General features: G+C 41.8%; 1 pseudogene; it reads left to right on the top strand.

The window, feature by feature from the left end:
• The first annotated feature begins 957 nt into the window (after positions 1–957).
• LOC136713205 (ADP-ribosylation factor-like protein 13B pseudogene) lies at positions 958–28,269 on the top strand (annotated as a pseudogene).
• The last annotated feature ends 32,679 nt before the right edge of the window (positions 28,270–60,948 follow it).

Raw genomic sequence — 60,948 nt, 5'->3', positions numbered from 1 at the left:
TCACTGTAACTCTCTCAGGCTTAAAGTCCAGAGCAAATAAAATCGCAACTCCGGCCTCCCCCTCCCACTCTGTAGACCAGTCCGATTGATTCAAAGCATCAGTGTGCGTCTCTTGCAGAAATGCTAGAGACACGTTTCTGCACCAAATAATCAAACACTGTAGCTCTCTTCACGACATCTCGCCCCCCATTTATATTCAGTGTGCAAAATATCGGCGCACGCACTGAGGGAGGAAATGAAAACAAAGTGGAAACACAGACTATGACAAACCACAACACAGCGCCAGGGGAAAACAAACGAATGAGCTCATACATTGGTGCCTGTTTTAAGGGACATACGGACTTTAGCCATCCGGTTTTTCAGGCGATCACACTTTTTTTTCCATTCCCAGCCCTTTAGACTCCCGCAGCACCAACGCCGCTGAACTTAAAAAGTTTAAAATCGGGAAAGTGATCAACAATGCTGATCCCACGTCTCCCCTTAACCGACTCCAAAAACTCCCTTATACTCTGTGTGCTGTAGCCCCCTTTGAGCAGCGGACTGGCAGACAGACAGATCAGAGTCACTCCCCTCCTCATCGCTCTCGCCGGCCCCGCTGCCCTCCGCAGTCCCGGCCTCAGCCAGCAACTCCCACCTGCTCGCAGTGCAGACACCGCGCTCCACGTCCTGCTTTTCTGCGACAAAACTGCGTTTCGCATCACTGTCAATGGGTCTACCCTTCTTCTCACGTTTCCGTTTAGGAAGTTTAAACTCCCCTTTCTCAGCCGTCACCTCCCCCTCCATTGCCACCTCTGCTGGCCGAATCTCAAGCGCCGGATCTGCCATAGACCCCTCACGAGCAGCGTCGTGGGAAAAACCTGCCTCCTGCAGAGCAATCTCACTCTCAGGCATCACAGTAGCAACCACAGCCAGAGCCACAGTCTCCCCACTCTCATGTCCCACACACCCCAGTACAGCATGTACTACCTGTACCGGCACCCCGTTCCCACAAAGCACCCCAACACCACAAATCCCAACCTTCGCACCGACACCCGACGGTCCAGCCCGCTCCCCGTCCTGCACACCCGCCGGTCCGGCCCGCTGCCCGTCCTGCACACCCGCCGGTCCGGCCCGCTGCCCGTCCCCGGTCCCTGACCCAGACTCTACGTGCCCTCCTCCACCGCAGCACTGCCACCCCCTTCTTCCCACGATCTCCTGCAGTTCTTCGCAATATGACCTTCACGGCCGCAGACAAAACACTTCATGAGATCAGACGTAGCGAACACAACATGGTCACAGACATCCAATCGAAAACGAAAGGCAACATTCAACTCCCCGTAGGTATCAGGAAACAACATATACAGCGGCCTACGAAAAGATACACCATGTTTCAGCTCGGGACTTTTACACCCAGCGGTATCATAGTGATATCCGACATAATCTGCCCGTGTCGGCTCAGCTCCGTGATCAAAACGACATTGGAAATATATGGCGGCACATTGGAAATAGTAACTTTCCGAGCTGGGACTGCAAGCGGCAAGACAGACACCAGGACTGCATCGACAACTAAACCCTCCAGAACCACTCTCCGCACTAACGCTTCATTAGCAAGAAAAACAACAGATTTATTCATCCGAGATGCGGATTTAATATTCCCACACCCCACCACTTTCCCCAATTCAATGACGCATCTTTCTACTGGGACGATCGCATCCACAATAAGTTTAATGCCGTGACGGCGAGTCAGGTTACTAAACCCCAGTCTCCCCAACTCGGGTGTAGCCATGGCGATCGCTGACAAAAGTCTGCTTCCCTGCACAAACCCAAACAGTAATACACTTTTGTACCACCCAAACCAACACAAAGAAAGAAAAGGCAAGAAGGAGAGAAGAAAAAACGGGGAAAAACCCCACTCACTCACTCACTCACTCAAGCTCTGCGCACTCCTCCACACTCCCGCCACACATGCACACTCCCGACAGACACCACGGTAGACAGACAGCAACAGACGATAGTCGATAGATAGATAGATTAATAGCATATTAAATAGCCTAATATTGTGTGACCTATAAGACATGGCGCCAAGACAACAGCAAGCCTACGCTCGCTGTCACAGTAAGACATCACTAAAGGTTTGGTCATGTGACTGAGCGAGATGCAGTGCCGATGAGGACAGCACTGCGTGGGTACAGCAGGTTGAAATACCACACGGCCTGTGAAACGGTCATCGGGGAATTCGGGGAAATGTATCCTGTCCTGGCAATGCTGGGAAAGATTGCCTGCACAATTCCTGCGTCCAGTGTGCCTGCAGAGCGTGACAAGGTGACAAGGTTGATGAGAATTGCAAGTTGTGACAAGGGGTTGCATGGCTTCAACTTTGCACAAGCAGCGGAGCACTTCTATTCAATGAAGTCGCGCCGCAAATAAACGGGAATTTGACAAACGCAGAATTCGGACCGACCAGCCTATTATTTTTTAGACCTAATTTTGTCTTCATTTAGCTTATTTTCAAGTTATTTAATTTGACGGGCTTGGAATGCAAAGAGACGTACATTTAATGTAGGCTAATGTCTTTATTTTATTAACAATAGCAAGGCTATTGGTTTTATTTTATTGTTGTAGCCTATATGCTTGTGAAGAGTTCATTCTGCTGACTAAATAAAATACATTTGTTGGATCATAGTGTTTGTGTTTTATTGCTGTTTAAATGTAAGCTATTATATGGCTATTTAAAACATATGTCCGATAATTGTTCTATATGACCGGAATTCAGGAATGTTATTGGCCATGTTGCCCATAAAAAAAAAAAAGGCTAGCACAAACTCTGCTTAGATCACGGTATTCAGATATGAATTCTGTGAGGGAAATTGCAAGAAAACTAATAGTTTTACCTAATGGAATACAATCCTCAATTAATAGATGCAGAGAAAGTGTCAGCTGTGTAAACATGCGGCAGAGGCAGAAAAAGGAACATGCATTACAACACCTTGAAGATCAAAGTACATTTATAAAGATACATGAAATGCATTCCATTTTCAGCTCTTTCGAATAAACAGTATTTGAGATGAAAATCAAATCAGAATTTTACAGTGCCATTAGTAAACGCCAGCAGAACAGCTATTCATCGGGTAAATGAGATCAGCAATGCTGGACTTCAAGATTGTAATGTGTTCTTGACACAAAATACCTTTTACTGGAATCCCATCCCTTTCCAGGGATTGGTAGTGGACAGCTCACAGTGGAATGTGTGTCCAGTGATGAGACAGGACAGACTTGTGCTACCCAGACAATTGGGCTGTGATTTGATCCAGCTTCTGAAGTATTATCTATACTGCCTGTAGTGCTCAATAATTACTATACTACTACTACTACTACTACTACTACTACAACAATTTTACCCAGCATGTGTGCATTTACCTTTTACCCTCAGCCTGCTCCCGCTCCATTTCCAGGTGGGCCAGCAAGGACCTTGCCTTTTTCTGTCTCCTTAAGATTTCAGACCTATCCCCGTTGATCTCATTTAAAGAAGAAGAATTCTGGCATCTTGTAAGATGTTCCCTCATTCATGGATATATTCTGATGGCTCTTCTCAGTCTAGTGCCGAGAGAGAAAAAGATAAATTGAGCAAGAGATGCTGACAATTCAAGTCAAGCAGAAGGTAAAAGACAACACTTTAGGTAGTGGAACAGTGCTCATTATGTAGGCTACAGAAACCTGTTACTGAGCTTGTATTACCTTAGACTTGAAAGAGCAGTCAACCTCGAACCAGGAGCCTGGCCTTTTGGATAATTCTTTTGGATTCTTAACTTACTGACTGTGGCCCATTCATCTTTGGGATTCCCTTCATTGTCGTACACAGACCCTGTGCTAGTCTTTACTCTGACAGGATGAGCACCACATGCCTGCTTTAAGCTGCAAATAGCATTTCAAGCAGTTTTAACACCCCATTATGAGGCCTCATGTTAACAGTTCCTGAGAGGGGACAGCCTTGCAAACTGAAGTGTGTCTTAAGCACATGGACTTGTCGGGCTCAACAGTGTGGCAGGGTTTAATTGATTGTGCATGACAGTGATTAATGCATTAAATGGGCCAAACAATCTTGCAATAATAATTTTGCTCTTGGGACTTCTTTGCATTTTTGGTTTGGAACAACGCAAGACCGAGTTCTCGAATTGCATAATCTCTTAGTAGCTCATTCTTATGTGAGGTGGGATTGCATTGCACAATAATAATATCCCCTCTCAAACTCATTAGATAAGTATTTTCTGATTTACCATGCACAACGGAAGCTTCCCTGGAGACTCATTAGCCTGTCTCATTTATTTATTTATTTTCTACATTTTATTCCCCCCAGTTTCTTAACTATGGAGCAAAAATGACATTTTACAGCCACAAGGGGATCTTTGCTGTTTTTCTAAGATGTCCCATGAGATCTGGAAGGCTCAACTGGCTGATTGGTGCAGTTGTCAATTATTTTCTTTGGAATTAATGCATCAGGTTTTCACATTTGGAAACTTGACTTGCAACCTTTGTATTCTTTATTTAACAATTTATTGCGAAAGCATTGTAAAGTTTTAGCAGTCATTATTATTTAGTTACTTTATCTTCATATGTCTTTTCAATGGTATTTTATTTTAAATCGGAATGCGAATATGATTAGTTTTGGTTTCTCTTGTTTGTAGAACTTAACTGTTACGGTCAGATGGAAAATGCAATTAAAATCCTAAAAAACAGCTTTGGTAAGCTTTGGTCCTGTCTTTTAGGTTAGCTTGTATGTACTGCTTAATAAATATTATAACAAACACAAAGTAAAAACTGCTTTACTGGTCAGACATGTTCCTTTTAGTTATTTATTGATTCCTACCAGTGAAGATTAAAGGACTATTGTACTTGAACCATAACAATGCCATTTCCTGTACTGTTTCTTCAAGGGCAGGGAAGTTAAGATGGGCAGAATGTCAGCTAGATTAAAATGCTCCTTCTTTCAGAGGAGGGCAAGGACACTAAGAAGAGGGTGCATAATTGCAGTGCGACTACTAGTTCCTTATCATCTTCCTGTGTATTTGACATCTAATAGCTATCCTCGTCTCCCCTCTACAGTTCAGATTCTTTAAAGTGTGGCAGGGACTAGATTAATGGATGACTGATTACTGCAGAAGGATAACATTGCTGCAAAGGTAACTAGAAATATGAATAAATAAACTATATCCACGCATGCTCATTTCCCACTCCCTTCCCAGTAGGTATTCTTACACAAATGTCTATATAAATAGTTTAAGTTAATCCTGGACTTCAATGATTCTCCATTTAAAACTGCTATAATCAAACAGGGCAGACTGTAACATTATTGTGGCTGTGAGGCTGAAACCATTTTATTAGAATTGCTTTGTGCAGCTGCTTACCTTGTTGACTGACCATTCACAATTTATAACACTTCACATATGAGGTCCTCCAAAAACATACCTCAATAACTATAATATAATCCTGATTCAAAAATTCAGGAGATTCAGGTGAAGTCTGAATTTCTAAAAAACAATGTTTTATATAGAGAGGACAAAAGAAAAGGTAAGTATTGCATGTAGCACAAAAGTTATTTTAAATATTTAAATAGAAGGTCAGTCTTTCAAACAGCAAACACAACATTGTTCTTTCTAGCAGATACAGATACAATCTGCTCAACATAGCCAACAAAATCATTTCAGATTCTCAGACACAGAAAAATGTACATAAAAGCAACCCAAAAAATAAGCTTCTGCAGCTACTTCTATTCATTAGAAAGAAATGCCCAGAATCTAAAAAAGGATGTACACTTTGTCTGATCAGTGACAGGAATCATGAGTACCGGTTTGTACGTTTGTTTCTGGTTAAGGGGAACTTTGCAATCCTGTCCGGTCTCAAAGTTGCCTGGTGACTATTATTGTTATTATTTATTAGTTGACACCATTTCCCAAGGTGAATTACAGTCACCAAATATACAGCTTTAAAAATAGAGCAAGAGCTATTAAATTACAATGTATTTCTTAGGCAGGGCAATTTAAAAAATGTGACAATATATCACATTATGTTTTACATACAATTTCCCATTTAAACATGTTCTTTTTTTACTGGAACAATCTAGGTGAGGTACCTTGCTGAAGGGAACAATGGCAGTGTCCCGAACCTAGGAATGATCCCACAACTTTCCACCCAGGAGGGAGCCCTGACCACTACTCCACTAGTAATATATTACTTCACTCCCAATAAGAGTAAAATGAACTTGGGGCAGGTTAGCGGTAGTTTATCATGCCATATTATCATGCCATCTTTAAAGGCACACCGACCAATTGTTAAAACCCACTGGGAGCATTGAATTGGTCTCAGACCTCAGGACTACATGTTACAGGCTATATGATTCACCCTGCTTTCCTTGTGTGGATTTTAGCCGCATAAGCCAGGGTGCTGGATCCTGGTCCTCTAGGGCTGTATTGGCTTAAGGTATTCATTGTACGTCAACTCCTAACTGCCTAGTTCAACTGATTATTGGCTTAATTGGACAAATTTGACCACTTTCCTTATTATTAAATTATGGGTGATTGAAGGAAACCTATAAAACCTGCTGGACTGCAGCCTTCCAGGACCAGACATCAGCCAATTAGGAGTCGGTTCTTTGATATTTTGTTAATGTATATTATATTTTCATCTAAGGTGCTGGTAGCAGGTTTTATATTAGAATGGTAGAAAAGTAAGTATTCAGATTCACAATTATCCCAAGTCTGCCATAGTTAGAAAAGGATCTGCACATTCCTGTCAAGCTGAATGTTAACAGGAGATGCCTATACTTCAGTAGGGCTGCGTTTTTCATGAGAGCATGGATTCCATTTAAAGTCTTTCTCATGCAAACATTTATTTCAGTCGAGAACTTTAGGGCTTTAATAGCCTTCTTCATCTTCAACGACACCACAGCCAGCTAGAAGTGAACTGGGAATTTCATGAAAAAGGACAATTATAGTACCCAAAGAAGTGCTTCCTTGCTGTGCTACTCTGCAGAAGAAAGTAGCAGTCCCTCTATCTGAAGAACTGCTAATGAAATGGCCCAAGAAGAGAAAACATCAAGCTTTATGTAAGGTACTCCTCCAGACTGCTGGAGTGTGTCTGAAGAAAGCTGGAGAACTGCCACAATAGCCACTCCTAGAGCTGTTGAACCTCTGATAGAAGAAGCAACAGTAATTAACACTTCTCCATAGGAAATCTCTCAACGTAGGGAATTAATCTATGTCTCACTCCAAGTAAATTAGGATTCTTGTCAAGTCTTGTTTGGCAGCCCTAATTTATTCTCCTTTAGTTGTCTGTGATAACGGGCAAAATCTAAGCCTGTTCTCCTCATTCAAGAACTGCAAATACGCACAATCAGTGTTTAGCATCTAGAGTCCATTTCACACTAGCATCCTCAACCCGTGTCAACCTGGTCACATGACATTACTGCGAAACAAAGACCACACCGACATCACTGTGAATCCTATTACAGTGATGACAATAAAAGTGCATGCCAACAGTAACAGCACCAGTCCTACAAAGAGCATCCCTGTCACAACGTATTATAGACCCAGCTACTTTATTTAAGCCTACTCTTTATTATTGGATAATATTGATAATAATACATTCTTGTTGAATTTGTGTCATGTTAGATGCTGTTTGTTTTGTTTTACAGAAGATGCTTTTAACCTGCATGTTGTGTTGCATAGCAAAGTGATATCTGGAGTAAGTACAATAAAAACATTACTGTTAAAAGAGTAGAATGTGAGTGTTTGAATACATTAAATAACCCTCAGGCTAGATTTTATCTATAACTTATCATGTTCTCTATGAAGGCATCTTTTCTGCACACTTTTTCAATAAAGGCCTCCACATGCGCAATTGTTGTTCATTGCCATTTTCATTTCTAGTTACCGGATCCTCAGATTAGTTAAACCAATAACTGCTCAGGTGAATCAAACCTTTTTAAAAAGTAAAGAAAAAGAGTGCAATCAATATAACTCGCTTACACGTTCTGTGCATTCCTATATACATTTATATCGAGATTTTATACTGCCCCTCAAATAAATAAATAGATACAAACAGCCAGACACTAATCACCACTACATTGATCCAAAGTGTATGATACTGAAGTAAATAGAAAAAATCCACATCTTGTTCATTAAACAATCCTTATACATTTCTTTAATTTACTTGTATTCTTCCCGAAATAGAAAAAAAAAAACACATTACTTCTGGGGCAAAGACAAGAGAGAATTATAAGAAGTTTGTTTGGTGAATAATTATCCAGCTGCTACAACCACTTGTGTTTCGATATGACAGTAAAAAGAAGCTGCATTGAAATTAATTGAGCGATTTTTTAAATGTCATTTTTCAAGCATTATAATACTTTTTAATTTTAAAGTGAGCACTGAGGTTTATATATATATTTATATACATGCCCTGCATATATATTTATATTTAAAAACTGTGATTTCTGCTAACAAGTGTATATGAATATAAAAGGTTTGTTTCAACCAAGCTGTAATTAGTTTAACTGTTCTGAGGATCAACTGAGATTTGCATTTCACTCGGCAAAGAGTTTGAAAAAGCAATTTAAAGACTAACAATCCAAAGTATAACATGGCTGAATAGGAATGTATTATTATTATTCAATAAAAATGAAAATATCGAGTTCTTGGGTCTTAAAGGGGTTAATGCAGTGTAATGGTTGGCGCAGGGATGGAGCTCTTACTTGGATAGGTGCTATGTGTTGCTAATTTACCCAGCTGGACTTTAAGCTTGCTTTGAGATACAGAAAAAGCCAGACTTCTGTCAAGTCATCCTGAAAGGTATCTGGTTAACTGGCAGATCAGAAGACTAAGGGCCGAATTAAAATCAAAACTCTGACCCACCCGCTAATAACAAACTACAAACCTGTACATCATAGTGGTTACATTTGTGATTAGAAGAAAGTGGCATCTAATTGAAAATGAAGCCACAACTGAGTACAGCAGTAGTTTTCTATTAGCGGATGGGTCAAAGTTAATAATGTACATTGTATAAAAATGTACCAGATTAATTAATCAGTCTTATTAAACAGTAAGAGAAATCTAGTTTTAGTTAGCTAAGGTTAGCAAACTTAGATATCAGTACTGTTATATTAACTATAGCTTCTTACTAAATAATGTTACTCTTCTGCCTTGAGTGATTCAGCATGTTATTCGTATGATGTATAAGTTATTTAAATGTAGCCTAAGTTATTTAAAGGTTGGTGTACTGGTGCCTCCATGCAATTTTAAGTTATTCAAATCTAAATTAATTTTAAATTGTCAATGGCTTGGTGTTGCCACAATATACATCTATACGTTTTTAGTACATTTTCTTGTTATTTTCATTATTACTGTATCATAATCTTATTTTTTATTGGATGGGTTTGCGACACACACACAAATATGGAAATGAATCTTTCTCCACTTGGTTTTCACTTAAACTGAATTAAGGATGTCTGCAAAGAAATAAATAATAATAGCAATGATAATACTGTATGAGAGTCTCTGGTTTGCTCAGTCCTGGAATTGTTTACCTCAGTGAGTGAGTGACATCTACATTCGCCATCAATAAGAGCACAGTCCCATCAAGCTCCAGGCCTGGACATAGCAGTTCTAACCACTGGTACAGCTGTGACTGTGATGATGTTTCATATGGATTGAGTAACAGGAGGGGTTGGTTGACTCATATGAAAAAATAAAAGGGGAGAAAATATTCCCATCTTTTTTCAAAATACAGGAGACTAGTAATCCAAGGAAGAATTATACCATTATCTACAATTCTACAGACAATGTTGGAAATGGGTTGCAAATCCAAGGGTAATTTGTGTGAAATTCTGCTACCTGATGTTTTACAGCCAATTGGTCTCATGTTAGATGGTATGTTTGCAAATCAGGCAAAGCTTTATTGTAAACATGTTTTGTTCAAGAATTAATCCAATACACAATGAAGTCATATATGAAAGGAAAAAAACACTTATCATTGATTTGATCATGGCAGTGGTGGGTAACCTAAATTAAGCAATGGGCCGCAAGTCCAGGTGTCAAATAACTGCCTGTGCAACAAGACCCCTTTACCACAATTACAAGCCACAAATGCTACATTTAAAAAATAAAATAGCAATATCATGCAATAAATTCATATCAACAATCTATTAAAGAAGTAACACTGATACAAAATAAACAGTTGTCATACATATACTACTTTATTCTTAATTTATTTTTTGGGGGGTGGAAGTGGATGTACTTTGGGCTACATTAGGCCTGCAAACCACAGAGGGACATGGGGGGTTCAAAGTGGGGGGAGGTTAGCAGTGCATGCAGGTGGCAGGAGGGTGGATGCAGGGGTTCCATCTGTCCATAGTGTTTTGGATTATTCTGTATTGTAGATTGTGATTTGTTTTGTTGGCATGTTTGCTTAATTACCACAAAAAATAAATATAAATATTGTTTAAAGAAATTGCTGTTTAATCCTGAATTAATCATTGGCACCCTTGGCACTTAGTGAATTGAACAAACCAGACTATGGGCACTCCAGCCTAACAAAGGTTCGCCATCCCTGCTCTAGAACTGAGCTTCTGGACACGTGATTCAATTATGACCATCTAAGGCCTGATGCCCTGCCTTTTCCTTCAATTATGACATTAGCAGCAGCTTTAATCAGTGGATGATTAACAGCTTGAGTGCTGCCTCCGGTCCCAGTTATGACATCATAAGCGACAGACGCGTCACATCCCCACATGCTACAGGGTCAGGACACACTTGCAAGTGCAACAGCGCCAGTGGATACACCGAGCTCAGGATTTGCATCATCCTTCCAGTTGTTTTCATTTGTATCACCCATCTCAGCGTGTAGAGGAGCGAATGGAGTAGCTAGCAGTCAGTGAAGAGTAGTCAGTGACATTTTCATTCAGTATGATGGTGAACTGTGGCAAATGGGTGAAACGGTTGTGCCAGCCGGCAAGGAAAGTGACCTTAGTGATGCTGGGTCTGGACAAAGCTGGGAAAACAGTGACTCTGAAAGGAATTTTGGGAGAAAATCCAGAAGACGTGGCCCCCACCGTGGGCTTCTCCAAAATCGACCTGAAGCAGGGGGACTCCGAGGTGACCATTTTTGACTTGGGTGGGGGCAAGTCGATCCGGGGCATCTGTCAAAATTACTACACCGAGTCGCACGGCGTGGTGTTCCTGGTGGACTCCAGCGATGTGGAACGCATGAGTGAGAGCAGGGACACCCTGGCCGAGGTCCTGAGACACCCGCGCATCGCCGGGAAGCCCGTGCTTGTCCTGGGCAACAAGCAGGACCGCGACGGGGCCTTGAAATCGTCCAGTTTCTCTCCCTGGAGAAGCTAGTGGACAAGTGTCACTGTACAATCGAGACGTGCTGCGCTGTGATGGACAACAGCATGAATCGGGAGCACCCCGTCAAGAGGGGGCTGGGCTGGCTGCTCCGCATCATCCACTGCGAATACGCGGCCATGAACGGAAGGACACGGCCGAGCAGAGGGCCCTGGAGGAGCAGGACAAGCGCGACAGAGCGGAGCGAGTGCGCCGGGTCCGAGAGGAGCGGGAGCGGAGAGAGAGGGAGGAGGCCGAGCGAGAGGGGAGGGCCGCGCCGGAGGAGCAGGCGGAGGATGAGGACGGCATCATGTCCAATCCTTTCCAGCCCATCGCTGATGTCATCACTGGCAACGAGGCCAAGCAGAGGACGGAGGCCAAGGAGAGGAAACGGTGCAGGCGACGGCAGTTCACCTGGCTCCCGGGCCGGCAGACGACGGGGGCAGAGGAGGGGAGCCGTGAGAAGGAGGACAAGCGGAGGAGAGAGGAGGAGAGGGAGAGGAAGCCGAGGCGGTTCCCCTGGCGCTGGGGCTGGCGCAGGACATGCCCAATGATGACGGGCGAGGCGGAGGAGAGCAGCCCCCGGGAGGCCGACAGCGCTGTGTACAGTAACTTCACAGCGACTGAGAGTAGACTACAGCAACACGCACCTAAACCAGACCCTGTGGCTGTACATTCAGGAACGTCATAGCATGCAATTATTACACATCAACATAAAGAAAGTCTGGAGCTCCGGTTCTGCACAAACTTGAGAAACAAACCCGGTTTTCACACAGCCGGCGTCTTACTCACGCAGGCGATGTCTATTTGGGTGCTTTATCGCCGGGAACAAAAACGCTCCTGCTGTTGTTTTGGGAGCCACACGGATCCTGTTCACAGCGCTTCTGAATCCGTGTGTAAAGTATAGCGCCAGTTCATGCGCGTTTCCCCACGACGTTTCCGTTTCGCTCTCCATCTTCCCCCTCACTTCCTGCTCTCGCTGCCACTTCCCGCCAACAAAACCTTGCATGTCTCTCTAGCTCCGCCGCCCGCCCTTTCACCCGCCAGGCGCTCCGATATATATATCAGCATCAATTAAATAACACTTCCCACAGTGCTTCATTTAGTTATCCATCAGGAGCCCATCTGAACACTAGTCCAATTATGATTGCCAGGCTGCCCTACATGACCCCCTGGAAAATAAAACTGCAATCAAGTCCTGAAAAAACATCATTAAACATAGTTTTAAGTGTAATATGGATTTAGTGTTATTGGATTTAATAATATTCAGATTTACAAAGAGTATAACCAAAGTGCACATCCATCGCTTCCCTTTTGTATGCCAATATACATATATTATGCAACAAATCGTGCATATGTGTATGTGTATCATATATGCAAGTTAATGTGTGTGTGTATAATATATATATATATATATATTACACAGTGTAAATAAGCATAGTGTGTTGTCAGTACTGAAGTGTTTTAGGCTTGGAACAATCCCTTCAAGTGTTGTCAGATCCAGATTTAAACACAGAATGCATTGTATCGATTTCACAATTTTTATATCACTGTTAAAAGATACCTACGTTACTATGTCCAAACAGAGGGGAATGTAGAGCAGAGTAGATTTTATTTAGATTGTTTTTGACATGCCCGGGTTAATTGCTGCATACAGTCTAGTCTTTCTACCACCGACCAATACATCTAACTTCTGTACATTGTGTGTTTTGTTTTTGTTCTGTGAAAAGTAGGTAGCCAATCTGGACATACAATCCCCGGATAGAGCACCATTATATCAGTGGCCCCAGGCAGCCCCTCCTCCGCCTCCCCATCAGCAGATTGCCGAATCTCTGCTCAAGCATCTCGGGCTCAGTCTACTGCACAATCTCGTGGCAGTGGAACGACAGCGACCTCCGGCACAGAGGTTACAGCTGAGTCCTGGGAGCTTGCAGATGTGGTCGTGCTGCTCCAGCTGTATAGTGAAGAGAGCAGACAGAGGGAAGAGGAAAGGCAAAGGAAGGAGGATGAGAAATTTGAATGGCTGCTGGCAGTGTTGCAAAGGCAGCATGACGAGAAGATGGAGTTAATGAAAGCATGTCTTAGACATTTTAAATAATAATAAGTAGTACACATTTATCCATTTGGTCATATATATTGCAGGTAACCAAGCGTACAATTTTATTGGGGAGCTGCACCACTTTCTTTTTTTAATCTTAATTCTGTTAGCTGTATATATTGTTTTAAATTGAAAACCTTTCCACCCTGTTTCTGATGAAGAGATTAAGGTTTTCATGGCCATTCAAATTCTCATGGGCATTAAACAAATCCCCATCATATCACGATCACTGGTCTTCCCATGAAGAGTGGAGAGAAAAATAGCGCAGGCTGCTCTGGCACTGATGCTGATGTCCCCATTGTCAATGCAAAATCCTGTTCAACCAGCAATTTCCACATGATAATTTCCTTTTTCTTAGGATGCGCATTATATCTATTTATTTATTCAATGGTAATTTAACACACACAGCCACTTATTATAAAGTCCTACCTTCTTGTCTGTCACTTATATTATTAAGTAATCTTATTCTGAAACAAAGCCATAACACGTTTGGAGCTGAAAATGTGTTAAAGGCCTTATTTATCTCCTACTGTTTTCAATGTAATACTTTTATTTCATCATTGTAATGTGTGTTGGGGCAGATATTGCTCAGGCCTAGTATTATTATTTATTTTGTCTTATTTATTTCTTGGCCGATGCCCTTATCCAGTATTGTGTAAAGACCAAAAGCCAGCTGTTTCCTACAAAAACCTAGTTGGAGAGTATCAGAATGCCTCATTATAACGGACAGGAAACAGTATTGTTACTACCCAATAGGATCTGGCATGGCTGAGGCTACTACCAGCATGGCCAATCTTTGCCATCCTACTCCAAATTGTGTTTGATTAATAATTGTTGTGTATCTGTTTGTTCACATTTCTGGAAAAGTAATGCTTTGAAGTTAAGTTCCCATATTGATGCTGACAGGACAAGTCCTCTCCCACATAAATACCCAATATGTTTTTCATTCAGGGCAATTAAAAACACCTATATGGTAGGCAAGTTGTAGTGAGGTAATCACACAGGGTGAACCCAGGACAATAGTATGAAAGAGCCCTGTGTTATCCCAGGCTTCTCTGGATGTGCAATAGGAAGCTGGGTCTCAGTCGTTCTCCTCCTTCCAGCTGGTCAGTCGGGACACCATGTGGCCTCCAGAGCGCCACTGCTCATTGAACCGGCTGCCCGGGTGGCCGAGTGTCAGCCTGAATTCCCCCAAACCCATCAGAAAAGACCAACCGGTGTTTCTAAATATAAATGCAGCTAGAACACTGCCTAAGACAAACAAATAAATGATACACAATAACAAATACCGAGATACAGACAGAACAAGAACTAAAAAAGAACTGTTCTGAACATTTACAACGTGTTTGTTTCCTTTCAGTCTTTCCCCTCAGTTGGACAGATTCCTTTCTAAGACCTACAGTCATGTGTGGCTCTACACACAGAAGTTCATGTACATACAAATTACTTGGCTCTCAGTACAAGACTTGAAGATATCAATCTGGCCCCTCAGTCAAAACTGATATGTAGATAATTATGAATTAGACCCTAATAAAACACATAAGTGATGTGTCTAATGTAAAATGCAAATATGCTCAACAGACCCTGAAAGGGACTCATGGATCTGATGAGGCTGTATCATTGAAATGAATAAAAAATTCTGTAGTTATTGAATTTTACTTTAAAGCTTTTACAGCTCTGATGTCAGGTATGGTTGATCCCAAAATTATGACATTGCTAATACCTTTTGTTTTAATATTAATATGAATTAATATTCCACTTAGGCAATTAGTTAGGCAATGTACCCTGATTATATTAAAAAACAATATTTAATTTTTTACTGGCTGTTAGATATCACCTGTTGCAGGGCAGCACCACTCATCCCATTGGGATGGCTAATGGGAAAGAATGAGTTACAGTGGCAGTTTTAGGGTTAAATGTTAAATTATGGGATAATATCGAAATGCCCTTATAGCATATACCTGCATTTAAAATAACAAAACTGTTTTTATGTTCTGGTATGATTTGTATTTTGTATTACAGCTATTTAGAAATAAACAAATACATTTTGTCTCCAGGGGTGGGGACCTGGGTGGTCCACAGAAATGTTTGTACTGTATTTGGAAAACACTTAGTAGAATGGAATTGGCAGGAAATAGGTCACAAACGCTGTCATGTTCCTTAAATAACTGTAACAATACATATTATTGAATGTTATAGTATCCTGTATTAAAGTTTGTGTTGGAATTCTGGTATATTCTATGTGAATTTGAGGGAAAACATACAGTAAATTATATCAGTTGATCCTTCAGGGTGGAAGAAAATCAGGACAATAATTTCTTCTTGTGTACAAGACACTCAATTTGTAAGTTGAGTATTACATGTACACTTTCATGAATACTCACACATATAGGCCAGTGTGTTCCTAATCCATTTTCCATGTTGATCATATTTGATGGGCATGAATCACGCAGAATGGTTTTATTAAATTACCCATAAGTCTCCCTTATTATACCTCATTTTGCCCTTGCACAAAGGTGTGTTTTGTGTTGCAATGTTCAGGAATACGTACAAGAATCTGTCTAGAGAACAACAGTCAAGCATTGTAGTAAGTTTGAATTAATAATGACTTGTAAAATGCCTAGTGTCACTTCTGCTGTGTCCTTGGTGGTCATGTAAGAGGGACAATTGTGCATTTCAGAAGGAACCCTTCTTTCAGGATAGTTGGTGTTGGTAGTTGTGTGTCGTTTGTGCTTTCCCTGCCCCTGTGTTCTCTGATTAGGGAGGGATGTGTTTTAGCACACTGCCAACACTGAGATCAGCTGCAGCTAGCCAGCCCACATCAGCATTTCCAGTTGCAATATTTAGGTCTGTTTCAAGGCCCTCCAAGCAATGCAGTGGGAACAAACATGCAGAAGTGACTCCTTTACCAGAGACATTTCCTCTTGAATAAGTCACGGAAATCTGAAAAACCCTGTTGTGTAATACCAAGGCATAGAGCTGTGAATTTCAGCAGCCCTGCACCCCCCTTCCACAGGCTTTCCCTTTGGTGGTAACAGTAAATAATGGACCATGAAAAACAAAACAAAAAAATCCCCCATTACATTTTTCAGGAGAAAACATATGTTGCATTGTGTGTATTTCGTTGTTCTCCATGTGAACCTCTCTGGTAGTTTATTTTAAGGCTATTTTAAGTGACATTTCTCCCAAGTCAAACGTGCCCCTGAAAAGTATCTCGCAAAACCTTAATGATAAGAAAGAGAGTAATGTAGTGCATACTAATGGGCGTCGTGACACTGGACTGTAATAACTTGCTTCCAATGCCATTAGTAACCAAGTTAAAAATAACAAGAGATACATATTGATCAGGGACACAAACAGCAGAGATTGAACAGGCTACAGTGGGGGAAAAAAGTATTTGATCCCCTGCTGATTTTGTACGTTTGCCCACTGACAAAGAAATGATCAGTCTATAATTTTAATGGTAGGTGTATTTTAACAGTGAGAGACAGAATAACAACAAAAAAATCCAGAAAAACGCATTTCAAATAAGTTATAAAATGATTTGCATATTAATGAGGGAAATAAGTATTTGACCCCTTCGACTTGTACTTGTACTTGGTGGCAAAACCCTTGTTGGCAATCACAGAGGTCAAATGTTTCTTGTAGTTGGCCACCAGATTTGCACACATCTCAGGAGGGATTTTGTCCCACTCCTCTTTGCAGATCCTCTCCAAGTCATTAAGGTTTCGAGGCTGACGTTTGGCAACTCGAACCTTCAGCTCCCTCCACAGATTTTCTATGGGATTAAGGTCTGGAGACTGGCTAGGCCACTCCAGGACCTTAATGTGCTTCTTCTTGAGCCACTCCTTTGTTGCCTTGGCTGTGTGTTTTGGGTTATTGTCATGCTGGAATACCCATCCACGACCCATTTTCAATGCCCTGGCTGAGGGAAGAAGGTTCTCACCCAAGATTTGACGGTACATGGCCCCGTCCATCGTCCCTTTGATGCGGTGCAGTTGTCCTGTCCCCTTAGCAGAAAAACACCCCCAAAGCATAATGTTTCCACCTCCATGTTTGACGGTGGGGATGGTGTTCTTGGGGTCATTCCTCCTCCTCCAAACACGGCGAGTTGAGTTGATGCCAAAGAGCTCGATTTTGGTCTCATCTGACCACAACATTCAGATGTTCATTGGCAAACTTCAGACAGGCCTGTACATGTGCTTTCTTGAGCAGGGGGACCTTGCGAGCACTGCAGGATTTCAGTCCTTCACGGCGTAGTGTGTTACCAATTGTTTTCTTGGGGACTATGGTCCCAGCTGCCTTGAGATCATTAACAAGATCCTCCCGTGTACTTCTGGGCTGATTCCTCACCGTTCTCATGATCATTGAAACTCCACAAGGTGAGATCTTGCATGGAGCCCCAGACCGAGGGAGACTGACAGTTATTTTGTGTTTCTTCCATTTGCGAATAATCGCACCAACTGTTGTCACCTTCTCACCAAGCTGCTTGGCGACGGTCTTGTAGCCCATTCCAGCCTTGTGTAGGTCTACAATCTTGTCCCTGACATCCTTGGACAGCTCTTTGGTCTTGGCCATGGTGGAGAGTTTGGAATTTGATTGATTGATTGCTTCTGTGGACAGGTGTCTTTTATACAGGTAACGAGCTGAGATTAGGAGCACTCCCTTTAAGAGTGTGCTCCTAATCTCAGCTCGTTACCTGTATAAAAGACACCTGGGAGCCAGAATTCTTGCTGATTGATAGGGGATCAAATACTTATTTCCCTCATTAACATGCAAATCAATTTATAACTTATTTGAAATGCGTTTTTCTGGATTTTTTTTGTTGTTATTCTGTCTCTCACTGTTAAAATACACCTACCATTAAAATTATAGACTGATCATTTCTTTGTCAGTGGGCAAACGTACAAAATCAGCAGGGGATCAAATACTTTTTTCCCTCACTGTATGTAATGGAAATAAATGCAGTATAAAAACCCAAGGAAAACGGAGATGAGATGAATCACACATTAAACTTCAATCTGCAAATAACTGAGACCCAGCGAAGGGCAGTGGTCATGGATGATCAACACTCTTGAGCAAACACAAAGCAAAAAGATCAATATGACTTCTTCTCTGTGCATCTCTAGGTAGGATTAGACTTGTATTTTATAAAGGCAAATGCTGATGTTGTTGTTGGAGTATAAATACATAATTGTATGCTCTGGGTCAACATTGACAGCTCTAGGATATGTTATATGTAAGACCCATGCATTTCACTGCTCGTTTGAACTGTAGTTCAATTCATAAACTTTCAATCCAGTTAAATCAATTTTATTATTAATTCAGCAAAGCATTACATTCTGTGATATTAGAAAATACCTCTCAATTATTAGAAAACAGTTTTTATGCTGTTATTATCCAGATCAGTTACATCCCTGTATTACTATACTATAATGTGACAGCTCCAAACAATGCAACAATTACTTTAATTACTGTAATAAAAAATAATAATCCTCTCAAATGAAAACTTTCTCAGCAATAAAAATTGCTCATGAAACAAACAGAAAATTCGAAGAATGCAAGATAAATACAATAAACAAAACACATGTAAATGGCCAAGCTGACAAAAGTCCAACAGTCAACTGTACACAGATATAAAGTAGTAAAGGTAAGCTCCACTTCTTAGGTTAAAAAAACTAAATACAGCTTACACAGAAGGTAGTACAAACACATTCCACCTCCAAAGCGTCTTAGTAACAGCAACTTTTCATATCCTCGAACTAGGGTCTACTAAGGAAGACCAAGAGCAAAGAGAGGAGAGGTGGGTACACACTTAACACTATGAAACTGAAACCTTTTTTGTGTTTTATAATTCAGTATGTTATGTATATACACAATTGTATACTTCCTATGATAACATCTCAATCAACATACAAAGATTTATGATAAACACATTCAAGTTACACCTAGATATAAGCTAGAATGTGACCCAATGCATCGGCTACAGAATGTCATTACAGCCCCCCCCACATAATTTGCAACTATTTGTCATATATTTTGCACACATGCAGTACTGTGCAAAAGTTTTAGGCAGCTCTGAAAAAATGCTGTAAAGTAAGAATGCTTTCAAAAAAAGACATGTTAATACAGACGTGCTCAAATTTGTTGGTACCCTTACAGCTCATTGAAATAATGCTAATAATTCCTCCTGAAAAGTGATGAAATTAAAAGCTATTGCATTATGTATGCTTGCATGTCTTTGGTATGTCATAGAATAAAGCAAAGAAGCTGTGAAAAGAGATAAATTATTGCTCATTCTACAAAGATATTCTAAAATGGCCTGGACACATTTGTTGGTACCCCTTAGAAAAGATCATAAATAATTGGATTATAGTGATATTCCAAACTAATTCATTTTTTTAATTAGTATCACACATGTCTCCAATCTTGTAATCAGTCATTCAGTCTAGTTAAATGGAGGAAAGTAGTCACTGTGCCGTTTGGTATCATTGTGTGCACCACACTGAATATGGACTAGAGAAAGCAAAGGAGAGAGTTGTCTGAGGAGATCAGAAAGAAAATAACAGACAAGCATGGTAAAGGTACAGGCTACAAGACCATCTCCAAGCAGCTTCATATTCCTGTGACAACAGTTGCAAATATTATTCAGAAGTTCAAGGTCCATGGAACTGAGCCAACCTCCCAGGGCACGGCCGCAAGAGGAACATCGACCCCAGATTGAACAGAAGGATAGTGCAAATGGCACCCATCAAACCTGAGAGCTGGAGCAGTTTGCTCAGGAAGATTGGGCCAAACTACCTGTTAAGAGGTGCAGAAGTCTCATTGAGAGCTACAGAAAATGTTTGATTGCAGTGATTTGCCTCTAAAGGTTGTGCAACAAAATATTAAGTTGAGGGTCCCATCATTTTTGTCCATGCCATTTTCATTTGTTTTATTTACAATATTATGTTGAAAAACTAAATCAAAAGCAGTCTGATTTCTATTAAATATGGAATAAACACTGGTGGATGCCAATTACTTTTGTCAGTTTCAAGTTATTTCAGAGGAAATTGTGCATTCTTTGTTTGTTTGTGGAGGGGTGAAGAACCCACTCTTGATGTACAGAGGATAAAGTATTTATTTAACATGCCTGGCCTGAAAGGCCCTGACATGGAAGCTCTCCACATGAGCGGAGTCTCTCTTGGATATACTGGGAGAGGTCCGGTCCTGTGGTCATCATAGCAACTGGCTCTGTTGATATATTGGTTTTTCAAACATTAATATAAAACATTAATACTGGCTCAAGGGGTACCAACAAATTTGAGCATGTCTGTAGATTATTTTTATCAATTAACTAAATGCGAAGTGAGTGAACAGGAGAAAAATCTAAATCAAATCCATACTTGGTGTGACTACACTTTGCCTTCAAAACAACATAAATTCTTTTAAATACACTTTCACAAAAGTCAGGGATTTTGTAGGTATATAGTCAGGTGTATGATTAAACAATTATACCAAACAGGTGTTAATGATGGGCAGCATGGTGGCGTGGTGGTTAGCGCTGCTCCCTCACAGCTCTAGGGGTCCTGGGTTTGAGTCTTGGCTCAGGGTGCCTGTCTGTGTGGAGTTTGCATGTTCTCCCTGTGTCTGTGTGGGTTTCCTCCCACTGTCCAAAGATATGCAGGTTAGGTTAATTGGCCACTCTAAATTCCCCAGTAGGTATGTGTGTTGCCCAGCGATGGCCTGGTATCCCATCCTGGGTGTATTCCGGCCTTGTGCCCTATGCCTGCCGGGATTGGCTCTGGTGTCCCTGTGACCCTTACCAGGATAAGCGGTTTTGAAAATGGATGGAGGTGCTAATGATCATCAATTCAATATGTAGGTTGAAACACAATCATTAACTGAAACAGTAACAGCTGTGTAGGAGGAATAAAACTGGGTGAGGAACAGCCAAACTCAGCTAACAAGGTGAGGTTGCTGAAGATAAGTCATACACCATGGCAAGGCTGAGCACAGCAGCAAGACACAAGGTAGTTATACTGCATCTGCAAGGTCTCTCCCCGGCAGAAACTTCAAGGCAGATGGGGGTTTTCAGATGAAGAAGCAAAAAGAATTGGGCAACGTTGAGGACTGTAGATGCAGTAGTCAGCCAAGAAAACTTACTGCAGTAGATGAAAGACACATCATGCATCATTTGCATATTAATAAATATAAATAATATGACTCTATCTGGGCTTAGTTAAAACTTCAACTCTTTGCCTTAAGGGAGCCAGTTAAAACAAATGTGATGTGATGAATGCTGACACAAGCAGTGCATGTAATATTCAAAATGTAAAAAATGAGCAAAGGAAGAATAAAAACATACATCTGTGTGGTTCCCAGAAAATGGATTACCCAATGATTATTATCCATGGGATAGATTCATAAAGTAGAAGTACATACATACAGAACAAAATGTGAAAACTGTATTAGCTTTTTACATTTTTTGTATATATTTTTTGCAGGGAAAGCTTTAATGGTAGTTTCATTATTGTGGCAAGGAGTAGAACCATACACTTCTACTTCTAGGTCTACTCTACAATCAATCAATCAATCAATCAATCAATTTCAGTGTATTGTAGTGCCCCATATACGTCTCAGGGTGCTGCACAATTTAAAAACAGCACCACATAAAAAGTGAGTAACATATTAAGTATACAAAAAATGTACTCCTTATTAAGAGATATACAATGATCAGTCTCTTAAATTGGTCTTGAATTAAGTTGCAGTGGTTTTTTTTGAGTCCGTGTGTCAGCACTTTTACAAAAGGCTTCCCATTTGAAACAAGACTCCACCCTGTGCACAGCAGCAGAGGGACACAGTTGTTTTAGTAGGAGGGGTGTCAGTTTGACTCCAGTGTGTATATTGTGCAGTGCTATTTAGATTTCAATTTTCAGGAATTTCAGGAGTGGCAGGTAACCAGAAAGAGGTGGGCTTGAAATAGGATGATGTTCTTTCTTTCAGAAAAATCACTTAAATATGCTGAAGGGGGAATTCATTATTATTATTATGATTTATTTGTTTTTGAATTGGCAGTTTCTAGAATCTTTTTGAATTTTGAAATTATGACAGAAATGTAATTTAAGTTGAATTAAGTTAAGATACTCTTCTATCGTTTACACACCAGCAAGATAATAGTTACAATCAATGCCAATGTGTTCTGTGTGGACATTTGCGGTTTATTTTACCCTTCCAACTTCCAACTTCCAGCTATAAAGAAGTCCTGACGAAGGTGTGAGCAGCAGCGAAACATAGATTTTTTTCTATTCAGATGACTTTCTAAACAAAGCAACTGGCTTAATTATTTTTTGATGAACTGGTATAATAATAAATATAGACAGTTGGTCCTCCATGCACGTTGTTCCAATTGACGTCTTTTCGAAAGAACATCACTGTTGGATTACGGCACAGTTGAAAGGGAGAAATCGACTCCCTCAACAGATAGTCAAGGAACACTCAGGGCCCAATTTAATTAGAAAAATAATAAAGCTTATAGTTTATTCAACTATAATAAATTGCTCCAGAGATGGCCAGTCAGGAAACCTCGTCTAAAGTTTTTCTAATTAATATAATATAGAAGATTACTCATTTGGTTGCTAAGCAACTATATTGATGTCAGTTAGAACATAAGAAAGTTAACAAACGAGAGGAGGCCATTCGACCCATCGTGCTGGTTTAGTGTCCATTAATACCTGAGTGATCCAAGGAAACTATCCAGTCTATTTTTAAATGTTCCCAAATTTTCAGCTTCTACCACATCGCTGGGGAGTTTGTTCCAGATTGTGACAACTCTCTGTGTGAAGAAGTGACTCCTGTTTTCCATCTTTAATGCCTTGAAGCCCAATTTCCATTTGTGTCCCCGGGTCCGTGTGTCCCTGCTAATCTGGAAAAGCTCCTCTGGTTTGATGTGGTCGATGCCTTTCATGATTTTGAAGACTTGAATCAAGTCCCCATGTAGTCTCATCTGTTCCAGGGTGAAAAGGTTCAGTTCCTCAGTCTCTCAGTAGGACATTCCCTTCAGACCTGGAATAAGTCTGGTTGCTCTCCTCTGAACTGCCTCTAGAGCAGCGATATCTTTCTTGAAGTGTGGACCCCAGAACTGTCCACAGTATCCAGATGAGCTCTAACTAGTGCATTGTACAGTCTGAACATTACTGCCCTTGTTCTCTATTCTACACTTTTGACAATATACCCTAACACTCTGTTTGCCTTTTTTATTGCTTCCCCACATTGTTTGGATGGAGAAAGTGAGGAGTCCACATAGACTCCTAGGTCTTTCTCATGCGATACTTCATCTAGTTCTATTCCTCCCATAGTGTATTTGTCCACATTGAATTTCATCTGCCAGGTGTCAGCCCACAACTGAATATTATCTAAATCCCTTTGAATAGCCTGTGCTGCCGAGATTATATCTGCTGAGCCACCTATTTTAGCATCATCTGCAAATTTGACAAGTTTGCTAACTATCCCAGAGTCCAGATCATTAATATAGATTAAAAAAGCAAAGGCCCTAGTACTGATCCCTGTGGAACTCCACTAACAACCTCACTCCAGTTAGAAGCAACTCCTCTAATCGACACCCTCTGTTTCCTATACATCAACCAGTTCATAATCCATCTACTTACATTACCCTGAATGCCTACAGCTTCCAATTTGAGGATCAGTCTTTGGTGTGGAACCTTATTAAAGCTTCCTGAAAATCTAAGTATATCATATCATATGCTTTCACATGATCTACAGCTGCAGTTGCATGTTCAAATAATTCTAATAAATTAGTAAGACATGATCTGCCTCGTCTAAACCCATGTTGACTATCTCCAATAATATGGTTTTCATCAAGATGCTCCTCTTTTTTCTGTCTAATATTTTTTTCCAACATTTTACAGGTGATGCAGGTGAGACTGATTGGTCTGTAATTTCTTGGCTCAGTTTTGTCCCCTTTCTTGTGGATTGGTATGAGATTTGCTGTCTTCCAGTCAGTTGGCACATCCCCTGTTCTAAGTGTCATTTGGAATATTTGAGTTAGCGGCCTATAAATTATTTCCCTAATTTCTTTAAGTACCATTGGAAATATCCCATCTGGCCCAGGTGATTTGTTTGTTTTTAATTCTGCTAGTCCCTTTAGTACCTCCTCCTCATTTATCCAGGTTTCACTGGACTGATTGTTAACCTGTGGCATGTTATCAATTTTTTCTTTTGTGAAAACCTCTGTGAAATACTCATTTAGAACTTTTGACACATCTTGTTCGTTTTCCATGATACTTCCATTTGTGCCCTTTATCTGTTTCACTTCCTCCTTTATTGTCCTCTTGCTGTTGTAATATTGAAAAAAGCTCTTTGCATTAGTTTTAGCTCCTAAAAGAGCTATGTTTCTTTCTATTTCCCTCTTTGCTTTCCTGATCTCTTTCTTAAGGTCTCTTTGCAGCTCAACATATTCTATGTATTTTGTTTTGTCTCCATCCCTTTTGTATGCGCTATACAACATTTTCATTCTCTTGATATTTTTTGCATTCTTCTATTAAACCATTTTGGGCAATGTTTGTTGGTCCTCAATTTGCTATGTTTTGGTACAAATTTCTCCTGAGCCTCAAGTAGTATAATCTTAAAATATACCCATCAATTTTCAACTGAATCTGTATCCAGTGTGCTCCAGTCTAACTGTTCTAAGTGCTGCCTCATGCCTTCAAGATTTGCTTTTCTAAAATTGTAGACCATTGTTTTAGACTTGGTCCTTGATTTTTGAAAGAATGCCTCAAAGCTAACCATATTGTGATCACAGTTTGCCATTGGTTCTCTAACTAGTGTCCCTCTGACTCTATCTTGGTCATTTGAAAAGATCAAGTCAATGCATGCACTCTTCCTGATTGGTTCCCTGACAAAGTCCCGAGAAACTGCTGATTTCCAATGAACATGATGTCATTCCAGATGTTCTGCGTGTGCGTCACTGCCAACGCCCCTTTAGCTATTTCCATAACCGGTGGAGTTCTAGAATCGGGGGAAAGGAATAGCCAGTTTATATGTGATGGCAAACTAATTAGAAGTGCTTACAGTGGAGTCGACAGTCAACATGTGGGCAAACAATCTCGCCCGCCCCCGATTTTCTCTAATATTTATTAATGTATCAGCAGACGCCATCATCCAGAGTGACCTACAGTTTACACAAACATTTCACAAAGTACAAAGTGCAGTAATAAGAACCAGTACGACATACAATAAGCAACCCCCAGCAGACTGAGGATCATTGGGTGTCCAACGACACAAGGTTACAAATGTTTTGCAATTGAATGTAACTTTCACTTTTTCAAAAGTAACTCTATCCCTTTATGTGAATAAAATTACAAATTAAACAGTACTGTAACATTAAACCTTTGTAATTGTTAGGCCTACAGCTTAAATGTGAGTGTCATGTGCCCAGAAACCATGTGACAACCAATGTTAGAAGCTGCCTATTGAAGTTGCACTTTGCTTAAAATACATGATTTCCAGTAAATAGTTTTCATTACAGTCTTGTAACAAGGGAATTGCTTCATTCCCATACAAACAGTCAGACAAAGATAACCACCCACAACTGATTTCCAAGATGTTTGCATCCAAAGGAACAATAGGAGGAAATGGTCATGAGAATTGTTCCTTGCTAAGACTACTTCCGTTAATTATTGGAGGAGAAGTTCCAGAAGTTGATAAATCTTGGGAAATTCTAATGGATCTAAAAGAGATAGTTGAACTTGCATCATCGCCTAGGTTCACGGATGAAACTATCCAGTACTTGGAATGCAAAATCTCTGATCACAAACAACTGCTGAAATAAGTCTTTCCTGACTTTAGATTACGTCCAAAGCACCACTATATTGAACACTACCCTCACTACTACTAGGACAATGCGCTTTGAAGGAAAACATACATTTTTCAAAAAAGTTGTTCTTGAAATTCTCAAAATGTTAAGAACATATTAAAGACCCTAACAACGAGACACCAGAAAATGATTGCATTCCACCTCAGCTCACCATCTTTCTTCAGACCAGCAGTGCAAGCTTCTAACATCACTGCAGTATACACCAATCAGCCATAACACTACGACCACTGACAGGTGAATTAATAAAACTGATAATCTTGTTATCATGGCACCTGTCAGTGGGTGGGATATATTACGCAGCAAGTGAACATTTTGTCCTCAAAGTTGATGTGTTAGAAGTAGGAAAAATGGGCAAGTGTAATGATCTGAGCGACTTTGACAAGGGCCAAATTGTGATGGCTAGACAACTGGGTCAGAGCATCTCCAAAAATGCAGCCCTTGTGGGGTGATCCCAGTCTGCAATGGTCAGTACCTAACAAAAGTGGTCCAAGGAAGGAAAAACGGTGAACCGGCGACAGGGTCATGGGCGGCCATGGCTCATTGATGCACATGGGGAGTGAAGGCTGGCTCGTGTGGTCCAATCCAAGAGACGAGCTACTGTAGCTCAAACATAGCCACATAGCCGCAGACCAGTCAGGGTGCCCATGCTGACCCCTGTTCACTGCCAAAAAGCACCTACAATGGGCACGTGAGCATCAGAACTGGACCACGGAGCAATGGAAGAAGGTGGCCTAGTCTGATGAATCACGTTTTTTTTTTACATCATGTGGATGGCCAGGTGCGTGTGCGTCGCTTACCTGGAGAACACATGGCACCAGGATGCACTATGGGAAGAAGCCAAGCCGGCTTAAGCAGAAACACATTAAAACACAGAAATACATAATAAAACTGTGACAGTGCTAATAATCATGCAACATATCACGGAGAGAAAAATATAAAGGAATAAAATCTATCAAGCAATAAGAAACTTATAATTATAATGAGAATTATCCAGTGTAAGGAGAATTATTCAGCATACCACACTCTCCCCCTCAAAATAAGATGTCGTCCCAACATCAAATTGCTTAGTCAGTAACAGTAATACTCACTTTACAGTATTTCAAGTCTTTGAACTTTACCCAGCAGTTGTTGTCTACAACATCTGATATTACAGCACTGTCATCAACATTTTCCTTGTACAACTTTAGATGCAAAGTGTGGGTAGTGGTTATCACCCACCATCTGCACATTGTACCATGATGGGGTCCCAAGATTGTCATATGTAAACTTATTTGGTGGCCGTCGCTTCCTCCTGATGAACTGGTACCCGTTTTCCTCCTCTGAGGTCCTGTTCCTGGACCCAAGCGCTTCAGTTGTTTCATTAACAGGCAAGTATCGTTCCATTGGGTCAGTAGTTGGTTCATTTTCATGAAGTTCTTGTCTTATGGCCGTTGTATGGGCAGGTTCTAGAAGATCCATCTCTGACTCGGCTGAAGGTGACTGTGGCCTTGGTTCCGACACTGTCGAGCTAGATCGAGGCCCACAAGGTACTAACTGTGGTGGTAACATATCCCTTTTTCCTAGGAGATCACTGCTTTCTAGTGATCTTCTCTGATAAGGCTCCACTTGAAAGTAGTGCTCATCCTCTTCGCTTGCACTATCACACTCTGGCTCACATTCTCTCCCCCTGTTGGGCCGAGTTCTGCTGTTTCTTGGTTGATGTCCTTGCTTTGGTTTGGTACTTTGAGTTGATGTGGTGTTAAGAGGTAAATGGTCACATGGATGGAGAAGATTGCGATGTAAAACTCTTTACTCTGCTCAGGTTTTACTTCGTAGATTGGTCCATCATCTGCCACCTGGCGTGTGACAACGTGAACTTCATCCTCCCAGTAATTCTGCAGTTTCCCGGGCCCACCTCTTGGAGTCAGATTTTTCACGAGGACCCTGCTTCCCAGGAATAGGTCAGTGCACCTCACTTTTTGGTCGTAATTCCTTTTGTTCCATTCAGCAGACTTGGTTGCCTGTTCTCTCGCTATCTCACAAGCTTCTTGCATCCCTTTCGTCCATCGTTCCATGTACTCACTATAACTCTGAGAGTTGTTTTCTGAGTTTAGCCCAAAGAGAGCATCGATGGGCAGCTTTGGTGAGCGGCTGAACAGCAGATGGAAAGGTGAAAAGCCAGTCACGTCACATCTAGTACAGTTGTATGCAAATATTAATTTGTTGAGTGCATTCTTCCAATCAGATTTTTGTCTTTCAGTCAGGGTTTTCAGCATCTGCAGTAATGTCCGGTTAAATCTTTCCACCTGCCCATTCCCTTGGGGGTGGTAGGGGGTGGTCCTTGACGCCACTGTACTTTTCAAGTCTCCCCCTTGGTCGTGGTGAATTCTGGATGGAAACCCAAACTTGAGGGCGAAATCATTGAATAACCGGTCAGCCACTGTTTTTGCTGATTTTGAGGTTGTGGCATAGGCCTGTGCAAACCGGGTGAAGTGGTCAACGATTACCAAAATGTACTCGTAGTCCCCCTTGCATTTGTCCAGATGAAGAAAGTCAATGTACACTAATTTGAATGGGTGGGTCGTTTTGATGCTTTTAAAGGGCGCTCTTGTGTCACGGCATGTTTTTTTTTGTTTGATGCAGGAGCAGGTTCTCAGGGCATAGTTTTCAATGTCTTTCTGCATGTAGGGCCAGAAGAACCGATCCCTAAGGAGGCTCGTGGTGCGGTCGAGGCCCTCATGACCCATCTCATTATGCAGTTCCCTTAGAACAGTTCTTTTGAATTGAGTTGGTAATAGCAGCTGTGTCCTTTGAGATGTGTGGTGTAACAGAATGCCATGTTCATCCAGTTTCAGCTGATCTCATTCTCTCAGAAGAACTTTGGATAGAGAGTTGACAGAGCGCCACTGCTGAGGGGGCCTAGATCCTGTTTGTAAGTGCTCAACGATTACTCTAATGTCCTTGTCATTCTTTTGTGCTTGTCTAATTTCTTCTTTTGACAGGGGTTTGAGGAGTCCCTCATTTTCCTCCACACATGCTGATACACTCGGACAGGCTACAGCCAGGGACACATCTGGATTATTCTGGATCTCCAATGCTTGCACTACAGCTCCCACACAGTCAGATGAGAACTCCTCAGTACATTCTCTCATTGTCATTTCCAGATCCGCTGGCATCCTGGAGAGTGAGTCTGCATCTATGTTTTCTTTACCTGGACAGTAGCGGATGGTAAAGTGGAAGTCTGCGAGCTCTGACACCCGTGTACACCAGGTGGTGTTCAACTTTGCAGAGGTCAGAACATAGGTCAATGGGTTATTGTCGCTGAACACTGTAAAGGTTGGTGCGTAATAGAGATAGTCTCTGAATTTTTCAGTTACAGCCCATTTCAAAGCTAAAAATTCCAACTTCCCACTGTGCAGGTGGTAATTTTTCTCTGCCTTTGTCAAAGTTCGGGAACCATAGGTAATTACTCTCAGCTTGCCATTCTGATTCTGGTATAGAATGGCTCCCAACCCTTGGTTGGATGCATCTGTATGGAGGATGAACGGTTGGGAGAAGTCTGGAAATCCTAAGATTGGAGGCTGAACCAAGCAGTTAATCAACTTCTCAAGTATCTGCTGATGGTGTTCTGTCCACTCAATTGATTTACTTGATGGCACCACTTGATTCCGTTTGTTGTTTCTTACTTTGTGGTTTTCTTTTCTCTGTGGCTCATCACCGCCAGTGTTACATTTTAGCAGATCGTAGAGGGGACTGGTAATACGGGAGAAGTCTTTGATATATTGCCGATAATAGCTGAGCAGGCCCAGAATCTTGTGTAGCTCTCCCACCGTGCTTGGTGTCTGTTCCTTAAGCGCCGTTACAGCGGCTGTGTCCACGGGATCAACACGACTGCCTTCAGCTGAGACAATTCTGCCCAGATAGCGCACCTCCCTCTTAAAGAGCTCACATTTTCTTGGTTTTAACTTGACTCCATGGGATTGCAACCTTTGCAGCACTCGCCTTACTGCTTCCACCTGTTCGTTTAAGGACTCCGTGAAGACCAGGATGTCATTTAAATAGGGTATGCAAATTTTATCCCTCAATCCTTCTAGGCATTCCTCCATAAACCGATGGAACGCGGCACAAGCATTCATAAGGCTGAAAGGGATACGAATCCATTCGTAGAGGCCCCACGGTGTTGTGAATGCAGTCTGGGGACATGAAGCCTTGGTGGTATGCCTTTCTCTGGTCCAGCAGAGAGAGCCACACATTGCCCCCCAGGCCATTGAGAATATCCTGCACCCTGGGTATTGGCTGGCGATCGGGGATTGTTTTGCTGTTCAGGCCCCTATGCACAGCCTGAGACTGCCATCCTTTTTACAGACGCAGACAATTGGGGAAAAGTAAGGGGAATGAGACTTGGCCACCCATCCTTGAGCAATCAGGTCATGTAAATAGTCCTTAATTTCCTGGTATAACGGTTTAGGGACTTGAAGACTCTGTATAGGATGTTGAAGAAAGTGTTTTGTGATAATTATATAATGTTTTATATTAATACTAGCATTAGAAATAGTTTTGTATACAGACTGAGCAGATTAGATTTAGCAGGACAAGTAAAGGGTCAACAAGGTCGATTTGTTAGAAACTCCTGTCAGTAATGAAAGATTACACAGTGCTGAAATAGCCTACAGATGTCTGCTGAGAATTTGTTTATGACTTAATCGTTTCTCAAGATAGGCAGAAATTGTTTCTGTTAATGAGCACAGGAATGATTAACTCTTTCTCATTGGTTACAGGGGATGCCAGCTTGAAGGTCATCTCCAACCATCCTGTGTATGGCATGTTTGTTCCATTGGCTGCCAACAGACGCACACTGTCTGATGCTTCTGTTGCCTCTGAAATGTTTCTCAGTGTCACCTCAGGTGCGTATTTGGCTTTCCACTGCTCATCAATACTGCATACTTGGGAGCCTGTGTCCCATAATGCTTCTGTCTTTTGCATTGTTTACCCACTAAAGACGTGATGGCAGAATGCTGGTTAACTTGACAAGTGGAAGTTAAAATACTATTAAGTGACTGGAACACAAGCTGTTTCTGATTGCTCATGCTATCATGTTTTTAGGCCTTCTCTACTGGTCGGGTCACGCCCTGTCCCTTGGGGGCAACCCGCTCCGGTTTAACGCAGCTCCTGGCTGAGGCCTGGGGCCTTTACTCCTACAGCCAGCTGAGAAGTGTTCACTGCTACCACAGTGGTAACAATGGGTGCAAGGTTCCTCTGCTTTACGCTGCTGGCAATGGAAACATTGTCTGGCTCGCCAAGGACGGGGTTGGCGAAACTGATAAAGGTGCTGTTGTGGTGGCACCATATACTGCTGGGGATAATACTGTGGTGCTGCAAAACTTGAAGGCTGAGTTGCATAATTGATGGACATGGGATGCTGCTGAGGGGAAGGATATACAAACGGCCGTCCATGGTGAGTAGAATGTTCTTGTGGAACAGTTGACAACTGAACTAGGTTTGCTGGTGGAAGAGGTATTTTCTGGTCCTTCACCTGTTGTTGGCTTTGTGAGAACTGGAGTGGAGACATGTACGGACCTGCCTGCTGTTGATATGTAGCTGTATCTGGTTTCCAGGTCTGATGCTCTTGGGCTTGGGTCCATCTTGATGTCTGTCGGGAACCCAGAGATGAGATCTGATGCTGTGGGGACACTGCTGCTGCTGGTTCTTTGTTATAGACTGCGAAACACTGCTGAGGAACAGATAAGGGTTGTTGGATTGTCTTTTTAATCTGCATGATATCATCTCTCAGGCTTTTCAGTTGTGACATTAAATCGAACTTTTTAAATTTTAAATCGAGACTGTTTGGCCTGGAATTGTTGTTCAGGGGCAGGCTTGTTTAGCTGCACAGCATGAACACTACCACTCTTATCATATTTTCGTTTGTTCTGTGTTTCAGATTCATTGGAACAAGCCACGAGTTTTTCCAGCAACACGGTGGGATCTGACAGGTATGGTTAAAGGTCACTTTGGATGTGGTCGTTTTGCAATCCGGTCAAAACTGTGTGCAAGAACATTTTGTGGACCAGAGCATGATCATATTTTAACCCTGAGTCATCCTCCTGAATTTTCTGTCTAAGATTAAGGGCTCGTAGGAAGCTTTGTGGAGTTTCTCTAGGGCGCTGAGCTTCTGTGGTGAGCTGCTTATATAGTTCAGTAGCATTTTTCTCCTGATAATGAGAGTGAAGTATCCATCTCAGCATTGGGAGTGTCATCCCTGCCTTTCCCTCAAGATAGCTCCGCAGCTGAAGCACTGGTGTGATAGCTCTGATGACAGAATCTATTAATTCCTGTTTTAGATAGCCCTTATGGAGTCCACTTTCTATCTGCCATGCCAGACTGGAGAATGAGAGCCGATCCTTTTGTCCTCAGTCTCCTATTAGACCAGAAATTCTTTCTAGCATGCTGAGGTAACTGGTCTCTTTAATATGGGTGGAGAATAAACTGGGCCATGGTCTACATATGTCTGTCCGTTTCCTGCATGCTGTGGTGCGGCTGGACTAATGTGCATGGCAGAAAACAGTTCAGCTGCATTTCTTTTACTCTCTGACATCGTTCTCTGGACTGTGTTAACATCTCCAGGTTTATTTTCCTCTCTTTCTGTCCCTGGTTCAGATGTATTAATTGTGATTCCCATGAGCTGACTCAGTTTATCATTAATCATTAAGAGTTCAGCCATGCCGCCATCTTCTAACTCATCTAGCTCATTTCTCAGAAGATGGTTACTAAGGTGGCTCAACAGAGACAAATGAGTCACATGTGTCTCATCCTCTCGTGTTAGGTGAAGAAAGACACTGAGTTCTGCCAGCTTTTTGCGTGATAGTGTGCATAATTTCTCACCAATTTCATCCTGAAGCGGTTTAAGCTCATCCATTTTTAGCTGCCATGTAGACACACCGTTGAGAGTGGCGTTTACCTTACTGACTTGACCTTGCTGCCGCTGGTAACAAACTGAACCTCCAGCACAGGCACTGCTCACTCAGTCTTTCCCACCACTTGCCCTGAATGTCTCACACTTCTGCTCCTCTGGATCACTAATAAGGGGATGATGTTGCTAATCTCAACATAAATGAATACAAATTATGTACATTAACACATGTGCATAGTCTCAACACAACTTTGAATTACATGCTGTTAATGTTAACACTTTCACAATTTCATTCATGCCATGTATGTAAGAAGTTCACTAGACTACATAGCCTACGCCATATACATACTCACACTATCAGTGAATCAGCACGAAATAAACTCACAACACAGAATTAATGAATGAAGGAAAACATGAAACACATACAATGACACTACATATATACCGTCTGTAATTCAGTCATCTCATTCACCAGCATGCACGCTAATTGCGGCACATCTGCTAACCATGTGTTCAGCACCGATCGTTAACATTAAACAGAGTTTACAGACATAACACTCATACACATCTCGTAAAACAATCAATATAGAAAACAGTCTTTCTTATAAAGCGATTAGAACAATGATGGTGTGCATTTTGTACATTTTATACCTGTTAAGGATGATATTAAATGAATACACGTTAAAGTGATGCTTCTTCACCGATGCTTTATCATGAATTAAGCGTATGGCGAGAACTCCCTCTACAAATGTACACAACGACGTGCACATGCACGTATAACCAATCACACATGAAAACACAGAAATACGAAAACTGTGACAGTGCTAATAATCATGCAACATATCATGGGGAGAAAAATATAAAGGAATAAAATCTATCAAGGAATAAGAAACTGTTATAATTATATTGAGAATTATCCAATGTAAGGAGAATTATTCAGCATACCACACTTGCTCCTAGCTGCACTAGTAGAGCAGCCGGCCTTGCTATTCTAAGCAGAGGGTGTAAGAGTTGAGCTCTGCTGATTGCATACAGTTCCCGGTAAGAGCGTGACTGCCGTCCTTGCTCTTGGGCGGCCTAGGTGTGGCCTTGCGCGGCCCCTGAGATTACTGTCTGGAGTTGTGTTGTCAAGGTCCCCTAGCGGTTCACCTCGGGGCAGGCTCCCTTATCAGCTCACTGCCTCCTCCCTTGCAACGGTTTTGTTTGACAGTAACCCCTCCCCCTTGGGCAGTGCTTCTGACGTTAAAGATAACAAACGGTTGCAAATGCAACCCCGGTTTTCTGAAAAAGGAAGCACTGCCCAAGGGTTGCAAGGATGAACCTGCGACAGACGTCACGCTCAATAGAACAGGAAGTGGGAAGGGACCTGTTCTGAGTGACGCACGCAGGGGCCAATGGCAAATTCGATAGTGACGTTTTTGATCAGGATCCTACAAAGATTACCAACTTATCATTCTGTGCTGCAATTTCAGAGTAATAAACTACATAAATTATTATTATCATTTAGCTGACACTCTTATCCAGGGCAACTTACATTTGTACCCATTTATACAGCTGGGCATTTTACTGGAGCAATCTAAGTTAAGTATCTTGCTCAAGGGTACAACAGCACTGCCCCGGGATTTGAACCCACAACCTTCCAGTCATGAGTCCAGAGCCCTAACCACTGCCTCCACCGTCCACCTGCACTGCCAAGGCCTCAGGTGACCCGCCCATGGGCAAACACACCTCCACCTCATCCTCATTCTGCAAAAAAATGGCTCCCTTCCATCCCTGTGTCTCCTGCTGAATTGGAAGCGGCTCTAATGAGGATCCCTGCTGTGTGAGTCGAAAGGGATGCCCAGTGATCAGTTTCCCATGAATAATTGAGGACAGCTTCCCAGTGTCTCTGTTGCAGCCGCCCGGCCTCAGGTAGGGCTGAGTGTGTCTGTGGCTATGACTCTGGCTGGGGCTGTAGATGGGGCCGGGGCTCTGTCTTTGGCTCGGGCCCCTACGGAGAGCGTGTTGCCCCCTCTCTCCCTGAGGACTCCGCTGGGGAAGGTGAGAGCAGGCAGTCGCATGGTGTGTGCCTCGTGCCCGTAGCCCATCTCCGTCCCTGTCCCATGTCCGGTAACAGCGGCTGTGTGGACCTGCCGGAGCCCGTGCTGCTGGTGGTTTCTGCTGGGCTCGAGGACGAACTGTTCACCGCAAAGACATGGTGATCTGCGGACTGCTGTGGAATTACAGCACTGATCACTTAACGTCAGAGTGACTAGATTTTTATATTCCTGGTGAGAGAGTGTGTGGATGATGTTGTTAGATAGGTGAATCTGCGTGTTTTCTTCGCTGACTCCTCCACCTGTAAGTGAACGCCTTTCTGCACAGCTGTTAACCCCTTGTGCCCTGACAGTAATAACGAGAGGGTGAAGGGGGGGCCCAATTAAATAATGATGATGATTATGTTGCACATCTGGCTGATATTCAGAAGTAAAGGTAAACACTGATAGTGCAGACAGGTCGTGTTGAGCAGTACAGAGAAAAAGAGCAGCGAAAAAACGTTTTAATGCAAATATTGAACATTGACAGCGGTTTTTAGATTTGTACAATATCTGTAGAACAGGTGTGGGATCAGCTGCATAACTATGAAGTGCATGGAGAGAGTGGGGGGACAGTGTCGGAGGCCTGAGAGGCCAGAGCATCTGAACTTCACAGCAACACAAACACACAGACTGACTGTCCTGGAAGTAAACGAGACGCCGGAAAGCACGATTCAGCCAAAGGCACATTTATCCACCCAGTGTTTAAATATCACCGTTAATTCAAGGAAGTTTAATTCCCTCCTTAATTAGGAAGACAGTATGTTAGCTCCCTATGTTAGGACCACTGCTTTTGTAAAATGCCCCGTTCTGGGAGTATTTGATGGGCTTTAATGCAATGAAACAATGAGTCCTGCCCAGAAGTCAGAGGCAGCGTCTGTGTTTACGCAGTGCTCTGGTCAGAAACAGCCTCCTGGTCGAGTCGTGTTTGATCTGACTGAGAGTTAAAAGCTTGCAGGAGAGATTGTGTTGTTTCCACGTTACTGGTCTTGAGCTCCACCCGGTTCCACAGAGCGCTGGAGGTGATAAACCAGGGCGGCTTGTCCAGTAATTCAGCCCAACGGTACTTGCTGTGTAATCTGTAGCACTTTGCAGTGTGTGTGCGTATGATCACATTACCACTCTACTCTCTGTGAGCCCAGCTGGTCTGGGTGGCTGAGTCACTGGGAAGGCAGAGGAGTCGGATAATTTCCTCCAGACTCTGGGAGTCGGCGTCGGCCCTGGGTGGCAACTACGCATTGTGGGATTTGGAGAAACGTGTTTACAAAATGTAATGAGTTTCTCACTCATCTTACAAGACTTAAACCTGGGTCTCGACTGATCGACGCAGTCTTTGAAACAAGTGGAGCTCTTCAGTTTATCTTCATTTGGTTGTGTCTCCTTCACACCCAGCGTCTCTGTCTCTTACTGCAGCGTTGTAGTGATTCTGTGTGACCTCTCGGTGACCTGGTCATCCCTGTGTTTTTAACAGAAAGCACTTCCACATAAACGGTTGTGCATTAAATCGCTCTTCTAATAGAAATATCAGCTCAGGGTCAGAACCACTGGGCTGTAAGTCAGCAGAACAAGAGTGGAAGCCCCTTCCAGCTAAGTTTTGATTTGAAAGATCTTGCTGCAGTTAATAGTTATACTGTGTTTGGTTTGTTTGACTCTTCTAGGTAACGAGGTTCCCGACCCCTGAGCTACAGGTGCTAAGGACTTCAAATATGGTTCTGCATTGAAGTCCGTAAACTCTGCTTCTCTTATCGTCCTGTAATGGGCCTTGCAGTGCAACTGGGGGGAGATCCCAGTAGCATGAGAGTCAATCTGCTGTGTAATCCCTCTGGGGCAGATTTGGACAAAGATACCCCACTGTGTGGTATATATGTTGGTTCCAGAAGTGCTGCGATTGGGTTTGAAAGCTTATAGATTGTTTTATGTTTGATCTGGTGTGGGTCTACAAAAAATGCCACATCCACGCCGTGCACATGAAAGTGGGCAGGGGGTTCTTCTTTAATTATTGCCCTCAACTAAACCCTCGGGGCAGCATTGTAGTCCCACCTCCGAGCTCTAGACACGGACAGGTGATTGGTTCCCCTGTCTGCCTTGTTTGACGGCTGTTTTCCTTGTCATTCCAAAGCTGTTGTTTGAAGGATTGCATGAGTTCCCCTTGTCACTTTGTAATGTCATTATTATTGTTTTGTTTTATTTTAAATTGTTATTAATACCTTTTGTTTGTGATTCAGGTTGAATTACATCTCAAATCCTGCCATCATCAGGCGTGAATCACTGGTCATATCGATGTGTGTTGATTGTGATCAAACAATTGAATTATAAAAGTGTTATTTTTAAATGATGAATCACGCAGTTTATTATTGCAGACCTTTTTCACATGTTTTATTAGCAGACACCTATATCCAATATACGCAGAGCTCATATATTTGAAGTATCTCATGAAACTGGAATAAATGGATCACATTTCATCACTAGCGATGTTTGTCTCCTTCCGCTTGTGGAAAGTCTCCCTTCTGACTTCAACCGACCCACAGCCCTCACACCTCTGCTGATCTCCTCCGTGACCGACTGGCTCATCCAGCGCTCAAACAGACGTGTGGTCGTCCGCGCAGAGGTCCGGTTGTGCGGCAGAAACGTCCCGCTGATCATGAAGGCAGAGACCTGTTTTCACAGTGTGGATCGGCTCAGAGAGGAGCTGGGCTTCTGTTTTGGGTTTTCTCTCATTTGTTTGGCACTATAAATCAACCTGCACTGATTTCACCACAGACTCCCTGTTTCTGTGTCTATTTCCTGAGAGCAAGGCAGGGTCAATACTAGTATTCTTCATAAAACATGAGAGAGATGAGATTGAATAAAATGCATCGTTCTTCTTCTTATTATTATTATTATTGTAATTATTTACTTCTTAACAGACACCCTTATCCGGGGGAGTGAATCAAAATAGCAAAAATACAAATCGGGCATAACACAAACTAAAGGTCCAAAATGAATGAGGTTTATTATTAATTCCTTAATTCATTATTACTATTACATATTTAATTCATTTTGCCACGTGATCGTTCCATTTTATTTGAGAAACAGACTTTTTTGATGCTTGTCAATCTTCCTTCCTGTGTGGAAGCACTAAACCACTAAACCAGCACATACGCATGAAATGTGAAGTGGTTTTAAGTGGCCTACTAACGCAGCCAACTGTCCTGATTAGGTGTCATCTATATCAGGGGTTCCCAGCCCCGGTCCTGCAGGAGCTCCAACCCTGCTGGTTAATTGAACCCTTAGTTGAACTAATTGACTTTCTAAATTGTGTAACAGATAAAAAGCTGGTTCCTTAGGAAAATAAGTTCCTTATACAATTGTAAACTGAAAAGCCCTAATGTTTAAATTATTTAAAAGGAAATTATTAGTTGAATTAAGGGTTCAATTAAGTAATTGAGAGCTCCCCCAGAAGCAGGGCTGGGAACCCCTGATCTATATGACTGAAGTATTGGAATTAGTTTAAAATAAATGTATACATTGAGACAAAGGTGTGTGTGTGTGTGGGGGGGGGGGGGGTTACAGAACTCTATTGCATATGTTTTTTGTACATTAATAATGCAGCACTTATGAGACTTTAAAGTAGCTGTCACAGGTCAAAACAGACTCTGTGAAATATTCTCAAAACGAATTGTCCCTCCTCACCAGCACAAAAGCCCTGCTACACAATCACAATCACACTAAATTAAAGCAAGACATTTTATTGGGCAAAGAGAAAAAGAAATCCACCAATGATTTGGATAGGAAGCCTTCATCAGGGCATAATGTATGGAGCATTGTAAGGCTCAAAATTAAATCTTAAAGATATATAAAGTAAAATAAAGTTTTTTTAATTTAGTGCTTGAAGAGCTGTGGGGCTTTCTGTTTTCTGCTCGTTAAAATACAGCTCTGCAGGATCTCTTTTCCAAACGTCCATGACGGCCAACCCTAACACCCGTCCGTGATGAAATCAAAGTGTTTGAAGAGGTCCTGCTCCTCCGGGCTGAGGACCCTGGGCTGGCGAGGCAGGGTGAGGGCTGTGGCTGCTGCGGTATGGAGCTCCTCATGCTCTTCGATGGCGGGAATGAAGGGAGGCCTCACATTCTTCTCTAGCAGCCCAGGCCAATCCACGCCCTGAAACGAGAGAGGAGAGAAGAAGGACGGTCAACATGAGGTGGTCCCGCCTCCATGGGAAAGAGCGGCCTTGAAACGGTTGTGTGCCCCACGTAACCTGAAGAAAGACTTCTCCTTCACCTCCACCACGCCTTGTGCACCGCTGCCCAGGCGGTACTCCGGGTCTTTCTCCAGAAGCTGCAGGTGACTCGGAACAAGAGGGAGACGCACGTTATTCTCCATCAATGGACTTAAAGTTGAAACAGGATGCTAGAGATGTGTTGTTCCTGTGACCCTCACTGCTCTGCCACACTGTCACAGGGTCTTTCTCCAGTTCCGTAACATTTAAATCACAGTGACATTATTTCATTTGGGTTGGCCGGCAGGATAGCAAGGGACAAACTTTTTAAAACAACCCGGCAAACAAACCTCTGTCACGATGCAGATGGCCTCTATTGACAGGAAGCGGGGGACTGGCATCCTGTCGTGGATGATGCTGTGGTACAGCCTCTCCAGGCTTTCTCCGGAGAAAGGATGCTATGGCAACAATGAGAAAGAGAGGAGAGAGAATTAAAGGGTCACTCTGGACCGAACCTCTGAATTATTCACCAGGAGCCCAGGAATGCAAAAGCCACACAGACACAAATATTGTAGAAGTTGTGTTGAGAACACCCACCTGGCCAACCAGCATCTGGAAGAGCAGCACCCCCAATGCCCACCAATCCACGGCCCTGGTGTATGGAGTCTTGGTCAGGATTTCAGGAGCCATGAATGCTGGAGTCCCGCAAAACGTCGTGGTCCGATCATTTGCACCCATGCCTAGCAAGAGCAATTAAGGACAGTTGGGGAAAAAACGCATTGTAGTCAAAATGCAAATTATACATAAAGAAATCAATTCTATTTTTTTTAAATGTACCTTCTTTACACAGACCAAAGTCTGCGATTTTCACGAAGCCTTCTCTATCTAGCAGAAGGTTCTGCAGCTTTAAATCCCTGAAATAAAAATAAAGAAGAATCACTTGGACTGCAGAATACAGAGAATATAGTATGTCTACACTGATTTTAGGACAGGGCTTCACGCACTTGAAATGAAACAATCTAAGAAATGACATGAAACGGGTGAATAGTTGAGGTGGGGTTTGATCTCGGTGAGACTGTAGATTTGTCCTTCTTTGTATGTTGTAAGAACGGCTGTCGAGTGATACCTGTGTTCAATGCTTCGACTTTGAAGGTACTCCAAGCCGAGCACCATGCAGGCTGCAGAAAATCTGTTCAAGAATAGAGACCAAGAATTAAAAAGCACAGTTAAAATATGTGTCCTGTTTAAGGTTTTTAAGCTCCCGTCATGCAACTCAGTATTTCACTCACACGGCCCGGGACTCCGGAAAGGCAACTCCATCGCTGTCCATTGTGAGCTCCCCCCCTGTAGCGAACTCCATGACAAAACAGATGTGGTCTTTGGTCTGGAAATAGCCAAAGCCGTTCACCAGAAAGGGCTGGCTGTTCACCGCCTCCAGGATCCTCTTTTCACAAATGACACTGAGGTGAGACAAGAGGCAGACAGCGTGTGAATGTACGTTTAGAGACAGCTTGAGTAGGTTTATGTGTCTTTGCTCTGCCTTCAAACCTAGAAGCCTGACTAGAACAGAAACTAAAACATACCTGTCAATCCCACCACGGTCTATGATTTCTCCTTTTTTCAAGGCCTTGATGGCGACCTTTTCCTTGCTGTTCTTATCCTCGGCAAGCAGCACCTGTCAAAGCAAGACAGATTCAAAATGAGCCAACTCCACTCTCAACCCCAGGGTCTTCTTTCACATCATGAGCATTTAGTCATATGTCCTCACTATTGCTACATCTATATAAGTTGCAGACAATGTTTGTGTTCAAGTTTAAAAAAACGGAAGTCATTTCAAGTATTCACAAATCTGTTTTAGGAAAAGTGGTATTGAGCAAATATCTCATCACCACATCCTCGGCTGAATGACTGATCGATTGGAGCTGCCCCCCCACCAGAACCATATACCGACTACTCGATTGTGGAGAAGCGACTCATATAACTGGGATATACCTTTCCAAACCCACCTCGGCCAAGGACAGCCACACGTTCAAAGTCATTGAGGCCTTCAGGAAAGTGACGCTGCGCCCTGCAGGAGAGAGAGCGAGGCACAAAGTCAGTTAATCAAGAATGTTAAATTCAGCCTTTGCTCAAGTACATGACAATTCACTTGAATAATCCCAAGGGTTTCTATGTTGTTACTCCTGACCTTGTGTTTTGACATTCAGAATTTGCTTTAAAATCACAGGAACATCTGGAATGTATTTGGACTATTAGAATGTCCTCGAGGAGCTCTTGCCAAACCCATGAGGTGTGCTGCACTCCATTCACTATTTTAAGTAAAGCTGAAGAGATTGAAGTGCTAATTCATTTTAACATACAAGATATTAATATTAACATATATATTAAGATATTAATATATAATATCCTGACATTCTTGTGATATTAGAAAGTGTCAGAATGGAGTTAAAACACTTCAAAAGTACCTTGGAGGTGTCTGCGGGACATTGCCCTCCTCTGGACGTTCAGGGTCATTCGGCTGCGGGACAATGAGCTTGTCTGGAGGTCCGGAGTCATTCGGCTCCACTCCGGCACCATCCCCCGTGCCACGGTTGGCATTTTTCTTCTGAGACTTGCACCAATACAAGCTCATCAGCGCCATCACTGTAGGAAACACGTAGGCTTTCCGCAAGCTCCTACTCAAAAACGACTTCAGTTGCATCTTCTCTGTATCTCTCTCTCTCAATGGGTATAGTCCTTACCACAGTGTCAAACCTCGCAGCTGAGAGATTGAACGAATGTGTAGTGTCTTCCAGGTGTGCTCAATAATGAGCCTGGCATAAGAAGGTTGGCATAGAACTCGGGAGCCAGGTGACGTCACAGTGCTGCAATGGCAATGCCTGCAACTTAAATGTCCGTTGGACTGCTCGCGTTTCTTCACATGATCACATGACCTCCACATGCACAGGACACATGTGGCCCAAAGCCGCCTTAACACATATGTGACCGATCGAAAACTTACACACGTTTTTCAAGGCGGTCGAGGGCGGCCTGTCTGTCAATGTGATCGCCGTGACGGCACTCAAGACCCAGACTCAAACTGTGCGGGTTCAAAGGAAACGCCGCTGCTCGCAATGCATAGAAAATACAGGCACCAATAATAGCCCAGACGTGTATTTAAACGATGTGTTCAGCAGGCAGAATTCTCAACGGTTCAATTCAAACAGCTTCAAATTAAAATTATATGTGATGTGTATATGAGGTGTAAAAGAGTGATATTTGTTAAGGTTTAGTCAATGCAAATATGAATGTACGCATACAATGTGATCTTTAATATGAATACATTACAGAATCTACCCATACTTTCCACATGCCTGTCAGTAGCCATAATAATGGCTGAAAATAACGCACCCCACCCTGCCTTCCTTTTGATTAATAAAGTATTAATAATACATGCAATGGCATAGAACATCTTATGGTATTTAATACATGTAACTAACGGTGAATCTAAATTATTTTCTCGATTTAAATGTATCACTATCGTTAATTTAATAAAGGATGTTTTACATTGGCCACATTTCTATAAATTCTGATGCTGTATTATGCAACGTAATCCTTGTTGTTATGTACAAATAAATATATGATCGATTTTTGTAATTTCTGTATCTGATATAAAGTCCACATATCACTGCATAGAATAGTACAGCGTTGTACAGAGTATTTGAGTATTGACTCTTTATTCTTATAAATGAAATGCATCATCAGGGAGCCGCTGTAAATGTACAGAATGGCTTGATATGGTATTAAGGAACACAGGATTAAAGATTGCGGAAGAGTTCTTCTCACACAAAAGTACGAAAATTCCCGCTGGGAAACGGACGTGTCTTGTATTTCGCTGTGCAGACATGAGTTTAACACAGACTATTATTATAAATCTCCTTCAAGTACTCCAGATTATTCCCGAAGTTTTGTATCCTACACCGAGAAGCAAACAGCATTTGTTTTTAGACGAAAAAGCCTGCTTTGTAAGGAGCAGACGAAACTTTGGAGAGAATGTGTTAGCCGTAAAATTAACTGAAACATCAATTAAATTACATACATTAATTACAAAAAAGATGTTCAAGCAAAAACTGCACAATCGCAGTAGGGGTTGTAGCATTTTGTGGTCCGAGGTGCAGTGGTCCAGACCAGGCCGCAGAGCAGAGCAGTGCAGTGCAGTGCGGACCTCGGAAATTGTACGCAGACGAAGGCATAACATATCAATTTTCAAGCAGCACAGCTGTACTCTGTGGTTAACAGACATAATCCCACTCGTGTATTGTGCGGAAGTCTAAGAACAGAAAGCATGTGTACCGGTGTGATGACAGGACAATATGAACATGTGTGTGATTATTATCACTGTAGTCTGGATAGTTTTTAGGAGTTTAGAAAACTAAAGCAATGGCAGCGCAGTGACAGTGTCGGGGCTGCAGCACTAGAGCTCTCGGCGCTCCGGACCGGACACTGTGCGCATGTGACCACTTTCTCATTTTGTTTCTGATTTGTGTTTTTGTTTTTAAAAGGCATAACTATATCGGCTACTTAGTGGTTAACATACTTAATGCCTTCCCCGTTATTGCACGGGATAATAACAGTAAACATTATTATTATTATTATTATTATTATTATTATTATTATTATTATTATTATTATACAGTAGGGTTGATAACTATAATATTATATGTTTATGATTTGTATTATTATGTTTGTAGTTTCCACATATGTCGACCACGTATTTTACAGTAAACGGGTTTTAGACGATATGTCCAAAGAAAAGAAAAGAAAAAAACATCCCAGTTTGCGCTACGTGATCTGGACCACTCCGCGGACCACTGTGCCGAGGTCCAGACCACTACTTGGACCACTGTGCCGAGGTACGCAATACTCGAGAGTGCCCTCGCTGTAGCCTTTGTAAGACCATTAGATGCTCTTCCACTATGGAAGTGGTGGCACTAGATTATTTTTTCTAAGCTTGCCCGAATGATTCTAAGCCTTGTGTGCTAGTGATGCCTGATTTATTTTCTAGATTCACATGTGCTGTTCCCACACGAGATCAGACGGCGCTCACCACAGCCAGAGTTTTGTGGCATACTCTCATCCTGCCCTTTGTCCAGAGAGGATATTGACTGGCGCTGGGTTTGAGTCTGCCTTGGTAAAGAATCTGTGTGGGCTCTACGGCTGTACTTAAAGCTGTACTACTGGCTATCACCCCCAAGGGAATGGGATGTGTGAACGCTTTATAAAACACTTTGGAGGAAGAAAAGCAGCATAAGTGGGAGGAACACTTATCAGAAGTAGTACATGCCTACAATAATGTTGGCCATAGTAGTAATGGTTATGCTCCATTTTTTGTCAAGTTTGGTAGACGTTCACGCCTCCCAGTAGACATGATGATGGCGACCGTTCCTGCTTCGCAGAATGGTGCTGGTGGTTGGGGAGTGCAGAATTGGGTACATACTCACTATAAGAGATTAGCTTGGGCCTACGAATAAGTTGAGAAGGCTTCTAGACAGTCAAGAAAAAGGAAAGTGACTGTATGACCATCAGAGTAAAGAGGCCCCCTTATTACCAGGTGCACGAGACCTTGTCCATAACTTTCAGAGAAGCAACAAAGTTGCCCCCCTACTGCCCCTTTGCCCAATCACCCTGTTTACAAGATCAGGCCAAAAGGGAAAGATGGTCCTATTCGGACCATACACCGAAATAACCTGAAAGTATGTAGGTTTTCTCTCCCTCAATCTGTACAGGTGGAAGCCCCTCCAGAGAGAGTTGCTGAAACTGAGATTTGGCGATCCCTTGTGTGGAGACCCGTACTGGCCCCACAGCCAGCACCTAACCCCACTCTTGCCCTAGAACCAGCCCCTGAACCTGCTCTAGCCCCACAGCTAGCCCTAGTTCCCGAACTTGATCAAGAGGATGGTTTGAGGCGCTCAACTCGAGAGAATAGAGGAATACCCCGTTTGAGGTTTCGTGAGTAAAAGTGATATTGTTGGATATGACAATTTATTTGGCTGCCACCCATGGGACATTGATACTTAATTTGCCTTTTTTATTGGGTTTATATTTATTACACATATTTGTTTATATACATATATACATTTAAATACATACACTTGCTTGTTTGATTTATTTATTTTTGACACTTGATTTTGTGATTTATACACTTATGATTTTTGGGTTTTGCTCAAATGTATTGTTTTTTTTTTTTACAACTGATTATCTAGCTAATGAGCATTGAGCACCTGTAGCGTAAGGTACACTTATAAAATTCAATTAAAGAAGTGAATTTATAGTATCACCTTATCACGAATCCTGGAATCTTGTAGAACTCAATTTCTGTAATAATTGGACGCAGACACCAATTCCAAATATATAAATTGTCAAATTTATTCAAAACAAAGACTAAATGTAGCACTACACTAATTATACAAAAGGGAAAAACTAATTAAAATTCAACTCTAGATCAATAAATCAAAGACAAATCACTTCCATGACCAAATCAAAGACCATGGGATCGCATATGATAACACAAATCGTTAAACAAAAAAAAGGTTATAAACACATTGACTACAATACCGGTTAGTAAGATGAAGGGGAGTCTCTCATTAGTATTATTAGTCAGACATTAAATAACTACGCAGGTTAGTATTTATGTCAGGTAACTTCTCGTTATATATATATCAGTCTCATTTACGTTTAGGTGCCGAGAAAGATCCTATCATTGCTTGTTACCACAATTTCCCTTAACTGATTATTATTCAATGATTAAGGATAGGCAGGGCCACCAATAATCTAATGTCTATTAACTTGTGTCAATTTCAGACTAAACAGTTAAATAGAAATGAGAAGATATTTCTCGGCGTTGGCAGATTTTATTTCTAAAATTATCAACAAAACAGTTTAATGCAACACACATTTATATTTAAGAAAACTAAATGATATTACACATTCTAGAGTTATGAATCACAGATTAACATTTCTAATTGATTTCTCAAATGTCATGAATCATGAACTCCAAACTGTTAAACTTATCTGAACTTCGTCGCAGAGAGGCCTCTCTGTCTTCGGGCTCAGATAACAGCACATGGCACGAGGTCCGTGTGGTTTGGAACAAAGGCAGTCCGGTTCGGCTTTGTCCAAGAACTTCCACTCAGTCGATGCACCTGGAAGTTGGGGTGTCGCGAAAGTAGAGTAGTTTCCAAACAGATTTTCCACTGGTTTGAAGGCTCCAAGGTTGTGTACAAAATCTTCTTGGCAAGCAGGGTCTCTCACCGTACTTATTTGAAGACAAAGTCTTTGAGGAAAGCAGGGCCCTGTTCGTTCCAAGGATCAAGTTTCTTAAGACTCAAATAGCTATTTAAACGACTGACACTTTCGTATACAGTCGACTTAGTCAATTGTCCAGCTGTAAAACTCCACTGATCAGGTGGGCACAGGCGGGCAGCGCAGTCTGTAAAGTTCTTTATTTAATAAAGTCCTTTAAAAGAATTCTTCGTACGGCTCAATCTCCTTCTCCCAGTTTAACTCTTCTGTTGCCGGCAAAGACTTGGTTGGTTTCTGGTTCCGGTTCTGGCAACAGAGCTACAGGTTGAGCTGTGGCAGCAAGTTACTGGTTCAGGAGAGAGAGAGAGAGAGAGAGAGAGAGAGAAAGACTGTCTGCTGTTCCTTATAGTCTGTCAGATCAATAGGTGATTGGTCCCTGAGTTCTTGAGATTGGATTTCGGTTTCAGCCCCCCAGTGTCCTATTGGAGGGGGGCTTGATTTATGACTGATGTCAATCCATGCCATCTTTTGGAAATGCCGGTTGGCCTGGGTTCGTAGCTCTATGTCGGGATTTCGACTCTCATCCACTTCAAAGAGTTTTTATCACCTACAGGCCCCTTTCTCCAGACATTTCACAGCAGGACTCTAAACCATTCGGCCCATTCTCGGTGCCATCCTGCCCAAAACTGTCACTTTGATGCAAACCAGTTCCAAGCTGATGAGCTAAGGAAATCTGATAACTTTGGGGGGGAGAGGTCTTCTTTAGATCAGTGCTTCAGCTCAGAGCCCAAATGCTCTTATCCAAATACACCCAACATAACGCTACACACCGCATTCCATTCCAAGCATTCTCATGTCTTTAATGATAGATTGTAATTACTGACAAAAAAATAAGGCTTGTATAACTGAAACGAGAGGACGGGGATCAGAACTGAAAGAGTGAGTAGCAGAGAGCAGGAAAGGGAAAAACAGAGAAATGAGAGGGGAAGAGATGAGAGAAAGGAAGAACGAATGAAAGAAAGAAAGAGAAACTGAAAATAAGACATATAAAGGGACTTTATCCCTGCAAGAATGCACATTTGTGTACTTTAATTTGTATCTTTTGTGTGTGTTTTTTATATCTCCCGGCTGCTGCTGTATTTATTATAAACTGGATTTGAACTTTGTTCTCTTTTAAGAACTTTTTAAGCTCTCCATGAACACTGGATGCACTTTTGGACTACTAGTTTTAAAGACTGCATCTATACCTGGATACCAGTCAACTCTACAGACATCGCTCTAGCAGTGGATTGGACAAGCTTTTATGTTTTGCTGCAGAGACTAAGTTTCTTTCTGACAAGGTTGTGGATTTTAACTTTTTTTTAATTGCCTTGGCTTTTTGAGCCAGGAAATTACAGATCAATCAGTCTCACCTGCATCACTTATACATTTTTGTAAAAAATGATTAGACAGAAAATAGAGGGGCATCTTAACGAAAACCATATTCTATGGAGGCAGATCGTGTCTTACTAATTTATTCAAATTTTTTGAACACGCAACTGCAGCTGTAGATCATGTGAAAGCATATATGATATACTTCAATTTTCTGAAAGCTTTTGATAAGTTTCCACACCAAAGACCACCTCAAATTGGAAGCTGTAGGCATTCAGGGTAATGTAAGTAGATGGATTATGAACTGGTTGATATATAGGAAGCAGAGGGTGTCGATTAGAGGAGTTGCTTCTAACTGGAGTGAGGTTGTTAGTGGAGTTCCACAGGGATCAGTACTAGGGTCTGTGCTTTTTCTAATCTATATTAATGATCTGGACTCTGGGATAGTTAGCAAACTTGTCAAATTTGCAGATGATACTAAAATAGGTGGCTCAGCAGATACAATCTCGGCAGCACAGGCTATTCAAAGAGACTTAGATAATATTCAGTTGTGGGCTGACACCTGGCAAATGAAATTCAATGTGGAAAAGTGCAAGGTAATACATGCAGGTAACAAAAAGTTCCACTATAATTACACTATGGGAGGAATAGAACTAGATGAAGTAACGCATGAGAAAGACCTAGGAGTCTATGTGGACTCTTCACTTTCTCCATCCAAACAATGTGGGGAAGCAATAAAAAAGGCAAACAGAATGTTAGGGTATATTGTCAAAAGTGTACAAGGGGAGTAATTTTCAGACTGTACAACGCACTAGTTAGAGCTGGATCTGGATACTGTGGACAGTTCTGGGATCCACATTTCAAGATAGATATCGCTGCTCTAGAGGCAGTTCAGAGGAAAGCAACCAGACTTATTCCAGGTCTGAAGGGAATGTCCTACTGAGAGACTGAGGGACCTGAACCTTTTCACCCTGGAACAGAGGAGACTATGTGGGGACTTGATCCAAGTCTTCAAAATCACATCTTCACAGAGAGTTGTCACAATCTGGAACAAACTCCCCAGTGATGTGGTAGAAGCTGAAAGTTTGGGAACATTTATAAATAGACTGGATAGGATCCTTGGCTCACTCAAACGAAATCAAATGAGCACGATGGGTCAAATGGCCTCCTCTCATTTGTAAACTTTCTTATGTTCTTCTTCATATGTTCCTATGTTCTTAACTTTTCTTAACTAAGTTCTTAATATTTGTTTTAAAACTTGTTTTAGAGTTTTTAGCCAATAGGAACTCTTTAAATAAAATAATTGTGCCCCCATGTCAGTCTCCGTGTTGTAAACTTATGCTGTGGACCACAGGTAAAAGAACCTGTGATTCATCTTTGTATAAGTATTGGAGGTTTGAGTCCTAGTGCTCAATTAAAACACTAGGTGGTGTAGTGGTATGAAATTTACCCCTTCACACAAACACATTGATTTGTATGTTCTGTAAAAGCCACCAGTCTTGGACAGCCCTAATGTAAATTATATTAAATTACAATGATACAGTTTATGGTATGTTTCTGTAAAAAAAAAAAAAAAAAAACTAGGGAACTTTTCCTACAAATGTGGGATTGTATTTTATATCTGGTGAGATTTGAATTGACCTTTTGATATTTCAAATGTAAACAAAGAAAGAGATATGTAGGTCATGCCCCTGACCAGCTTTGCATAATACAGCATGGAGGAACAGCCTGAAGGAGAGTCACAGCGTTCGTCACATGTTCGTGTTGTGCAGATTTCCTCAGGTTTGCAGAATCCTCACCGCCTGCAGCAGCACAAGCAACAGACAAATTGCAACTAGCACCTAAATGAAAAAGAGTTTGATATTATTTTGATTTAAAACAAAAAGTATATATATATGAAAAAAGAGAACCAATTGATTTGTCTGGCTTCTAAATATAAAATTTCATCGAAAACTGGAAGCACAGCAAGCATGATGATGATGATGATGACCACTTAATATGTATTTAATTTGCATTGTCTACATTATTATATGTTGTACATCAATTACCTTAATACATTTTCACAGCTAGGACAGGGTTTCCTGAAGTACAATCGGGGGACTGGGTAAAACTTGGAACGCTGGGACAGTGGAAAGATTTACAAAGATGTCCAAAACAAAAATACTTATTCTTGGCTTTCAGAAACATGTGTTTTAATGGAAAATATTGTATTACATAGTGTAAATAATATTAATAATGAACTTTAATACTATTTAATACTATTTCTGGAACTGGGAATAGACACCCAAACTGGTGACCTCCATCCCACAATGTCATATTTTGAAGTGCATTGTGAGCGTTCCGAGGCTGGCTTTCTCTCATTTAAGAGAATGGGCCCAAAATATTTTCTGGTTCAATTGATAGAATTAAGGGTCCCCTTTCAACCTACAGTAGTGTTATACTGGGGCACTGTCTGTGGGAGTTTGTGTCTTAGATTAAGTTGTTAGCTTTCCAAGGGTTGCTTTTTAAAATAAAGTCCCCAGAACCATTTTAGGTCCAATTGATAGCAGAAAGGGGTCCCCTTCTAAAGTAAAATAGTGTTAACCGGGGGAACTATTTGTGAAACGACTGCTTCTCACCCAAATTGTTGTCCCCTATGCCACAAATGTGTGTCTTAAATTGCATTAGGGGTCCTCTGCCTCTACAAGGTTGTTTCAAGTAACATACCCATGAAAGTATGCAGAAGTATACAGGGACCTCCGTGCATCTGGTCCATTTGAAACTCTGCATTGAATTTAAAGTGCAGTTTTTACTAGAGCCAAGAAGAGATGTTGTACCCTGGTAACCTGTCAGAGGAACCTGTCAGCATAGGTAAATTTGGTTTATTTCTTAATAAAGGCTTAACATAAAAGCATTTTAAAATATCAACTGTATGTATAGTCATACATTTGCAACATTGATGGAGCTGTCCGTCTCGCTTCACTGAAGCGGAGAGGAAGTGATCGGTGGAGCTAAACCCATCCAACCAGCAGGACTCTGACAGCATCGAGGGCGAGTTGTAAACAGCAGTGTGTGAAAGGCAGCTCTGAAGATGGCTGAAGAGGTCCTGCAGACATTCACACACACACTCCACGGCTCTTCCTCTAGCAACCCCCACTCCCCCTGCGGTGGCTATGCAGGTCACTCAGTGTTCCCCTCTCTCCCCCTGTGCAGGTCCAGCCCGGCTCTCTCCGTCACTCTGTATACTGCGGAGGGGGGGTCTTGGGAAAAGCGTCCTGCTCTGTGTCCGGTGCCAGCTGGTAGCCCGGGGCACCGCTGGGCTGTGTTGCTGGTTGAGGGTTGGCCCCACACTGGATGAAAATCACAGGCTGAGGAATAGTGAGAGGGAGAGAGAATCACTGTGTGTCAAGAAGTGAAAAATACAGCTCACTGTAAACATTTTTGGAACTGGAGAAATAACTAATTGAAAGATATGTAATGTAGAAAAAGTACACTGATATTAAAAATAGATTTGAATTGGAATTTATGGATGTTTTTTTTTTTTTTAATCCTGGTTTTAATTAACTTTGTCAAATTCTGCACATAACAAATTGTAATTAGAATTGTAATTCTAATTTAAATAAATATTAAAAACCTATCAATAAAAATTAATAACTTACAAACATTCAGTTACATGGGAATGTCTAGGTAAAAAGTCAGTGATTGGCAATACGTGTCAGCAATGCTTGGACAATTGTACAACTTGTGCTCCTGCATTTGTAATAAGCAGTTGGAGTCCAGACACCAGTACAGGACAGTAAGAGTCTGTGTGACTCGTTTATCACCTCAGTGCTGGCAATGCACACAGCTTTGCACCCAAAGACCGACACAGAGATGGCCACGCAGAACTCCAGGGCCGAGAAAATCAGCTTTACACACGCCAAAGTGAATGAACCGAACTAGAGAAAGAAAAAGAGAATGAGAAGCTATTTTCCCCTAATGTAATTATCACCAAATCATCCCCCCACCCCCCACCACACACATACACAAATACAAACTCTTGTCTTTTTGGATTTGGATTAACCAGTTACTGAATTTGGCTCAATACAACATCCACATTGCCTCACAAGGGAGGCGACAATACACACAAACACACCTGTTATTACTTATTCATTAGTAGACAACCCTACTCAGGGGGACATATGACTAACAGTGCTAATAAAATATATACATGTAGCAAAGCATATTAAAGTGAGAGCAAACAATACCAAAGATCATCTGAATCCTAACTGGATGTAATTACAATCATTAAACATACATTTTCATTTTGTGCACCCACAATTCCTAATGTGAGGGGAAAAGCAAACCAGAGCCCCTCTGCGCTTCTGCCCCTCCATCCCAACAGGTTTCACTGTATTTTCGTATAGCATAGTGATGCAACATTATACAACATTCCGGTTTTGGATCCATATTTTTCAAGTTTGATTGTAATAAATGAGAGTATATTTTTGTTAAAGTTACTACACACTGGCAAATTATTTAATGCAGGATTTACATTGCATTATGGTAAGAATAATATTTATATACAGTGAGGGGAAAAAGTATTTGATCCCCTGCTGATTTTGTACATTTTCCCACTGACAAAGAAATGATCAGTCTATAATTTTAATGGTAGGTGTATTTTATCAGTGAGAGACAGAATAACAACAAAAAAATCCAGAAAAACGCATTTCAAAAAAATTATAAATTGATTTGCATGTTAATGAGGGAAATAAGTATTTGACCCCTTCAGCTTAGTACTTAGTGGCAAAACCCTTGTTGGCAATCACAGAGGTCAGACGTTTCTTGTAGTTGGCCACCAGGTTTGCACACATCTCAGGAGGGATTTTGTCCCACTTCTCTTTGCAGATCCTCTCCAAGTCATTAAGGTTTCGAGGCTAATGTTTGGCAACTCGAACCTTCAGCTCCCTCCACAGATTTTCTATGGGATTAAGGTCTGGACACTGGCTAGGCCACTCCAGGACCTTAATGTGCTTCTTCTTGAGCCACTCCTTTGTTGCCTTGGCTGTGTGTTTTGGGTCATTGTCATGCTGGAATACCCATCCACAACCCATTTTCAATGCCCTGGCTGAGGGAAGGAGGTTCTCACCTTTAAGAGAGTGCTCCTAATCTCAGCTTGTTACCTGTATAAAAGAGACCTGGGAGCCAGAAATCTTGCTGATTGATAGGGGATCAAATACTTATTTCCCTCATTAACATGCAAATCAATTTATAACATTTTTGAAATGCATTTTTCTGGAATTTGTTGTTGTTATTCTGTCTCTCACTGTTAAAATACACCTACCATTAAAATTATAGACTGATCATTTCTTTGTCAGCGGGCAAACGTACAAAATCAGCAGGGGATCAAATACTTTTTTCCCCCACTGTACGTCACAAGCCAACAACGTGTGCCCTGGACCCTCTCCCTTCTCGTCTCTTCCAAGCAACCGCTCCTGATCTTCTCCCTTTCATCTCCTCCCTCCTCAACTCCTCACTCCTCTCTGGCTGTTTCCCCTCTGCATTTAAACAAGCTGCTGTTATCCCACTGCTCAAGAAACCAACCCTACTCCCCTTCCTCTCCAAGACTCTCGAGCGGGCGGTCCACCGTCAGCTCTCGGACTTTCTGTCCAAACCCCCACTCCTTGATCCTCTGCAATCCGGCTTCCGCACAGCTCACTCCACTGAGACGGCTCTCCTGGCAGTCACTGACTCCCTCAGCTGTGCTCGGGCGGCCTCCCTCTCCTCAGTCCTCATCCTCCTTGACCTCTCCGCAGCATTTGACACCCTCCATACATTCCCTCCAGACCACTGCGTTCCTCCAGTGCCAGAAGACTAACTCTGCCTCCTCTCCACTCTCCTTCCTCCAGAGCCCATTCCTTCTCATCCCTTGCCCCTAATTGGTGGAACGACCTGCCCACCACAGTCAAAACAGCAGAGTCCTTGACCTCATTCCGGCGCTTACTCAAGACACATCTTTTCCGACAGTGCTTGTAATATTAGTCCTCTATCCCTGCTAGATAGCACTTCAGCTTATTATGCTCCTCACGTTCTTGATTGTTTTCCTCCTTGCTCCCTTTCCCGTAGCCCTTGTCTGTGACCCTACATCTTGACAGCACTTAGCTTTCACCGTCCAGGATGTTGAAGTCACTTACTGTACTTATGTAAATTGTAAATTGGAATTTGTAAAATGTATGTTTCAGGGGGTTTTGCGGCACAGTCGCAGGCAGCTCAATAAAAAATGTGGCTCTATGCCGGAACGGAGACAGTTCTTTTGCGGTGGAAAAGCAAAAAATGGTTCCAAATTAGGCACCGGCTCCAAACTAACACTGGCTCCTTGTCGGTGGAAAAGCGCTAATAGTGCTCCACAGAAAGTGATTTGTCTGGAAGTGCTGCGTGTCTGGCAACAGGAACAATGTAACAGTGATTTGGGGCCATCATCACAGACTTCATCAATAAGCACAATTTCCCATGAAACCATTAACATCACCTGAGATCGTCCAACAGTTTATTGATCTGTCCACGACTGCGCCGCAAATACCCCCAAAACAGCCGCATCCATAATCAATAGACTAGCCTATTGTTTTTTAAACAAGAATAATAGTAAAAATACGCCACAAAATGAATGAAAATGTATCCACTCATACAAAGTATATTCATAATGAACTGTGTGCGCGGTGACGAATGCATGTTAACTCTAACTTGTATTTTATTCAATACAGTAAAAGTGTCTGAAATAGCAAATCGGTGTAAATCCCTTAATGCATCAATAAAAATCAATACAAATAAAAGGCTGAGTTATCTTAGAACAAGCACTGCTTCAGAGAGAGTGTTCAGTACGGCTCACAACATTGTCACCCCAGTTAGATTAGACTTAAACCAGACAGTGAACCTGTTAGTGCTCCTTGCACGGAATCTCACCACTGGGAAGGAGTAGCAGAGGTAAAGATTGTGAAAGTCTGAGATCTGGTCAATTCTGGCTGTCGCACATGTTCCCCATGTGCAATTTATTTTGGTTTAGTAGGACTTAAAAGCAGGCACTTAATTTTATTTAAGTATATTATTTGTCTATAAATTACCATTCCTTAAATCTGTATGCATCTGTGTGTTATACTTTAATGTAGTATAAAAGTTATGAAAATAAATAAATGGATAATTTAATCGTTAATAATGGCAATATTTGTATAACAAAATGTAATGATCATGACAGCCCTGTAGCGTAAGGTACACTTATAAATTTCAGTTAAAAAAGTGAATTTAAGTATCACCTTATCAAGAATCCTAGAATCTTGTAGAACTCAATTTCTGCAATAATTGGACGCAGACACCAATTCCAAAGATATAAATTCTCAAATGTATTAAAAACAAAGATAAAATGTAGCACCACACTAGTTATACAAAAAGGGAAAAACTAATTAAAATTCACTCAAGATCAACAAATCAAAGACCAATCACTTCCGTGACCAAATCAAAGACCATGGAATGGCATATGATGACACACAAAACGTTACACAAAATTACAAACACATTGACTACAATACGTTAGTAAGATGAAGGTGAGTCTCTCATTAGTATTGTTAGTCGGACATTAAATAACTAATGCAGGTTAGTATTTAAGTCAAATAACTTCTCCTTATATATATATCAGTCTCATTTACATTTGGGTGCCGAGAAAGATTCATTTCTTGTTACCACAATTCTCCCTAATTGATTACTGTTCAATGATTAAGGATAGGCAGGGCCACTTATAATCTAGTGTCTATTAACTTGTGTCAATTTCAGACTAAACAATTAATCAGGAATGAGAAGATATTTCTCGGCGTGGACAGATTTTATTTCTAAAATTGTCAAACTGGCTTTGGCTTTGTCCAATAACTTCCACTTCAGTCGATGCATCTGGAAGTTGGGGTTTCGCAAAAGTAGTCTTTTCCAAACAGATTTTCCACTGGTTTGAAGGCTCCAAGGTTGTGCACAAAATCTTCTTTGCAAGCAGGGTTTTCCACCGTATTTACTTGAAGGCAAAGTCTTTGAGGAAAGCAGGGCCCTGTTCGTTTCCAAGGGTCAAGTTTCTTAAGACTCAAAAGCTATTTAAATGACTGAACACTTTCGTACTGCAGTCGACTTAGTCAATTGTCCAGCTGTAAAACTCCACAGATCAGATGGGTACAATCGGGCATGCGCAGTCTGTAAAGTTCTTTAATTACTAAAGTCCTTTAAAAGAATTCTTCATACGGCTCAATCTCCTTCTCCCAGTTGAACTCTTCTGTTGCCGGCAAAGACTCCTGTTTCAGGCTACAGGTTGAGCTGTGGCAGCGGGTTACTGGTTCGGGTGAGAGAGAGAGAGAGAGAGAGATGCCGTGCGCTAGCTTTTATGCCCCTTAGATCAATAGACGATTGGTACTTGAGTTTGTGAGATTGGATTTCGGTTTCAGCCCCCAGTGTCCTATTGGAGGAGGCTCGATTTATGACTGATGTCAATCCATGCCATCCATGCTGTTTGGCCTGGGTTCCTAACTCTGTTTGGGGATTTCGGCTCTCGTCCACTACAAAGAGTTTTATTTCCTCCTCGCCATATTCCCCAGACATTTTCACAGCAGGGATTCCAAGCCATTTGGCCCATTCTCGGTGCCAACCTCCTAAGACTGCCACTTTGATATAGAACAGTTCATGTGCCAATGAGCTCAGGAAATCTGATAACTTTGGGGGAGAGGTCTTCTTCAGATCAGAGCTAGAATGCTCTTATCACAATACACCCCCCTTAACAAAGAGCAAAGAGAGAAGCAAGATAATGTTTTACTTCTCATTGTGCTTGGGTTTTGTTTGCTGCTTTTCCAGGGGGCTCTTATACTTTTGTACTTTCCATTTTTTTTTTCAGAATTTAACCACTTAACTTGCACCAAAAACAATGTTTCTGTGTAAATTCCAAGTGTACTGTCAACACTGTTGTGTTGTTCGCCGAGTGTTTGGTATCCCATGAAAGCTGAGACTCTCAGCTTTGAAATATTCTGAGACAGTTTACTGATAAAAACACTACCATCCAAGTTTTGGTAGAAGCTTGTACCAAAGTATTGAACCAAGTATTATATACTTGATTACTCGTTAGGGTGTTCTGAAAAAAACAAGTCTATTTGTAAAGAAATTTGATTGAATTTGAGGGATCTATGCCCATCTCTGTGGGTCCCCCCTCCTGCTACATCTGGCTGCGCCATGCCCCTATGGGCACAACATAGTGACGTGTGACAAGAAAACACTGATTGTGATGTCAGTGAGATTGACACAGGCAAGTAGCCAAAAAACTAAGCTTTCAAACGATGTGCAGATTTGGCGGTTAGCCAATAGCATCTCTGCACGAGAGGAATGCGTAAACCTGGATTAAATTATCAATGCCTGCCAGTACATTCACACACCGCCGGGAGGCGAATACAGCTGCGGCTCAGCCGTGGAAAATTATTTGTGGAAGGACTGGATCCTGCTGTGGATTTGCAAGTATTATTATTTGGATTTTTCTATTTCAGTTTGGCCACTTAGGTATGTGTTTGGACAGCACCTAGACACCACTCACAAAAGGACCCCCTTTAGAGTGGGTTCTGCTCATCCTGTCAACACACAAATTGGTACAGTTGTTATCAATATGCCACTTGTTACGGACCCAGGGTCAGGTGTTATCAAGCAGGGAACAAGTAGGACCAGATAGACAGTTTTCCAGAAGAAAGTAATTTAATTAAGTAGCTGAACAGAATGATTGTAGCAAATCTATCCCTTCACAAGAGAACACAAAAACTCCCAAGAGCAGGAAAAACAAGAGCTGCCCTCTGCACTAGCCACCTCCATGTAGTAACCCAACCTTCCACCCCCTAGCAGTTCTCACACTTCCTCTCCTCCCCCCAGAACAGATCATTAATAAAATATAAATGTCTCAATATCTAAAAGTATGGACACAAATACAGTATTTATGTCATGAGTGGGTAATGTAAACAATTATGTCTAATACCATAAAGAAAACAAACCAACATTAGTACAAAGAAAATAAAACAAAACATTATTGCAGACACTGCTGTCCTACAACCCCTTGAACCCTTCCCTTGTGGCCAGAGAACTAAGAGTGGCTACCTTAATACAATAAATATGGTAATGGCCAAGCATATATTGCACTTCTCCTTCATGGCCTCTGTAACCACTTTTACCCTTCACCAACATGGTCACCCACACACCAACTCCAACAACTCCATCCCAGCTCCCCCTTTCCCTCCACAATAGGTAAGTTCATAAGTGAGTTATTAATACCAACCATGCCCTTTTTTTAATACAACAAATTACCACCATTAATAACTTTTAAAAAACGTTTTAACTACAACACACTGCATCACACTAAACCGGTGACGAGTACTGTGGTTGTATTGGAGATGGGTTCACTCCATTACACCGCTAAATGGATATTTGGAGCTTTAGCCAGATATACAAATAGGTGCCTTCTTTAAGTATAACTTTGCATTTTGAAGCAGAAAAAACTATTTTGTATTATTTTGTGTTATGTATTGTGTTACTCCAAGCTATGTTCTGAGCATTCAAGCGATTTCCTTTCAAATTATACCATCCATATGCATGTGATGCGAATATTTTCAGAGCTATAGGTTTTTGAAATTGGGATGGTTCTTTTAGGAGGAAATTTAATGTCAGCTGAAGACAGGGGCGTAGCAATTACAACCCCCCCAATATTTGTATCATGATCACATGAAAAATATGTAGAATTTATTTATTTTGTAGCAATATGTTTGTTCCTAATTGAATGTGAGTTTGTCATAATAAATCAGACAAAAATACTTAAGTCCCCCTCCATTGCACAAATTGGTAACACCCAATTTTCCTTCGCAAACGTTCGCACTTTCCTCAACACAGAGCTGAGTGCTTTGACTGCAGATTGGTGAGCACAGTTAGCAGCTCTGAAAATGAAGAGAAGCACTGCCCAGCACACTATTTTAAATTGCTGGTCTGAGAAGGTATGATAAGATTGTGTAATTTGACTAATGTCACTCCACATATATTGTATCTAGCTAGCTAGCTAATTCATTGCAGTTCAGCCACAACTACCAATATAATAAGCTAGCGAAAACAGCCTTCTGTTATTTTTTTAATAGTTCCCATAATTTTCAACAGCATGAATGTTCACACCTGAAGTTATATACAGTGAGGGAAAAAAGTATTTGATCCCCTGCTGATTTTGTACATTTGCCCACTGACAAAGAAATGATCAGTCTATAATTTTAATGGTAGGTGTATTTTAACAGTGAGAGACAGAATAACAACAAAATAAATCCAGAAAAACGCATTTCAAAAAAGTTATAAATTGATTTGCATGTTAATGAGGGAAATAAGTATTTGACCCCTTTGACTTAGTACTTGGTGGCAAAACCCTTGTTGGCAATCACAGAGGTCAGATGTTTCTTGTAGTTGGCCACCAGGTTTGCACACATCTCAGGAGGGATTTTGTCCCACTTCTCTTTGCAGATCCTCTCCAAGTCATTAAGGTTTCGAGGCTAATGTTTGGCAACTCGAACCTTCAGCTCCCTCCACAGATTTTCTATGGGATTAAGGTCTGGACACTGGCTAGGCCACTCCAGGACCTTAATGTGCTTCTTCTTGAGCCACTCCTTTGTTGCCATGGCTGTGTGTTTTGGGTTATTGTCATGCTGGAATACCCATCCACGACCCATTTTCAATGCCCTGGCTGAGGGAAGGAGGTTCTCACCCACGATTTGACGGTACATGGCCCCGTCCATTGTCCCTTTGATGCGGTGCAGTTGTCCTGTCCCCTTAGCAGAAAAACACCCCCAAAGCATAATGTTTCCACCTCCATGTTTGACGGTGGGGATGGTGTTCTTGGGGTCATTCCTCCTCCTCCAAACACGGCGAGTTGAGTTGATGCCAAAGAGCTCGATTTTGGTCTCATCTGACCACAACACTTTCACCCAGTTCTCCTCTGAATCATTCAGATATTCATTGGCAAACTTCAGACGGGCCTGTACATGTGCTTTCTTGAGCAGGGGGACCTTGCAAGCGCTGCAGGATTTCAGTCCTTCATGGCGTAGTGTGTTACCAATTGTTTTCTTGGTGACTATGGTCCCAGCTGCCTTGAGATCATTAACAAGATCCTCCCGTGTAGTTCTGGGCTGATCCCGGGATTCCGTCCCGGGTGCCGCTCCTCATCTGAGGAGGAGCCTGAGTGGTAGTGTGAGGTCACCTTCCCCACAGTGCTTGTCCCTTCTTTAGTTATGTCCTCTTTATTGTCAGCATCGCCACTGCTGGGGAAACTCTCCACTTTAAAAGCATCATTGTCCTCACCATACCTTGAGCAATAATCAGAAAGTTACAAATGGCAGGTTCAGGATGGTTCAGGATGGATGGAATTCAGGGTGTGTGCCCTGCGCTGAAAACAAGCGTAAGAGAGGACCAGAGCAAGAAGGAAGAAAGGGAAATAAGGAGAGAGAGACACTCACCTGCACCACACCTCTCCGGGGTTGACCCATAGTGAGCGGCCTTGGCAGCCTGGGTCGCAGTACAGCACCCTGCTCTCCTCACAGGCCCGGTGCAGCTCTGGGTCGTCCCACTGAAACCTGTTCACACGGATGCACCTGCGGGGAGAGACAGTCTGCCCTGAGGAAAGTGTCTTTACCTCTTGGGAGGAGCACTACAGCTGCAGGACAGGGATGTGAAACCCAGCAGTTATTTGGTCATGAGGACCATACAGCACAGCTCTGAAAAGCATGATGCTAACAGCTGAAATATGGTAAAGAAATATAAAACATTGTAGAAA

The sequence above is a fragment of the Amia ocellicauda genome, chromosome 2, assembly GCF_036373705.1.
Source record: "Amia ocellicauda isolate fAmiCal2 chromosome 2, fAmiCal2.hap1, whole genome shotgun sequence".
Lineage (NCBI taxonomy): Eukaryota > Metazoa > Chordata > Actinopteri > Amiiformes > Amiidae > Amia > Amia ocellicauda.
The sequence above is the reverse complement of the archived record's forward strand: the minus strand, read 5'-3'. Positions and strand labels throughout refer to the sequence as shown.